Raw genomic sequence first — 72,089 nt, 5'->3', positions numbered from 1 at the left:
AAGTTATAGAAATTATTTAATTATTATTTTGGTGTTATAGCATGATTATATCAATGCATGAAATATTTGGTGTAGTAATTTTAGCGTTTGTGAGCTTAATTGCGAAAAAGGACTAAATCGCATAAAAGGAAAAGTTCTTATTTGCTAGCAAATAGTGTTAAATGGCCATGGATTATAAATTAGGGGTATTTAAAGTACAAATAGACCCTAGGATGGTGCTTGGTCGGCCATGAGACAAGGAAATTAAAATAGTCAAATGTTAGGTGAAGTTTGGTGACTAATTTGGCCAAAAAGAAAACAAAATAAAAGAAAGATGATATCATCCCTTTTTCATATTCTTGCCCACCAAAAAACTCCAACTCAAAAATTAGGGGTATTTAAAGTACAAACAGAGGTTTGAAAGCTCGAAAATTTTGGCAACTTGTGCCCCTCACAAGTAAGTGATTTTGATGGCATTTCTTGATGATTTTTGTACTTTTAGAACCCTTGTAGCATGAGCTTTCATATAAGGGGACTATTTTGAAAAATGGTTAACGTCTAGGGTTCTACCATGAGAGTTTTCATATTGTTTTCTGAAATTTTATGGAACAAAATGAATCATGGCTGTGAAATAAACAACTTTTGTGAAGTAGTTTTCATGGAAACCCTAACTAAGGACCATTTTGCATAAGTTGTGAAATAGGCAATAAATGTGTGAAATAGTGAGAATTGTGGCTGCTCCTAGTATAAAAAGTGTTCGGCTAGGCTTGGTTAATAAGGAAATTTGATAAAAATTGATTTTCGGGCATAGAGGTAAAATGGTCTTTTTGTGAAAGTCTAGAGGCAAAATGGTCAATTTTCCCAAAATACAAATTTGCAAGTGTCTAGATTGATATGCTAATTAAATGAATGAATTTTTCCATTTTAAATCAAGAATTACAAAATTCGAGCCCAAACCGGGGAAACGCCAAGCTAACGGACTAAGTCGAAATAGTTGCTCACGATTTGTATACCGAGGTAAGTTGTACTATATTGTTATGATGTATGATTGAATTAATATTTTCATAAATTTTTATGATTGTGAATATGAGAATGCATGATGAGAAATTAATGTAGTAAAGATTCCCGGTTGAGCATTTGGAATAGACTTGGATATTTATACCATGACATTAGGTGGTATGTGAGTCAGTGTAAGACATGTTTGGGACATGCATCGGCCACATCATGAATGCTAGTGCAAGACATGTCTGGGACATGCATCGACATTGAGACGAGGGTAGTGTAAGACATGTCTGGGACATGCATTAGCCTCAGGATATACAAGCTAGTGTAAGACCTGTCTGGGACATGGCATCAGCCTAGATATATGAAAGTCAGTGTAAGACCTATCTAGGACACGACATCGACTTCAATGTGCTAGCTAGTGTAAAACCATGTCTGGGATATAACATTTGCATTTTATCCCATGTTTGGGGTTATTGAGTATCCAATAATATTCTAAATGATGCAACGAAAGATTTATGATTTGTATCGAAATGAGAAAAGTTATGACCATGTGGTGAGTGGTACAAGTACCTACTTGAAATGTATGAGATGTGGGCTCAATATATGTCATATGAATTGTATTGGGTGGTGATGAGTAAGTTGTACTTATGTCTATTCGTTGTATTCATGGATAACCTATGAGATGTTATGAGCATATTGTTGTATGATAATTAGTTGATGTTTATTTTCATGCAACTTACTAAGCTTTATGCTTACCCCTTTTCCTTTCCATTTTCTTATAACGGCACCAAAGTAGCTCGATGATTATCGCCTACGTAGGAGAAACCAGTCACACTATCATCTGAAGCACTTGGTATAGTTAGTTCTTTTATTTTGATTATGGAATGTATAAGAACTTTTGTCTTGTTTTAGTGTCACACTATTTTGGGGCCAAATGTGTTGGCTTGTTTTAGCATTTGACACATTTTATATAAGGCCATCGAAAATGGCTAATATTTAAAGTTGTTATATGAATACAAGAAGGTCTTTCATGAATGAGAAAATTGTTGATATGGTTGAGCATGTGAATTTCAGTGTATGGATAGCATAGTACATAAATTAGTCCCTTAAACATATGTGAAATGTATATAAGTCTTAGTTATGGTTGCATGATTGGGAAATCATTTTATGATAGACTTTGGTGTGATGGATGGTATTGGATTGTGTTTTAGGATGGCAAAGGGCTTGACAGATAGCCTTATATTGTCCACACGGGTAGATACACAGGCATGTGTCTGGGTCGTGTGTGACGCACGGTTAGCCCCATGGGCATGTTGTTCGGCGTGTGTCCCCTGCACGTTAAATTTACAAGTCAGTATGTATGGAAGTAAACATACGGGTAGAGACACAACCATTTATGTTAGACGTGTGGAGGATATAGCCTCTGGCCACAGGCGTGTTCCTTGGCTGTGTGCCTCTATTTGGTTGCTGACGTCAAAAATATAATACCAAGGTTTATAGACATGGGCTAAGACACGAGCGTGCCATGGTCGTGTGATGTGAGGGACACGAGCATGTGTCAGGCCATGTGAAAACCCCTATAAGTTCAAATTTGGAATTTAATTCGCGCGGGTTCAGACACAAGCGTGTCCTCTTGTGCTTAGGTCGTGTGAACCACACGGGCCATCAGCACGACCATGTCATAGTGGCCACACGGGCGTGCTGCCCTTCCGCATGGGCGTGTGCCCTATTTCAAAAGTCTTTCTTATATGGTTGGTTAAAGGATTCGAGTTGGTCCCGGGTGGTTTCCAATGTATGTTTTGGGCCTTGTAAGTCCATGTTAAGGAATTTTAAACGTAGTTTGAAAAGGTTTAAATTTGAGCGAGTCTTAGTGACTCGAAAATGTGATATGTATGTGTTCAAGTTTAGTAATGCCTTGTATTTCATCTCGGTGTAGGGCACAAGTGTGGGGTGTTACATTTAATAGTATCAGAGCTATGGCTTAGTCAGTTCTAGGACTAACCTAGCGTGAGTACAAGTCTAACTATACATTCCATAATTGTATATTGATAGTGTGACAACTCCTAACGAGATAAATTGTGTTTTTAAATATAGTAAATAAATCTGGATGTAGCTACGGTAGATGACGTAGAGAGTAATGCGTCGGCTCCCGCAGAAAGGACCGCGCTAGTGGATAGTGAGCCCGTGATAATGAGTCGGGGCAGAAGGGTTATAAAAGCTTACCTCCATATGTTGGATGCTTAGTACTCGGAGTTTATTCGTATAAATCCGAATACTCCACCTCCCCCACCTACCCCAGTTCCTTCCTCAATATAGCTCCTCAAGGAGTAGAAATGGCTAGAAGAGAGAAACCTTCAGTGGATAGAATTTGAAAGCAAAGGGCTGAGGAATTTCAGGCTAGTATTGATGATGACCCAGAAAGAGCAAAGTTTTGGTTGGAAAATACCATTAGGGTATTTGATGAGTTATCGTGAACGCTTGAGGAGTGCATGAAATGTGTGGTATCACTCCTATGAGACTCTGCCTATTAATGGTGGAATACTCTCGTGTCAGTGATACCGAGAGAGAGAGAGAGTAATTCGGGAATTTTTCCTGGAAGAGTTCCGTAGAAAGTATATTAGCTAAAGGTTTATTGATTGAAGGAGGAAAGAATTCCTTGAGCTAAAACAAGGCCGTATGGCAGTGACTGAGTACGAGCGTGAGTTTGTGAGACTCAACAAATATGCACGGGAGTGCATATCTACAGAAACCTTTATGTGCAAGAGGTTTGAAGATTGTTTGAACGAAGACATCCATTTACTAGTTGGCATCTTAGAGCTAAGGGAATTTGTGGTGCTTGTTGAGAGAGCATATAAGGCCAAAGAATTGGCCAAAGAAAATAGAAAAGCTGACATTAAGTCTCGTGACTTAAAGAAAAGACAAATAGGGAAATCACACCAAACCTTATCTAAGAGATCGAGAGATTTTTCTGCTCGATCAATTGTGTCAGCAGGATTTTCGAGCAGAAACAAGAGCAAGCAGTATGCAACGTCTAAAGCTCAAACCACTTCTATCGCAAGTGTTGCCAGTGCCCAACCAAATAGACCAGAATGTTCGCAATGCAGTAGACATCATGTCGGTGAGTGCCAAGGTAATGAAAGAGGCTGCTTTAAATATGGGTCGTTGGACCATTTTATTCATAACTATCCCGAGATGGTCGAGAAAGATAATGATCAAAGTGTGAGATCAGGTAACACTCCTTCAAGGGGTAGACCACCTAAGAACTCGGGAAGTGGGGTTAGCAATAGTGGTACACCTAGAGATGCTGCTGTGAGGTCCGAAGGCACAGCGCCTATAAGGACTTACGTTGCACGTGCCCGTGAAGAAGTAGAGTCTCCCGATGTGATTACGGGTACTTTCTCTATCCATGATATATCTATTATTCCATTGATTGCCCCGAGATCTACCCATTCTTATATTTGTATGGAATTAATACCCCATATAAACATGCTAGTCAAGTCCATTGAATTTGTGGTAAAAGTGTCAAACCCTCTAAGGAAACATGTGTTAGTTGACCAAGTGTGTAGAAATTGTCCTTTAACGATTAGAGGTCATTGTTTCCTGGCTAACTTGATGTTATTTCCATTTAATAAATTTGATGTAATCCTTGGGATGGATTGATAAACTTCTTATAGTTTTGTAGTGGACTGTGGAAGGAAATCTGTTGAGTTGAAATGTGAAAACGGGGATGTTCTTCGGGTTGAAATGGGTGAATTAGACATTTCACCTGTAATGATATCATCCATATTGGCAGTGAGATATTTAAGAAAAGGGTATGAAGCTTACCTCGCTTTTGTCTTGAATACTCAAGTATTTGAATTGAAGATTGAGTCGGTACCAGTGGTATGTGAGTTCACAGATGTGTTTCTGGAGGAATTACGCGGATTGCCTCCAGTGAGGGAAGTCGAATTTGAAATTGAGTTAGTCCCTAGTACGGCACCTATCTCGATTGCTCCGTACAGGATGGCTCCTATGGAGTTAAAGGAGTTGAAATTTCAACTACAAGAGTTAAGTGACAAAGGTTTTGCGAGACCGAGTTTTTCCCCATGGGGTGCCCTAGTGTTGTTTGTGAAGAAAAAGGATGGATCAGTGAGATTATGTATAGATTACAGACAGCTCAACAAGGTGATTGTGAACAACAAGTATCCCTTGCCAAGGATTGATGATTTGTTCGATCAATTGAAGGGAGCCACTGTGTTTTCTAAGATTGACTTAAGGTCTGGCTACTACCAGCTAAGGGTTAAGGAGTAAGAAGTATCGAAACCTCGTTTAGGACGAGGTATGGGCACATGAGTTTCTTGTTATGCCTTTCGACTTAACAAATGCCCCTGTGGTGTTTATGGACTTGATGAACCACATTTATCGACCGTATTTGGATAAGTTCGTGGTGGTCTTTATCGACAACATACTGATTTACTCACGTGATGAGAGTGAACACGCAGAGCAACTGAGAACGGTTTTACAAACCTTGAGAGATAAGCAGTTATATGCCAAGTTCAGCAAAAGTGAGTTTTGGCTCCGAGAGGTCGGATTCTTAGGGCACATTGTGTCAGGTGATGGAATTAGAGTTGACCTAAGTAAGATATCAGCCATTGTTGAGTGGAAACTAACATAGAATGTGTCGGAGATTAGAAGCTTTCTGGGCTTAGCTGGGTACTACAAATGGTTTGTTAAAGGATTCTCGATGATAGCTACTCCGATGACTAGACTACTACAAAAAAAGGCCAAGTTCAAATGAAATGATAAGTGCCAACAGAGTTTTCAGAAACTAAAGGCTTTGTTGATCGAAGCCCGAGTCTTAGTGCAACCAAAATCGTGAAAAGAGTTTGTGGTGTACAGTGATGCGTCTTTGAATGGATTGGGGTGCGTGCTCATGCAAGAAGGCAAGGTAATAGCCTATGCCTTGAGACGGTTAAAGCCACACAAGATAAACTACCCGATGCACAATTTAGAGTTGGCTGCCATCGTGTTCGCATTGAAAATTTGGAGACACCATTTGTATGGAAAGAGATGCCGAGTGTTCACTGACCATAAAAGTCTCAAGTATTTGATGACTCAAAAGGATTTGAATTTATGACAACGAAGATGGTTAGAGTTGACAAAGGCTATGAGTTGATAATTGACTATCACCCAGGGAAGGCGAATGTAGTCGCCTACGCCTTGAGTAGGAAATCATTGTTCACCTTGAGAGCTATGAATACTCAATTGATCGTGACTGATGATGGTTCGATTTCAGCTGAGATGAGAGCTAAACTGATGTTCCTTCAACAGATTTGTGAGGCTCAGAAAGGTGATAAGAATTTGCAAGCTATGATGGCTCAATGCGAGATGGAAAACGAATCAAAATTTTGTATTGGTACTAACAGTTGTATGATGTACCAAGACAGAATTTGGGTACCCAAAGACGGTGAGCTTATTCATAAGATTCTACGAGAAGCACATAGTCGTTGCTTTTCTATCCATCCGGGTAGTGTGAAAATGTATAACGACTTGAAGAAAATGTACTGGTGGTCGGGAATGAAGAGAGACATTTTGGAGTTTGTTTCTAAATGTCTAGTTTGTCAATAGGTGAAAGCCGAATACCAAGTACCTTCAGGTTTGTTTTAACCCGTAATGTTTCTAGAATGGAAATGGGACCGTGTAACTATAGATTTTGTATCAGGATTACCGTTGACACCAAGGAAAAAGATTCCGTTTGGGTTGTTGTTGACAGGCTTACCAAGATGGCACATTTTATACTGGTGTGCACCGACTACTCCCTTGAGAAATTAGTTGATTTGTATGTTTCTGAGATTGTGAGACTTCACGGGGTACCCTTGTCGATTATCTCAGATAGGGATCTGAGATTTACCTCAAGGTTTTGGAAGAAGTTACAAGAAGCTTTAGGGACAAAATTGAATTTTAGCACAGCTTTCCACCCACAAACCGACGATTAGTCGGAGAGAGTAATTCAGGTTCTTGAAGACATGTTGCGTTGTTGTGCCCTTGAGTTCCAAGACAGTTGGGAAAGATATCTACCGCTAGTCGAATTCACTTACAACAATAGCTATCAGTCAAGTTTGAAAATGGCGCCTTATGACACCTTGTATGAGCGTAAGTGTTGAACACCCTTGTATTGGATCGAGCTAAGAGAGAATCAGATTCACGGAGTCGATTCGGTCAAAGAGAGCGATGAGAAGGTTAAGGTGATTCGTGACTGCTTGAGAGCCGCTTCGGATAGACAGAAATCTTACGCAGATTTGAAACGAAAAGAGATCGAGTTTCAAGTCAGTGATAAGGTGTTTTTGAAAGTGTCCCCATGGAGGAAAGTCTTCAGATTCAGTAGAAAGGGCAAGTTGAGTCCTCGTTTCATACGACCTTATGAGATTACCGAGAGAGTAGGGCCTGTTGCCTACTGTTTGGCTTTGCCCTCAGAGTTGGAAAGAATTGATGACATGTTTCATGTGTCGATGTTACGTCGATATAGATCGGATCCTACGCATGTGATCGTGCCAACAGAGGTTGAAATTAGCTCAGATATAACTTATGGTGAAGAGTCGATTAAGATTTTGGCTTGAGAGGTTAAACAGTTGAGGAATAAGAGTATAGAACTTGTAAAAGTATTATGGCATAGACATAGTCGAGGAAGCCACGTGGGAACCCGAGAAGATCATGAGAGATCAATACCCAAACTTATTCACTGGTAAGATTTTCGGGGACGAAAATCCCTAAGGGGGAGAATTGTAACAACTTGATTTTGGGCTTAGTCGGAACAGTGGTTTCGAGACCACAAATCCAAAGTCAGAGAAATTATTTAATTATTATTTTGGTGTTATAGCATGATTATATCAATGCATGAAAAATTTGGTAAAGTAATTTTAGCGTTCGTGAGCTTAATTGTGAAAAAGGACTAAATCGCATAAAGGGAAAAAGTTGTGAATTGCTAGCAAATAGTGTTAAATGGCCATGGATTATAAAGTAGGGGTATTTAAAGTGCAAATAGACCCTAGGTCGGTGCTTTTCCGGCCATGATACTAGGGGTAAGTATTCGATCAAGTCGAGTCGGATCGAGTCAAAAAATTTCGAATTAGTCGAGTTGACGAATCCTATTTTAGCAACCGAACTCAATTTGAAATTTTTTTCGAATCGAATCCAATCAAGTCAAAAAATTTTGAGTCAAGTCGAGTCGAGTTAACAAATCCTATTATTTGTACTCAATGTTGCACTTACATGAACCGATTATTTAACTAGTAAACGAAGTATAAAATTATTTAACAACATAAACAATATAATGGTTTTGCCTTTTAACTTAATTAGTAAACTTTATCAAAACAACTTAGTTTTACCTTTTAACTTAATGGTTTTGACTTTTAACTTTAGAAAAGGTAAATATTTATCAAAATGACGTAGTTTTGCCTTTTCTTATTCCAATTTTCGGATAAATCGAATTGTGTAATTCACATTCGAGTTGAACCAAAAAACTTTTTTCTATTTGAGTTTATCCAAATAACTTGATTAACTCATATAACTCAAACTATTTAATTCAAAATTTAAAAATTTTATCGAGTTTTTCTAATCGAATCAGATTTTGCTCACCCCTACATGAGATAAGGAAATTAAAATAGCCAAATGTTAGGTGAAATTTGGTGACTTATTTGACCAAAAAGAAAATAAAATAAAATAAAATAAAGATGATATCATCCTGTAACATCTCGAATTAGGATTAGTCAGAATAGTGGTTTTGGGACCACAAACCCGACGTTAAAATAATTATTTTATGATCATTATATGGTCTAGGATATGAAAATAAACATGTGTTAAAGTTTCATGAAGAAATTCTATGAGTAAGGTGTCCAATTGAAAATTAGGGACCAAATTGAATAAATTGCAAAACTTGGATTCTAGAAACAATTTGTAAGAAATTGCTTTGAAATATTAATTAGAGGTCGTTAAAGAGTAAGTTGCCCAATTTCTAAGTTTTTGGACAAAAATGGGCATGCATGGAAAATTTTGAAAGTTTAGTAAGGAAGGGCATTTTGGTCATTTGGTAATAAACAAAATAAAAAGGGAAAAATCAAGCTAAAATCAGCTCATTTTCTTCCATGCTGTCGAAATTCTAAGGGTCTCCATAGCTAGGGTTTTCAACATTTTCAAGCTCAATAGTAAGTGCTCCCTAGCCCCGTTTTTAACGTTCTTCGTATTTTTGAGATCCTTGTAACATGCTCACTCTATTCTACCCATATTTTAAGCTAGGTTTCATGTTCAAAAATTTACCTATGCATGAGATGTTTGTGTTTTGATGATTTATGGAGGAATATAAGGGTTTAAAGGATGGTAAACAACCTTTACTAAGTAGTTTTTCATGGAAATGGCTTAAGGGACCATTTTGTAAAAGTTGTGAAAATGGGTAGAAAAATGTGAAATGAAAGAAAATTTAGGCTACTATAGGCAAGAAAAATATTCGGCTAGGCTTGGGTAACTTAGAAATTTTATGCATTTCATTATACAAGCTTTAGGACTATATTGTAAAAGTGTGAAAGATTAGGGGCAAATGGGTCATTTTGCCCGAGGGTGAGTTTTTAATCCTAAAATGAAAAATGTTATGTATTAATAGTCAAATTTTATTGATATAGATCCCGAGAAACCAATTTCGGAGGTGGACCATGGAAAATGGAAGGTTTCAGAATAACTGAAATACGAAACCGAAGTAATTACCAGGTAAGTTCGTATAACCTGAAGTAAACTCTTAATATACTTAAATATGCATGTTCTTGAATGTATGAATAGATATTCGTTGCATGATAATCCATGAAATGTGGTAGTGTAATTGAAAAGATGATAAATGTCCCAGTTGAAATAAAAAGAGAAATCCGATGGATAAATTATGGCTTACATGACATGAGATCCTGCATGTGTTTTAGAAAAATATTTAGCCCAGATGGGTAATCCAATGATCTCAAAATGGAAAGGATCTAGCCCGAACGGGTGTTCCTTGAGTGATTGAGCCTCTCGAAAAATATGGGTGCATTAAGGATTTAGCCCGGACGGGTAATCCAATTTGAGGACTGAATTTAGCCTGGACTGGCAATTCAAATCTGAGCTTATGAGAGCAATTGTTGTTAAAAGGATTTAGCTCGGTGGTAATCGACATTGCTCTATGAGTTCTGACTACGGGATTTAGCTTTGGTGGTAATCCCGCCGTAAGATATAAGGTTCACGGGAGTGCGTACTTGAGATGATCATTTGCATTACTTGACGGTAAATGGGTATCCATCGAGATTTCTAAGAAAGTTTAACGGGATTAACATGAGAAGTAAAGAATGGAAATATTGAATTGATGAGCTCATCTAAGACTAATGACATGATATATTGTTATGAAACTAACTTGATGATTGAGTGCATGTGATAGGGAAACTATTTCATGCTTGATGGAATTATTGCCTAAATATGGTTGTATGTTAATTAATCGGTAAGTTTACTTTCCAGTTATCTGGACTTACTAAGCATATAAATGTTTATCCCCTTCTCTTTTCCCTATCTTACAGAGCTCATGGACTTGTGAAGATTGGAAGATAGTTGGAGAATCAACACACTATCGACTTGTCCTGCTTTGGTATATAGATACATTCATTTTGTTTAATGGCATGTATAGGATTTTTGGTTATTTTGTTATATGTGTCTTTTGGCTAGCCAATGTAAAGGCCTAAATGGTATACTTATTCTTTTGTATATGGCCATGAGATATGGCTTATATTGATGTAGGTAGTAAACCTACCAATGATGCATGTCTATGTTTAATTATTTCATGAGATGTGATAATGAAGGTTATCATGAATGAATGATTGTAACGGAACCTAATAATTTGAGAGTGGACATAGTTTATAATGGTATATGGTTACAACATGGCCTAAGTGTAAAATGTGCTATGTTAATCCCTAATACAAAATGGATAATTTAGCATGTACTAAACTGATGAGATGAGGCTGACATGCAATTGGGTTATTCTAAGGTTGTTTAAGAGTATGATTAGGCCATGTTAAATATCATTGAACTCTTTAAGTGTGTATGGATGATAGAGGGTGTCCAAAGGCTTGGTAAATAGCCCTAAAAAAGTTCACACGGGTAGACACACGGGCATGTGTCTTGGCCGTGTGTGACACATGGGCAGCCCCATGGGCGTGTTGGCTGGCTATGTGTCCCCTGCACCTAAAATTTTGGGTTAGATTACATGGTAGTAAACACACGGGTAGAGACACAGCCATGTGTCTCAGCCGTGTAGAGGACACGGCCTAGCACACGGGCCTCAAAATGAGTGATGATGTCATAAATAGAATGTTCAGGTTTTTGGACACGGGCGATGAAACGGGTGTGTCTAAGCCGTGTGAGGGACACGGGCATGTGCTTGGTCGTGTGAAAACCCCTGTAGGTTCGAAATGGAAAATAAATCCAAATAATTCAACACGGGTGAAACACACGGGCGTGTCCCTAAGCACACGGGCGTGTGCTTTGCCTCCACACGGGTGTGTGCTTTGCCTCCACACGGGCGTGTGAGGCATTACCCTAGTAATTTTACTAAAATTTTTTGTAGTTCTTGGGTTAGTCCCGGATCACTTTTAATGTATGTTTTGGGCCTCGTAGGTCCATAATCAGGACACTATGATGTTATTTGATCGGTTTAAAATTAGAATGAAATTTTATAACCCGTATCTTCTGAAAATATCCGAGTATGTGTCTGGTAATGCCTCGTACTTTTTCCCGGTCTTGGGTACGGGTAAGGGGTGTTACACATCCCTTTTTCATCTTTTTCCCCACCGAAAAACACCAGCAAAATAGAGGTTTGAAAGCTTGAAAAGTTCAGGAATTTTTACCCCTCACAAGTAAGTGATTTTGATGGTTTTTCTTGATGATTTTTGTACTTTTAGAACCCTTGTAGAATGTGCTTTCAAATATTTTGCAAAATGGTTAAAAGTCTAGGGTTTTACCATGAGAGTGTTCATGTTGTTTTCTGAAATTTTATGGAAGAAAATGAATCATGGTTGTGAAATAAACAACTTTTGTGAAGTAGTTTTAATGGAAACCCTAACTAAGGACCATTTTGCATAAGTTGTGAAATAGTTAATAAATGTGTGAAATAGTGAGAATTGTGGGGTGCTCTTAGTATAAAAAATGTTCGGCTAGGCTTGGTTAATAAGGAAATTTGATAAAAATTGATTTTTGGGCCTAGAGTAAAATGGTCATTTTGTGAAAGTCTAGGGGCAAAATGGTTATTTTACCCACAATACAAAATTGTAAGTGTCTAGATTGATATGCTGATTAAATGAACAAATTTTTCCATTTTAGATTAAGAATTACAAAATTCGGGCTTAGACTGGGGAAAAGCCAAGCTAACGGACTAAGTCAAAATATTCGCTCACGTTTTGTATACCGAGGTAAGTTGTATGACAATAATGCAACTATATTGTTATGATGTCTGAATGAATTAATATTGCATAAATTGTTATGATTGTGAATATGAGAATGCATGCTAAGAAATTAATGTAGTAAAGATTTCCGGTTGAGCATTTGGAATAGACTTGGATATCCATACCATGACATTGGGTGGCCAGTGAAAGACATGTCTGGGACATGCATCGGCCACATCATGAATGCCAGTGTAAGACATGTTTGGGACATGTATTGGCATTGAGACGAGGGCTAGTGTAAGACTTGTATGGGACATGTATCGGCCTCGGGATATACAAGCTAGTGTAAGACCTGTCTGGGACATGGCATTGGTCTCGATATATGAAAGTCAGTGTAAGACTTATCTGGGACACGACATCAACTTCAATGTGCTAGCCAGTGTAAGACCATGTCTAGGACATGACGTCGGCATGTTATCCCATGTTCAGGGTTATTGAGTATCCGGTAATATTCCAAATGATTCAATGAAAGATTTATGATTTGTATCGAAATGAGAAAATTTATGACCATTTGGTGAGTGGTACAGGTACCTACTTGAAATGTAAAAGATGTGGGCTCAATATATGTCATATGAATTGTATTGGGTGGTGATGAGTAAGTTGTACTTATGTCTATTGTAACGCCCCCATGCCCGAAACCGTCACCGGAGTCGAGCTTGAGGGGTTACCGAACATAATTTATCAAATTAAGAACTTCAAATCATTTGTTTCTACATTCACAACTTTCTAGCTACCCGCGTCACAGTTACAAGAAAAATCATATCTTGAGTTACAAAACTCAAAATCAAGATCTGTAAATTTTTCCTAAATCTAGACTCATATATCTATTTTGTAATTTTTTTCTAGAATTTTTAGTTGGGCCAATTAGTATAGTTTATTAGTTAAAGTCTCCCCTATTTCAGGGTTCAACTGCTCTGACATCTGTGTATTACGAATAAGATATCTCTCTATACAGAATTTCAATGACTACAAGGTTTGTTTCTATTAAAACTAGACTCAATAAATAATCTTTAAATATAAATAATAACTTCTAATTATTTTTTTACAATTTATTATGAATTTTTAAAGTCAGAATAGAGGATCCAGAAATCACTCTGGCCCTGTTTCACAAGGTTTCAAATATCTCATAAAGTATAATTTATATGCCTGTTTTTTTTTATCCATATGAAAATAGACTCATTAAGATTCAATTTCATAACTTTCTCATCATTTAATTCCATTTATACTATTTTTAGTGATTTTTCAAATTCATGTCATTGCTGCAGCAATATTCTGTTTTAAGGCAAATTTCATCTTTTCATGAGTTGTTATGAACTAGATAACCTATTAAACTTCCATGATATCAAACATGATCTAAATTTAACTATCACCATGACTTATCAATATCAAACATTTTCTCAACCAATCATGGCCATATCATAAAATTATTTACACAAAATAAGTATATTGCTATACATGCCATACTTAAGTTTTACAAGCCATTTACCCAGATGAAAGTCCTTTGGATAGTGTGATCGAACCTTCGACCCGTCCCGATTCCCGAGCTGGCTTGTTCAAAACTAAAAGAGGAGGGAGTAAGCATAAATGCTTAGTAAGTTCATATGTAAATAACAAGTAACATAACAATACAAATATACCAAACAACTTTAGCATGGTATCACCAAAACATATATCACATTTCTAAACATCATTCATCATCTTACCACCTTATCATTGTTGTATCTATTTTCAACCCGAGGGTTAAGAACATACCTGTCCAAAGTGTCTATTTCACAACACTTACCAAAACGTCGCTTGCACCATAAGTGTTCTTCCATTTCACTAGAAATTTCACCCGTTGAACACATCGGAATACAACTCGGATACGGATAATTTGCACATAAGTGCCTCATATGTAATCAAGAAATCATGTAACCCGCCCTAAGTGAACTCGGACTCAACTCAACGAGCTCGGGCGTTCGCATCCATAAGTGAACTCGGACTCAACTCAACGAGTTCGGATGCCTAGTTACATTTCACGAACTCGGACTCAACTCAACGAGTTCAGACATTCGCATCCATAAGTGAACTCGGACTCAACTCAACGAGTTCGGATGCTCAACCATCCTAGTGACATGTCACTTGTATCCTAATCTATTCCTAAGGTTCAAATGGGATTTTCCTCGAACACATATCCTTGCTATCTTTAAGTAAAATACCAAAACCAATACTCGGTAGTACTTTATATTTAACAATTAATACACATAATTTGCATTTTATTGAAAATAACCACAAAGCATATATTTCATAATAAAATCAGCATATCATATAATTAACATCAATAACTTAAAAATAACAATTATGCTACATTATTTACACATGAACTTACCTTGGTACCAAAATATAAAGATTTTGCAATTTAGTCCACAATCTTTTCTTTTCCTCGATCGCGACTTGAATCTCCTTTCTCTTAATTATGGAGCTTGGAAGCTTGAAACAAACCCTAACTATGGAGAACCCTTGAAATTTCGGCCTAATGAAGAAGATGGACAAAAATTGGCTTTTAATTTTGTTTTTAATTCATTTTAATAACTAAATGACCAAAATGCCCTTACTGCTAAACTTTCTAAAAATTCCATCCATGTCCAATTTTTGTCCATAGACTTAGAAATTGGTCAAATTGTTATTTAAGACCTCCTAATTAATATTTCAATGCAATTTCATACTAAAAACTTCTAGAATGCAAATTTTGCAACTTATTTGATTTAGTCCCTACTTTCAATTTAAGCACTTTAGGCATAGAATTTCATCACGAAATTTTCACACAATCATGCAATCATATCATATTCATCAAAATAATTATAAAATAATTATTTCTATCTCAGATTTGTGGTCACGAAGCCACAATTCTGATTAAGCCCTAATTCAGGATATTACATCTATTCGTTGTATTCATAGACAAGCTATGAGATGTTATGAGCATATTGTTATATGATAATTAGTTGATGTTTATTTTCATGCAACTTACTAAGGTTTATGCTTACCCCTTTTCCTTTTCATTTTCTTATAGTGCTATCAAAGTAGCTCGAGGATCATCGCCTACATAGGAGAAACCAGTCACACTATCATCTGAAGTACTTGATATAGTTAGTTCTTTTATTTTGATTATGGCATGTATAGGAATTTTTTTCTTGTTTTAGTGTCACACTATTTTGGGGCCAAATGTATTTACTTGTTTTAGCATATGACTCATTTTGTATAAGGCCATGGGAAATGGCTAATATTGAAAGTTGTTATATGAATACAAGAAGGTCTTTCATGAATGAGAAAATTGTTGGTATGGTTGGGCTTGTGAATTTCAGTGTATGGATAGCATAGTACATAAATTAGTCGCTTAAACATATGTGAAATGTATATAGGTCTTAGTTATGGTTGCGTGATTGGGAAATCATGTTGTGATAAACTTTGGTGTGATGGATGGTATTGGATTGTGTTTCAAGGTGGTAAAAGGCTTGGTAGATAGCCTTATATTGTCCACACGGGTAGACATATGGGCATGTGTCTGGGCTGTGTGTGACGCACGATCAGTCCCATGGGTGTGTTGTTTGGTCATATGTCCCCTACACGTAAAATTTTCAAGTCATTATGCACGATAGTAAACAACAGGCATAGACACGATCGTGTGTCTCATCTGTGTGGAGAACACGGCCTCTGGCCACGAGCGTGTTCCTTGGCTGTGTGCCTCTATTTGGTTGCTGACATCAAAAACAGAATAGCAAGGTTTTTAGACACGGGCTAAGACACGGGCGTGTCATGGCTATGTGAGGGACACGGGTATGTGTCAGGCCGTGTGAAAACCCCTGTAGTTTCGAATTTGGAATTTAATTCATACAGGTTTGGACACGGGCATGTCCCCATGTGCTTAGGTCATGTGAACCACACGGGCCATTAGCATGACCATGTCATAGTGGCCACACGAGTGTGTTGCCCTTCCACACGAGCATGTGCCCTGTTTCAAAAGTCATTCTTATATGGTTGGTTAAAGGACCCGAGTTGGTCCCGAGCGATTTCCAATGGATGTTTGGGGGCTCGTAAGTCCATGTTAAGGAATTTTAAACATAGTTTGAAAATGTTTAAATTTGAGCCTGTCTTGGTGACTCGAAAATGTGATATGTACGTGTTCAAGTTTAGTAATGCCTTGTACTCGTCCCAGCGTAGGCACGGGTGTGGGGTGTTACAAGTTTCAGTTTATTTTATAAATTTGAACTTGCTGAAAATGGTGTTTTATCTGATGGTGATTATTCTCTTAATTTGTAAAATAATGCCACTCATAATGTTATGCACATTCAAATTGGTACTAAACATTGTGTTATAAATAAATATTTCTCTATTTTATGGCATCGGGTACACAGTACTTTAGAATTTACTTATTTCAATACTTGTATAGTAAGGGCAAGCAGACTAACAAGTCAAAGAAAAGTTCCAAGAAGAGTTCAACCATATTGGAAACCATTCATTCTGATATATGTTGCCCAAATATAGATGTGTAAGGTCAGAAATACTTTATCACTCTCATAGACGATTAATCACGATGCATGTATCTCAACATGTTTTATCACAATAGCGAAGCATTAAAATCCTTTAAAGTTTTCAGGGTTGAAGTAGAGAAACAATGTGATAAAAAAATCAATATTGTGAGAACTAATAGATATGGTGAGTATCATGGTAGATACATTAATGATGGATAAGCACCTGGTTTATTTACGAAGTTTTTTCAAGATAATGATATAGTTGGCCAATACACCATGCTAGGCTCACCTGATCAGAATGGTGTTGCGGAAAGAAGAAACCGAACTTTAATGGACATGGTGCAAAGTATGCTTAGTATCTTTAAGTTGCCTAAGTCCTTATAGGTTGAAGCTCTCAAAATGGCTGTGTATATATTAAACTAAGTTCCAACCAAGGCAATCCCAAAGACACTTTTTTAGTTATTTAAAAGTTGGAAACCAAGTTTGTGGCATATACGCTTATGGGGATACCCATCTAAAGTAAAAGTTTATAACCCAGAAGAAAAGAAATTGGACCTAAGGACCATTAGTGAGTATTTCATTGGATATGCCGAAAGGTCTAAAGGATGCAAATTCTATTTTCATCTGATAGCACTAGAATTGTGGATTCGAGAAATGTAAAATTTCTTGAGAATTACTCAATTAGTGAGAGCGATCTATCTTGGGACACGATTCCCGTAGGTCAACCTTCTACTACAGGTAAGAGATTGATTATCATACATAACAACCCTCAAGTTCAACTGGGTGTTGAACAACCAATCAATTTGCTGAAAACACTCTAGTAGATCAAGTTGTTTAATAAAATCTAGAAATTATTGAACAACCAATTGAACAAAATGATCCACAAGGAATTATTGGTTCAACATTGAGGAGATCTACTAGAGAAAAGAAATCAACAATTTCTAATGACTATATTGTGACTATTGTGTATCTGCAAGAGTCTGACTATAATATTGGAACTGAGAATGATCCTGAGTCATTTTCACAATCCATAAGTTACAAAAAGTCAGAATTGTGGTACAATGCTATGAAAGAAGAGATTAATTCCATGAAAAGTAACGAAGTTTATGATCATGTGTTGTTGCTTGAAGGCGTAAAAGCCATTAAATGTAAATGGGTCTTAAAAAAAAAAGACTCAATGGGTAACATAGAAAGATATAAAGCTAGACTCAGTGCGAAAGAATTCATTCAACAAGAAGGAATCGATTATACTGAGACTTTCATTCTTATATCTAAGAAAGATTTCTTACGCATTGTGTTAGCATTGGCAACTCATTTTGATTTTGAGTTACAACAAATGGATGAAAAAACCACCTTTCTCAATGGTAACCTAAATGAAGAGGTATACATCAAACAACATAAAAGATTCTCCTCTAGTGATGGTGAACACTTGGTATGTAAGCTAAAGAAGTCCATAAATGGATTAAAACAAGCTTCCCGACAGTGGTATTTAAAATTTCATGAAGTTATCTATTCGTTTTGTTTTGTTCAGAATATTATGGATAAATGCATATACCAGAAGATCAGTGGGAGTAAAATTTGTTTCCTTACTCTACATGTGGACGACATGTAACACCTCTAACCCCTATCCGTTTCCGGAATAGGGTCACGAAGCATTACTGAAGTTACAAATCAATTATAGAAAATTTCATATCATTTACTATTCATATTCGAAATCAATCATATCATACCTTAATTGGGTCCTCAAGGCTCAAAATACACATTAGAATCAAATTAGGACTAAACCAAAAACTCAAAAAAAAAATTGCAAAATTTCAAAATTTTTCTTAGGTGTAGGGGACACACACCCGTGTTGTCAAACCATATAGCTCATACGGCCAGGTGACATGCCCGTGTCTTAGGCTGTGTGGGCATTCAATGTGAGGCATATGGACGTGTTCCAACATGTGTTCAAATTAGGGTAGCTACTGACTTGGGTCACACGGCCAGCCGCACGCCCGTGTGCTAGGCCGTGTGGACAATTTAATTTTCAAAAATTAGATGCAGGATTTACACAGCCAAGACACACGCCCGTGTGTTAGGCCATGTGTTTCACACAGCTGAGACACATGCCCTTCTCTCTACCCGTGTGACCAATTATGAGCATTCTATTTCTCAATTTTTAAAATGCGGGGGACACAGCCATACCACACGCCTGTGCGCATGGCTGTGTATCATACACAGTTGAGACACACGCCCATGTGTCTAACCATGTGGACAAAATAAGGTCATTTCCAAGCCCTCACCCAAATTTTTCCTTGTACCTACATTAATACTTGCATACATATACCAACCAATTCAAGACGTTAAAACCAAGTCAACATTAACATTATACATGATATATCATCATATATATTCAAACTTACCTTTTGTGAAACATATATTTTTACCATAATTCAATCTAACCATATCAAGCACACATATATTAACCATATTATAACCTCATATATATAGAGAGAGAGATATTCACTAAACATACCATCACTAGCCATTCCAATGGCTATATTACAATTAATCATTTAAATGCCAACACTGGCCAAGTTAGCCTATACATGCCATTATAACAAAATAAGTTTTCTATTTATACCAAAACGAGCTGAAGGATAGTGTGATGGTACTTCGACCGTTTCTAATCTTTACGAGCTTCTGAGCACTATAAAATAGAGGAAAATAAGACAAAGTAAGCATTTACTGCTTAGTAAGTTCGCATAACAGGAATTTAACTTACCGTTTATATTCAATTTAAATAATCATGTAAATAACATGCATCCCAACAAATTGACTAATTGCCTAATCACATACACTTAATCAAGCAAGTTAATCATAAATTTCTAAATACTTTTCAAGTAATAAAAATGAGTTTATCATGTAATAACTTCCATATAACATATACATTTTTATGATAAATCATCTCAAGTTCAGATTAACCATAACAAAACTTTGCCTATTGAATTTATTTGAAATATCGATGGATACACATGTAGTATACTTGAAATGTACAACACTATAACCTATCAACTCATATTAAAGGGTACACAATTAGGGCACATAATCAGGAAGCACTCTCTTAAGCAATATAGCAGGATGCTCATGTGAGCCGTGTAATATGAAGCTTATCCGAGCTATAACAGGTAACTCCGAAGAGTTATTATCAAGGAGCTCTAGATAGCCATATAACAGGAAGTTCAAGCGAGCCATATCAGGAAGCTTATAAAGAGCCTATATCAGAATGCTCATAGAGAGCTGCATTTGTGTCCGCAATATATGCAGGATCACAACCGATCATATAATAGAACACTCACAAAAAGCTGTGGTAGTCCGCAACACATGCAGGATCACTACTGATCACGATGCTCATAGGAACCATATAACAGGAAGCATTGAGAGGGCTTATAACAAGATGCTCGTAAGAGTTATGGTGTGTCCACAACATATGTAGAACCACAACCAATACGAAAATCCTGTATGCATCGAATTTCATTTATTCAAACGGGACTCATTATATATCGAGCATAATCGGACATGTGCTCATCTTCATACATAAGGCATTTATACAATTCACATATATACAACATTTAATTCAAGCATAAAAATATATACAATTTAATTACAGGAACTTACCTCGATAAACGTTCGTAAACAAGGATCTACTAATCCGATACTTTTTGTTTTCCTCGATCCAATTCTGTAGTAGATCTATCCGGATCTATATAAATGAATTTAGCATAAATTTAACATCATTTTAATCCATTTCATTATTAATTTAATTCAATTCACACCCTAGCCAAAATTACCATTTTGCCCCTATACTTTCCATAAATGGCGATTTTGTCCCTAGGCTCGAAAAATGAAATTCGTGCAATTTAATCTTTATTCCAAGCCTAATTGATTTTTACATATATCATTTACAACACATATATTTCATAAAAATCAGAAATTTTCCATGAACTTTACATCTTTACAATTTAGTCACTAAATCACAATTTCATGAAAATTCACTTTATAAAAGTTGTTTATCTATCAACAACCTTTCATTTTCTACCATAAATTTCAAAATTTCAGCATATTCATCCATGAAAAAATTTTAATACTTTGATAACTTTACAAATTGGTCCCCAAAATAGCTAGATTAGGTTATTCCGATCTCAAAAATATAAAATTACTAAAAACGGAACAAGATTACTTACCCAATTAGGCTTGCTTGATTTTCTTTCTATTTCCTAGGGTTTCCATAGAATTTGGAGAAAAACATGATATAAAATGATGATATTAGATATTTCTTTTATTTTTCATTTTTCATTTTTTATTTATTTCAATTTCCAATTTAGTCATTTTCTTTTTCTAATTTTCCATGGATGAATCATAAAAAATATCTACTAACTTCTCTTAATGGTCTAATTACCATATAAGGACCTCAAGTTTTGAATTCCATAGCTATTTGATACTTATAGCTACTAGAATTCAACCTTTTTCATTTTGTGCAATATGATCCTTTCTATAATTAAACATGAAACCGATAAAAAAATTTTATCGAAATTTTTATATGTCTTTCCTATCATGATGCAGACCATGCAATAATTTTAAAATAAATTTGTTTTTTGACTCGGATTTGTGGTCCCAAAACCACTGTTCTGATTTCACTAAAAATGGGATGTTACACGACATTTTACTTACAACAAATGACAGGGTTTTGCTACATGAGGTGAAACAAGTTCTTTCTAAAAATTTTGATCTCAAAGATATGGGTAATGTGTCTTATGCCATTGGCATTAGGATTCATCATGATAAACATTGCGGAATTTTAGGTCTATCTCAAGAAACCTATATCAACAAAATTTTAGAAAGATTTCGAGTGAAGGATTGTTCATCGAGTGTTGCTCCTATTGTGAAGGGTGATAAGTTCAATTTGAATCAATGCCTAAAGAAAAAATTTGAAAGGAAGCAAATGAAAAACATTCCCTATGCTTTTGTTGTTGGAAGCCTGATATATGCTCAAGTTTGCATAAGACTTGACATTCCATTTGAAGTTAGAATGTTGGGAAGATATCAGAGTAATCCAGGTATTGACCATTAGAGAGCTGCAAAGAAAGTTTTTAAATATCTTAAAGGTACAAAGGACTACATGCTTACGTACAAACGATCAGACAATTTGGAGGTAATTGGCTCATCCAATTTAAACTTTGCTAGTTATGTTGATTCACGTAAATCAACATCAGATTACATATTTATGTTTGCTAGCGGAGCATTAAGTAGTCCTTACTACTACTTCTACTATAGAGGTCGAGTTCATTTCATGTTTTGAGTCTCTTATGGATTCGATTTCTAAGTCATTGATTATATATTGTGACAATTCAACTGGTATCTTTATGGCTAAGAACAACAAAAGTGAAAGTCGAAGTAAACATATCAACATTAAGTATTTAGCCATAAGGGAACATGTTAAAGAAAAGAAAATGGTCATTAAGCACATTAACGCCGAATAGATGTTAGTTGATCCTTTGACTAAAGGCATGCCACCACACAAATTTAAAGATAATGTTTTCACTATGTGACTTGTTCCAATATTGTAAAATTTCGTTAGAAGAACGATTATAAAGAAACTCTGTCAAGTTTGATATTTCTCATATTTTGTGTGCACATTAATTTGATTATTTCAAAAAATATCACTAAAGTTTAGACCTGCAATAAACATTGGGTTTATTCATTAAAAAATTTGGGCTAAAGTGTTAAGACATGATATATTATGATACATGAAATATACTACTCAAATTCTAAGAGAAAATATTGTCATGATTCATGCATTATGTTTTAACTCCAAGTATTCATGGGCAATACGAACCACCACTATATATACCCCCAAGCATAAGGTCTTTAAACACCAAAAATAAAAATAAAAAGCAATTCCATCTAGTGAGGTTTTCGAGTGCTTAGAAGACTTTGGTGATTTTCGTGTTTTCGTATAGCTAAATTCGACGTCCTCATCAGTTGTTTGATGTACTCAATAGTTGTGTTACAACGTCTAGATTTTGACATTTGATTCAGGCAATGGGCAGAAATATTTATGTTTGATATTTTTCGCTACACTTTAACATTTAAATAGTAATTTATGCTTACATAAACAACATACATTTTTCCTATCACTAAATCTTACTTACCTAACCAATTTAAACATGAGAAATTTCTAATTTAATTCATGTTAGTAATACAAGTCTTACTTCCTCTTCTTTATTTATGCAATTTAATGAATGTTTCTATTTAATTATTTTTTCTTTTAAGAAAACTAGTCTATACTAATATAATTTCCTTAAAATAATAATTTTATATTATTAATATAAGATAAATACAAAAGGTCATAGTTGAACAAAGAAAACCAACCAACTCTTTTTCAACTACTACTCAAGTTACCTTTTCTTTCTCTTTTACCCCTAAAAAATGTTATCCAAAAATCATTTATATTGGTCTTCCTCACTACTCACCTTACTATTTTATTTACAAAAATTAGTTATTCGTCTTTCATAATTTATAAAAAAACCCTCAAACTATAATTTTATATTTATATCTATATGTTATTATTATTTAAGAATTTAATTCAGTTAGTGTTATATCAACTAATTTTTAACTTAAATTATTAAAAATCATTATTTTATAGAGTAATAAACATTAGTTTTAGAGTATTTTATATCGACTTAATATAACATTTGGTACATGAACTTGACGCTTTTTTCTAGTTTGGTACCTAAACTTTTTTTGGTCCAAATTGATACCCAAACTTGACACTTTTTCTTAAGTTGGTATTTAATCTTTTTGGAGGTTCAATTTGGTACCTAAACTTGACTCTTTTTCCTAATTTGGTACCTAATCTTTTTATTGTTCGATTTGGTACTTGTCAAATGTTTTACAAATTACTCCAATATACTAAAAAGTTTTTTATGAGGTAGCAAAAATAATTAATGTATGACCAACATGCGGCAAATAGAGTTGTCCATAGGTTGGGCCCTAACAAAATTTTAGGCCCGATCCGAAAAATGGGTTATACTTTTGCCCAAGCTCGACCCGGATAAAAATGCTAAAACTCATGTGAGCATAAAATGGGTGAGCCTAAAATGGGTTTAGGTTAATCTTTTGCAAATAATGTTAACATGACTATATAAAAATTTCAATAAATAAAAAATATAAAATTATTAAATGTTAAAACAAAATATTATAAATATTTTTAAAAAATTAAAAAATAATATGGGCGAGTCTAAAATGGGTTTGGGTTAATCTTTTGCAAAAATAGGCAGGCTTAGGCAAAATTTTAGGTCTATATTTTGGGTTGGACTGAGCTTGAACAAACATAAAATATATTAATCTTGTGAGAAAATATAATATCGTATGTAGTATTAATATGTTAGTAACAATGATAATGCAATACAATGCATTAGCAGTAACACAACAAAATACCTATAATCGGACAGAGTTGAAAATTAGAAGAAGAATTTTGTTGAGGTCTGTATGAACAGTTTCCTTAAGACAGATTTGACCTCTCCTAGGTGCTTTAAGTAACGTGGATGTCTGTCTCTCATGATACAACAACAATCAAACACAATCTTGCCTTTCTCTATCACCGGAGAAATGAATTTAGAAGGAATTTTTGATATAGATGGTTTTTTATGATGTGTTTTTTAAATCTCCTAACTTGGCTTTATATAGAGGGGAGGAAATGAATCAAGAGATTTAGATCGATTCATGAAGGGTGTTTTTGAAAAATTAATAGATATAAGTGGATAGAGACAATGGATGAAAAAAATGCAATATTAAACCAAGAGATACAATTGTTTAATTTGAGCATCAATTTATTATTCATCACTCAACAATTATTTTCCAACAATCCTCCACTTGAATGAAATTGATGGATCAATGAGACTCAAAGAGGTGATAGATTCTACGTTCGATATTTGCATAGGATAAGTAGGCATTAACCCTTGAACATTTCCTTGTGAAAGTATATTTACTTTACTAGCTGACTAGTAGACGAGATGTCCTTGAACTGTTTTGTTGTTTGTGTAAACGATGATATTCCTCATTCAAATATCTCCCTATCAAGATTTTTTGTTCTCATGGGTATGTTCATATGGCTGTGAACATCCTCCTTATTCTACAAGAGCTTAGAGAACTATGCCCCAATAGTCTCCTTAATGTGGCCACACTTCACTCTCACATAGGTAAATTATGTTGTTTGTTTCACCAAAACAGACAATGGTCATTAAAAGTATTGCTTAAGTTTTTCCACATTCTAATCACTGTTTTCATCATAGGAATGGATTTGGATAAGAAACCCTACAGTGACCTCACAAGGTCTATGCAAGTAGGTTGTCCCATTGAACCTAGATCTTGGGATCTCCAGTCAACTAGGTTGGGTTTTCCGTCACTGCCTTAAATATTCATGGACTTTAGTCACATTCCTTTCAATGTTTTATCAACTTGATCTCGGTTTAACCCTTTGGTTAGCGAATCTACAGCGTTTTCTTTTGATATTAAAAAAATAATAGAGATTGTAACACCCCTATCCCGTATTCGTCACCAAATTAAGGTTATGAGGCATTACCAATAAAAAACACAATTCCAATCAATAATAAATTTCCACCAAGTCAAAACCCATTTATATATAAAAAAAATGTATAGTTAACTTACATTTCAGAACATATATTATTTTGCACAATGCAAACAAATATCATATCAAATTCCAACTTAAAACTAACTACAAATAATGCATATATATTCAACATTAATTATTAACAACATGGTCAAACATATTATTAAGTCACTTATGAAGTTATGCATAACCACCAAATTTCACAAGCATTTTCATATAATTTAATAAGCCATAATACACCTAAATAAAATTTCTTGCATAAGCAACTTAGGTCAAGATCAATTTTGGACTTGCATGCTTTGTACTTATGTACAAATTGATACAATCATTCGGCACCAATCATACATTACCACATACTTATTTTAAAATATTAATCACAAAAGATTATACGTATTTATTCTAAGTCATTAAATCATGAGCATTTGGCTTTTATAAATTTAATCATTTTATAAATACACATCACTCAAAAAGTACTCTTATTACCTAGAATAACTAATATGTCTAAGATCATATACTCAATAACCAAATAACAGTTAACACTCGGACAACTGAAGCTTGGCTTTACTTATTGACATTCGAGACCCAACTTTAATAACATATTCATGATAACCAAATTTAAGCATGCAACCACAATTTACTAAGTTAGACCGAAAATACATATCAACTAAAGGAGATTATACCTATCATTACAAGGCGCAAATCACATATAAACATACTCAAAACTTAAACCTTGCATATGACTTGCTCTTCACCTAATGATTTCATAACTTACCTTATCTCAAATAACATCCATAGTGAACCATTCGGCCGAATACGTAACATCATCACAAATATCATGTAATTTGGTTACACTCTCGATATAGACTCAATACAAGACCAAACATATATATATAATCTAATCAATATATTTGCATGCCACATCCGAATTCAACAACTAACCACAAAATGCAAACACATTGCACAAGTTATAATTAACCAGGACACATTACATAATAATAAAAAGAACTTAAATCATAATCTAACAAAATCAAAACTAAATATAGAAATTAAGCCATTTTCGCATGGTCTTATACGTAACCAAAGTCCATTTTTTCAAAACGAAATCCAGCCTATACATGCCATAGTTCCAAAATGCAACTTATAAAATACAGAAAGCGGTAGATAGTGTGATAGACTTTGCTGACGATCCTCGAGCTTGTAATTTGAATCCAAAATCTATAAAACAGAAAAAAAATATACACACAATAAACTATTATAACTTAGTAAGTCATAAGCAAATAAACAACCAAATAACATATTCAACTTATTATAATTAACCGAATATGCTAACATTAGTATACTTGATCTCAAAACCTCAGATGAAATACTTAAATATTTCCATAGATCATTTCTTCCACCTAGGCCGAATACTAACATGATCATTTAGACGTAATAACAATCAACTTTCAAAATAAACAACTAGTTATGATAAAATCATGCCTACGTATACTTATATACATAAGCTCGAAAATCATGCATAACATCACATATATATATATATATCACTTATAAGGCCGATTGTAATAGCCCATTTTTAGGGTTAATCGAAGCAGTGGTTTCGGGATCACAACCCGATATCAAAAAAAAATTATTTCATTATTATTTTAATATTTACGAGTTAATTGTGATTTAAAAAAAGTTTTTGATATTGTGATTTTTTTTGGCTTTATAAGCGATTTATTAAGTTCAAGTGGTTTTAGAAAATGAGGTATCGGGACCTTGTTTCTATAAATCGAGACGTAAATATTTTTATAAATATTTACGGAGTGACAATAAGATGATATTAAAGTTTCGTTGAAAAATTTTATCGTTTCAATAGTTAATTGAGCAAAAAGGACTAAATCGCGTAAAGTGTAAAAGGTGTGTTCTATAAGTCAAATGTGTCTAATAGCTATGGAATATTAAAGTGGGAGTCCTTATTGGATAATTAGGCCACTATTTTGGTTAGTGGAAGATTTGGTTTGGCATTGTTGAAATTTATTTTATTTTTAAAGGTTAAAGTTGGTATTTAGTAAATAAGTTAATATTAAATAAAACAAAAGAAAATTTTGATTCATTATCACTTTCCCCACCGAAAACTCACATTTAGAACAGCCATGGAAGCTTGAGCATTCTGCTATACTCATTTCCCATGCATGTGAGTATTTTCATATCCGTTTTTAATAATTTTGCCGTTTTTGAGATCGTTGCTTTGTGTTCTAGCTAGTTCATACTTGAATTTTTGAATTGGTTGTGTATTTTGTGATTTTCCATTGATTAGAGCTTGTTTTTTTTTTGTTGTTTGATGATGAAAAATAAATATTTAATGCTAGATTATCATGTTTTATTAAGTGATTTTTGATAAAAATGCTTATTAAGGACTAAATTGAGAAATTTGCAAATTGAGGGGTTAAAATATGAAATAAATGAAATTAATTGGCTGCTAGGGACCTAAGGTAAATTCGGCCTAACATGGGCATAGTGAAATTTTGAGTATTTTGTGTTGTTTTGAAATATGGACTAAATTACGAAAAATGTGAAATGTCAGGGGTAAAATTGTAATTAGCCTATTTATGTGTTTTTGGATGAATTTGATTGAATAAATGATTAAATAAGTTGAATTTTTATTGAATTAGATTAAGAAATGTAGAAATCAAATTTGGACCGGGGAAAAACCAAAGTTGTCGACTAGTTATCCCGTCCTGATTATCGTTGTCCGAGGTAAGTTTATAAGCAAATAGACGTATTTAATTTTAATTAAATGCAAAGTATATATGCTGAAATGAAATATATGAATTACTATATGCTAATGCCGAATGTGTTTAAGCCTGGTAACTATGTTCATGCATTCGTTTCGACTGAGTTATAATATTTGAAAGTTCGTATGAACTATATGGAGTATCTGGAATTTTCAATATATAAATTGTTTATGAGACAACTTTATAATAGTGATATTTGCTTTGAGCCTAGCAAGCCTTGTGTTGCTGAATTAAATCGGGCTTAATACCTAGCAGGCTTATTACCGGTGCATAAAAATCAGACTTTGAGTTTAGCAGGCCTTGTGCCGGTGTGAAATTCAGGATTAGGCCTAGCAAGCTTTATGCCGGTGAATTATTATAAGTTTATGCCTAAAAGACTTTATGCTGATGTGGTAATCGAATATGTTAAACGAGCTAAATGATCAGGTATGAGTTAGCTTATCATTTCCTTGAAAATAAGGTAAGCTGATTATTTTATATGTGATACAAACATATGTATGATGTTAGTTTGAATTTGTGAGTAATTGTGAAGTATATTCGGCCATAAGTTAAGTGTAATTATGTGGTATTAAGGTTTAATACATGAGTATATGTAAACAAATGTTTAAAGATTCTACTTTATGCATTGATAATATGATTTTAATAGTGTATGATACTTTGGTATAGACATATGTATATTCTGCTACATGATAAGTATAAGTATGAGATATTAAAGTTTGATTCAAGAATATATGTTTATGGGTGTGAATATATTCGATCTTATAATGGTACTATGGTTTTGAAATTGAATGTCACCTTGATAATAGATACAGTACATTCTTCCAAAGGTTAAGTATACTGATATCATATTGTGACCTGTGTGCAAACTTATATAAATGATTATGTACGACCTTAATGATATAAAGTAAGAATAGTTATGAAATGATCTATGAATATATGTATATGAGTTTATGTATATTCAGTTAATTATTGATATTGTGGCTTTGGGAATTTGAATGATATATTAATCTTAAATGTATGGATATTTGGTAAAATGAAAGTATATGTATTATAAGAAATTATAAGTTTGAAATTAAACGTGATTATGATAGTATAAATTGGTTTGGAATTGAATTGTTATTGTCATTGAGTTATTTATTTGCTTATAACTTACTAAGCTCTCAAATCTTATTCTGTGTGCTTCTCGTATGTTTATAGATTTTCAGAGATCTGCTCAGGTTGGAAGTCGATGGAGATGACATCACACTATATGGTTACCATTTCAATAAATAATGTTTTGAGACTCGATTATGTGGCATGTATAGATTAGTCTTGGAGTTAATTATTTTGAATGAGTATGTATTTAAAGCCATGCGAAAATGGCTTGCTTATTATGCTTAAGTTTGGTTTTACATGTTCTTAATTAAAATGTTTAATGAGTTTGGTTTTGGTAGTCATTTTAATAGTTAGCTCATTTTAGAAATATGAAATGTGGTATATTAACTTAACAGGTTCGGTTGCTAAGTGGTAAGTAATGAATATGTTTTATGATTGTTTTCGTTGGTTGTTTTGGAATGGGTCCAAATGGTAAATAATGGTAATGATTAAGTATGCTTTGGGTTAATTTTAATGGATAGTTAAAAATGTCAAGTTGTTGCTAATATCAATATAGGTATATGTTCATGTGTGGTTGTAAATCCGAATATGATATTTAATTCAATTTGGTATGCTTATGATATTGATAATGGTGAGATCAAAATAAAGATTAGTTAATAGGACAAAATATGAAGTTTAGGTATATTAATATAGATATGAATTAGATACACACTGGAGTGTTATTTGTGTTCAAGTGTTAAGTATGGCTTTTATTTTTAGGATGAATTGTGCACTTGTATATATACATCATTAGTATATTCGGCCATGTTATAATGTATTTAAGTTTCATATGTGATTGCATAATAATTTATGAAATATGATTCAATTGGTTTTATTATGAGCTTGTACGAAGTTATCAAATTATATGTTTGATATACGATTAATGAGATAGAAATTGGCATACATTCGAAGTATGAAATGTAATGATTTATAATGGAATATGATTTAATTATGAAAATGGCATTAGTATGATGGATATAGGGAATTGAATATTGGAAGTATTAAATATGTGAATATGTTTTTGATACATACAAGTTTGGCTCGAATTTAGTAATTATGGAACATGATCAGTTGGGTTTTGATATATGTTTGAAATGTGCTTATTTGTGATACATGTTCAGTAAGGTATGATTATTTCTGAATTGGAATTATGACTCATGTATTCGAATTTATAATAAGTGAATTGTGGATATTTGAATTTGATAAGTTTTAAATGTTTATTAATTCTTTGGTGTATGAAAGGTGAGGAATGATTGTGCTGAACTGTGTTTTATACAGTAATGCCTCATAACCCTAATCCGGCAATGGATATAGGTTAGGGGTGTTACACCGATTATACATGGTCACACACACTTGTACTTAATTATGAATCATTTCATTGATACTCAACTTATTTATCCACAAGCCGAATACGCATGGCAATCACACTTATATTCATCATTATCAATTACACATGAATAGAACAAATATCAAGTACATACTTACTTTTACTAATAGACAACAAGCTAATTCATATCTGGCCATTTAGCTCGTATTACACATCTGTACACGATTTACCCTTGCCCGATGAACTATTCAGAATTGGATAGGACACTCAGATAATCACACAAATCGTACAATGCCAACGTCCCAAACGTGGTCTTACATGTAGTTACACATCGATGCCACTGTGCCAGACAGGGTCTTACTCGTAAACACATATCAAAATCACATATCAGTGCATGGTCTTACTCGCACACATATATCGGAATCTTATTTCATGACATATGCATCCTAATTGTTCCTAAGGTTCATACGTGGCTTTCGGATGTCATAACTCGGTCGAAACGAATGCTTGAACATGGTTACCAAGCTTATACACGTTCGGAAATAACATGAATAAATTCATACATTACATACCAGCATATATATATATCGTTTAACGACAAATAGACATGTCTATTCGCTTATAAACTTACCTCGGACGATGTAAAACGGAAAGGAGCGACTAGTCGACAACTTTCGTTTTTCTCCAATCCAAATTCAATTTCTTTGGTTCTTGATCTAAACATATTCAAATTAAGCTCATTCAAACATATTTTCGTTCAATTTAGTCCAAAAAAAAACATAAATGGGCAGATTACCATTTTACCCCTGACATTTACAATTTTTACAATTTAGTCCCTATTGCACAAAACACAAAATACACCAAATTTTCTCCATACCCAAGCTAGGCCAAATATTTCCCATGTATACACAAGCCATATAATTCATTTATTTCATATTTTAGTCCCTCAAATTATTATTTTTGCAATTTAGTCCTAATTACTCAAAATCATCAAAAACTCCAATACAAAATATATTAATCTAAAACATATCTTTCATATTTCATCATCAAACAAAAAAAATCACAAGCTCTCAATAATGTCACAACTCAAAATATTCACCAAAATAAAAAATTTAAGCATGGGTTTTGTAGTACTCAAAGCAACGATCTCAAAAACGTAAAAATTATCAAAAACCGAGCTAGAGCTTACCTTGAATCAAGTTGAGAAAGATGGCCGAACCTAGCTTCTCTTATTTTTTTTCTTTTGTTTCTTATTTCGGTTGATGAACAAATATAATAAACTAAATTTTAACTTATGTTTTATTATGATATATAATAACATTTTATTTAATTACTATTATATCCTTTATAATTAAATAACCATAACACATAATATAAGGATACAACCGGCCATTACACATTATTTTGGTTTATTTATAACATAGATACTTCAAGTTAGAAAACCACTAATAATTCAGCCCTTTTTGAAATAACCACTAAATTTTCATTTTACGCGATTAAGTCATTTTATTAAATTGACACTCAAACAATAAAATTAAATCACGAAAATTTCAAAGATATAAATTCACACAAAATAAACATAGAAAATAATTTTAAAATATTTTTCTAACTCAGATTCGTGGTCCCAAAACCACCGTTTCGATTAGGGTCTAAATCGGGCTGTTACAGAGATAACTTTAGTTGAGATCAATAGTCTAATGGTATTGTGTCGACAACGCATGTGTCTCGAATTACCATTATATATTACGTTCTGTGCTCTACTGATTGTTACTTGGTTATAACAATATATGCATATTGTGGGCATAGGCTTTGGCCATTCAAGAATATCCTCTAAAAAGTTTCATAGCCATTTTACCTCTTCTGTAAACTTGTTTAGAGCTTAAAACTCAAAATCCATTGTGGATCTGGTTATAATTGTTTTCCTTGAGGATTTCCATGACATAGTTCATCCTCCTAATGTTAAAATATTATTTTGAATATCATATATCCAACTGGTATCGAAGAATCCTTCTAACACAGTAGGATCTTTGGAATAATGTAATCTATAGTTCTGAGTATATCTGAGATATCTCTGTACCCTCACAATAGCTTTTTAGTGGTTCTTCCCTGGATTGCTTGTGAATCTGCTTAAACTGCTTACAGTGAAAGCAATATCGAATCTAGTGCAACTCATAAGGTACATTAGATTGCCTATGACTCTTGTATATTCCACTTGGTCAACACTTTCACCTTTGTTTTTGGACAGATGTTGACTTATATCTATCAAAGTTCTGGCTACACCAAAATCATCCTTGCCAAATTTCTCAAGAATCTTGTATACGTAGTGTGATGACCTTTTGATTTGGACGCTCAAAATCACATTAGCAAGTCTCATATCTTTCATGTCAAATCTTGAATTTAACAAGTTTTTAGTACGTTTTGCCATTTTATTATTACTTCCAACAATGAGTATGTCATCAACATATAAACATAAAATTACATATTCCATCAACAGTGGTTTTGACATACACACATTTGTCACACTTATTAATTTAAAATCCATTTGATATCATGACACTGTCAAACTTTTCATGCCACTACTTTGGTGCTTGCTTAAATCTATACAAAGACTTTACCAATCTACAAACTTTTCTTTCTTGCCCTGGAGCTCATGACCCTCAGGTTGCTCCATGTAAATCTCCTCATCAAGATCTCCATTTAAAAAAGCTGTATTAAAATCCATTTGATGAACTTCTTGATTCCGCAAAGCAGCAATAGCAAGTATCATCCTTATAAAAGTTATTCTTGATACAAGAGAAAATGTATCAAATTAATCAATGTCTTCCTTTTGTCTATAACATTTTATAACCAATCTGGCCTTGTACTTATCAATTGTTCTATTTGCTTTCATTTTTTGTTTTGAAATCAATTTAGAATTCAGTGGTTTAATTCCCAGAGGTAGTTCCACTAATTTCCATGTATGATTTTTCATTATGGAATCAATTTCACTGTTGATAACATCTTTCCAAAAAATGCTTTCAAATGAGTATATAGCTTCACTATAAGTTTGAGGTTCAATTTTTAGGATATATGTTAGAAATCCCGATCCAAAGGACTTTTCCACTCTTACCATTTTACTTCTTCCTAGCTCTGGCTCGACTTCAACTTATTATTGAAAGTCTTGACTATCAATAGTATCTAAAGTTCATTTTGTTAAGCCTAATCCATCTTCCCTAGTTTTACAAGGGAATATATTTTCAAAGAATGAGGTATTTTTAGATTCCAATATCGTATTCTTGTGAATTTCAGGATTCTTTGATTCATGTACAAGAAATTGATATGTACTGCTGTGGTGTGCATAACCAATGAAAATACAATCTACCATTTTAGGACTTATTTTCATTTGCTTCGACAAATGAACCATTACGTTTACAAGACACCCCCACACTTTCAAATAGTTGTAGGAAGGTTTCCTACCCTTCTATAACTCATATGGTGTTTTGTTATTTTTCTTGCGGGACACCTTATTTAAATAAAACAGCTTGCCCTCACATGTTTTGTAACAACCCAGAACTTCCTAGCATTGTGTTCATCATTTCCTTTAGGGTTCGATTTTTACGCTTTGCTACCCCATTGGATTGAAGAGAATATGGTAGTCTCACTTTATGAATAATACCATATTGTACACAAATTTACCAAATGGTTCAACATATTCACCACCACGATCACTTCTTACCCTCTTAATTCTTTTATTAAGTTGGGTTTCAACTTCCTGCTTATAAAGAACAAATTTCTCTATAGCTTTATCTTTGCTTTTAAACAAATATACATATTAATATTTTGTGCTATCATTAATGAAGGTAAAAAAATATTTATTCCCTCTTCTAGTTTGAATAAACTTTAAGTCACAAATATCACTATGTATTAGATCAAGTGATTTAGTATTTCTTAAAACAGATTGAAATAAAGACCTTGTTAGTTTTACCTCAACATATGTTTCACATTTATGATTATAATTAGTATGAAATGAAATAATGTTCTATAAGTTAATTAATCTATGAAAAATATTAGAATTAACATGTCCGAGTCAACCATGCCATAAATCAAATGACTTAAGCATATAAATAGAAGAAGAAGCATCATTCTTATTCATAATATTAGTTTTTACAGAGATAGCATTGAGTTTCCATATATCATTTAATACATATCCCCTTCCCACAAATGTTTCACCTTTTTGACAAAACTAACTTCAGGGTTTCAAATACCATCCTAAAGCAATCCATACTTAGAAGGGTTTTAGAGACAAGATTCCTGTGTATGTCAAACACACACAACACATTTTGAAGTTTCAACTTTTTGCTAGAAGTTAACTTCAAATCACAGTACCTTTCTCATTGATATTAGAAGTTGCAGCGTTACCTATATAAAGTTTCTCGCCTTTCTCACAAGGAACCAACTCAACAAAGGAGTCATTATCACAAAAAATATGACGTGTGGCACCAGTATCAAGCCACCATTCTCTTAGATTTGAATCAATAAAGTTGACTTTAGAAACCACAACGTAAAAGTCAAGATCAAATACTTCCTTAGAAATATTTTCTACAACATTGGCCTCGTTTGTTCCGACCCTCTTTGGAAGCCTACAATCGGATGACTTGTGTCCCATATTATTGCAATTAAAGCATTTTCCTTGGAATTTTGGCTTCTTGAAGACACCACCTTTTGGTCCTAGTTTAGACCTAGTCTGAGAATGTTTTCTTTTCCTAGAGTCCTTTTTGACCTCCACTACATTTGCCTTGGCAAAGTTAGAATTGGTTGCTTTGTTTAGCCTTTTAGCTGCACCACGATTGTCTTCTTCAATTCGAAGTCTGACAATCAGATCTTCCACTGTCATTTCTTTTCTCTTATGCTTAAGATAGTTCTTGAATTCATTCCAAGCAAGGGGAAGTTTTTTAATAATGGCTACCACCTGAAAGGATTCACTTATATCCATCCCTTCTGTGAGAATACCATGAATGATCAGTTGGAATTTCTGATCCTGGTTTACAATAGCTTTAGAATCAACCGTTACAAAGTTTAAGAACTTGGCAACTAAGAAATTCTTAGCACCAGCATCTTCTATTTTGTATTTATGGTCCAGCGATTCCCATAATTCCTTAGTCATTTTCTTGATATTGTATACTTCATAAAGTTCATTAGATAAACTGTTCAAAATGTAGTTACAGCATAAGAAATTAGAGTTGTTCCATGCTTTGACAATGTTGAAGGCAGTAATAGCATCTTCCTCATCCTCCCTTAAAATAGGAGGATTATCCTTCAAAAGTTTTGTCATATTCAACATGGTCAAATATAACAACATTTTCTGTTGCCATGTTTTAAAATTCTTTCCTGTGAATTTCGATTAAAATTCTTTCCTGTGAATTTCGAAGGCTTTTCATTGTGACTCATAGTCACAGGTAACGTTTGGCTCGCAAATCGCCTTAGCCTTTGAATTGGATGAGTTGTTTGACATATGAGACATTTTTCTGTAATCAGAATGAAGAACCAGAATTTGTAAATAAATTAAAATCCGAAACAGAAGTATAAACTATCTTAAATTAGTTACGATGGTAATCTGTACGCCTTAGATTAAAACTACAACAAATAATATGTCTTAAGATTGTAAAAAATATAATATTGTATGTAGTATTAACATGTCAATAACAATGATAATGCAATACAATGCAGTAGTAATAACACAAGATTAATGTTTTCCATCAATTTTATTTGAATTTGATTGGTATAATAACACATTTAGCTATCATAATTTATATATTTTATCAATTTAGTAATGATTTAACAAATTTAGTGATGATATTTTTGTAAATGTGTAAATGTTGAAGCTAAATTTATTAAAATTTTTAAAATCAAGACTAAATTTATTATTATACAACATTGACAAGACATTAATCCTATGTTTAGTTAAATAAATTACTCCCGAGATTATTTGTGAGAAAGTGGAGAGTTTTTACCCCTTATGAATTATATATTTCATAATTGACAACATGCACTTATCACACATTTATATTTCCTTTTTATGGGTTTTGAGAAGGAATGGCGGTGATTGTTGTCATCTTTTTCTTTTATACAATCCACTCAACAACCATCTTCCCAAAATTGTTTGCTTTCCCACCTCATTATCCCCAACAAAATGAAAATTAATTTTTAAACATATTAAAATGCATATATTAAAATTTCAAAGAGATATTCTTTAATAGTAACAATATATTATATTCATTTGTAGTAGTATATATATTTTTTCTCCTTTTCACACTATAAGGATAAAAAACCGCAAGTATGTTGTACTCAGAACCCAATTACCTTTCATCAGTCACACATGGGTGCCCCACCCACCCCCTCATCTTTTTTAGATAGAAAAAGGCTTAGAGAACCAAACGTCTTTCAAGTTTCACCCTCCTCAAAATAGTTGTCTTTAACCCTTACAAGGGAAAATGATTTTAAGCCCTTTGTTCAAAACAAAGTTATACTTTCATTTAACCTCTGTTGGGCAACCACTTAGTTTGATTTGTGATCCCTGACCTTGTTAATTCCTTGCTTTACCGCATACCCTTCTGTTCATACACAAAGTAAAAGCAAACTATACTGTGTTCCTTGCAGATCAGAGCTTAAAGAGAACATGGGCACTTTCTGATTGCTCTTCTTCCAGAAGATCTTCCTCTTTTTCTTCCTTTTTCCATTTCTCTCTCTCCCTTTTGTATTACCTCATGCTTTGTTTTGTAGCTTCCATTCTTAAATGAGTCTTTGAGTAATAGTAACGTAAGAAAACAATCTCCGTCTCCTTTTAAGTCCTTTTCTTTTTTCTTTCTTTTTTGCTGTATGGATTCTGGTAATAGTGGTAGTATGCAATCTTCGAGTGGTGATAGTGAAGAGTATGATTCACACAGTGAGTCAATCTCAGCTCTTTTGGACAATAACGCATCGAGTCATATTGGTCATGGTGACTTGGTTAACCAACCACCGCAGCTGCCGTCTCCACCTCCGCAATACCAGCAATACCAGAACCACTCTTCATCGGCTATGTTTGATCCTTTATCAAACTACTTTGATCAAAGATCACAGCATCTTACAACAAACCCAAATCCTCTTGGAAATCTTGATGCTGTTTGGTCCAAAGATCTAAGATCTGAGTCCGGTAGCCCTGGTGTTGGTGGGTTCGTAGCTTCATCATCACCCACACAACAACAGTTGACCAACACCAACCAACAAGCGCAAAGCAGAGCCACTTTTCCTTCTGTGCAAATCCCTCAAGGACCCGACAGTGATACAAGAAGTTCAGTCTCAGGCGTAAGGGTGCGGAACCCTAAGAAGAGATCAAGAGCTTCAAGGCGTGCACCAACAACTGTTTTGACCACAGACACCACTAATTTCCGAGCCATGGTTCAGGAATTCACTGGGATCCCTGCACCACCCTTTACGTCCTCAGCTTTCCCGAGAACTAGGCTTGATATATTTGGTGGTACACCCTCCTCCACTCTAAGATCTATTCATTTAGACCCTTCAACTTCGCATTATCTGTTAAGACCATTTGCCCCCCAAATCCAGTCTCCCTCGTTTGTTTCCTCTTCTGTAGCTTCTACTCCTATTACCGATATCACTTCTGCTTCCGCTACTAACGACAGCACTACTACTAGTTCAACCCCTTATAACTACCAACTACCATCAGAGTTAGGCCTTTTAAAACAGCCTCAAAATCTCCTCAACATCAACATGCAAAACCCAATTCTTAATTTCCAACCTCTCCTTGGAAACCCTCAAAAATACCCACTTCCCAATTCAACCATTCAAGGGTGCTTAGATATTCCATCAAATGGCACTCCTCTCAAAATGGGTGTTTTAGAAAATCAGTTTGGGTTAAGTCAGGGTCACGTTAATACCGACCTCAGTGGGGTCCAAAACATGGTATCATCAGAAGGGGCATTGCCAAGAAATGAAAGAAGAGGATTCCAAGAACATGGTCAAAGTCTTCCACCGTCCATCAATGGAAGCTACAACAGTAACTCCCACAGAGTCTCGAATGGGAAAGTGGAGAGCTTGTCTTCTTCGGATTTTAATGGCGATAAAGGGGCAGAAGAAAATATGGCTACAAGAAGTGAAGGTATGGTGGAATCATGGATATGTTCCTCAGATTAGAAATATCTATATATTACTAAAAAATATTGAAGGAGATGATGCATGAGAGAGATGGAATCTTTCTTGTTCTCTCCCATATTAACCATGACTTGAACATAATTGATAACAGTAGTCCCACCGTTTAAACCCAGTCCTTTTTATTTATAAGTATTTATCAAAAAAAAAATTATTACATATATGTAAATGGTTCTGCTTTTGTTTTAATTTCGAATTTTAAATTTCTTATCTGGTTTTGACTATTGTAAGAATCATAATGTGAAATGAAAATTGGAACATTGAAAAAGAAACCATCAAAATCTGTGCTCTTTTATCGTACTGTACATTTCTTTCTGCTGTGTGAATTTTTAGTTTTATGTTATGTGCAACAAAGAAGAAAAACGAAACGACAGGAATAATTTATTGTAAGAAATAGCAAACTGCCCGTAGTTTAGTCCCCTTTTTTTTCTTTCTTTTTTTTTTAATGTTATGTCCAGTTTCTTTTTGTATCATTAGATTATCTTACCCTGAATTTTTATATAAAAGAAAATGTAGAAGAAGATGAAAAGAAATATATATGTTATAAAAATGATGCGGAGGAGTGATGGGTGGCGAGATTTGTGGAATCGTAAGCCGCCGCAATCCCACTTTTAAATACATTTCAAATATTCTTTTCGCTAGTGTGAGTTTGTGCTTCAATATATAAATATTTCTTTTTTGAAACAATTTCATCATTCATTACTTTTTGGTTTTTAATTTATAATAACGTGGATGGATTCCCTTATATTTTTAAATATATTATTCTATTTTCATACAACATTTATCAATACCATATTGTTTATAAGTTTTCTCTAAATTTATACATAAAAGTAAAGCAAAGTCTATATCTGAGGCATTGCCTTATTTCGCACGTAAAATCATGGTTGTAAGTTCACAAAACAAACTTTTTATTGGTATTGGTGAGACACAACCATGATTTTTTTCTCCTCTTTTGTCTTTTGCTATTGACATGATCCAATGTAACCTCAACCTTCACAGCCAATCGGATATTTATAAATTTCATATTTTAATTCAACTTTAAACACATAATTCTAAAGGATTACAAGATATAATATTTGAAATTTAAAATTATGCTTTCTCAAGTTAATCCTCAACTTATACAAACTAATAAACAACATATAAATATCAATAAAACAATTTTTAAAGTTACCAATTAAGTCATAACTCGATTAATATAGGCATTATTACCAATATAAGAGGACCTGTGTTCGAGTGCGTTAAAAGCATATTATCCTCCTATTTATGGGTTGAGAGAGGGTTATAGGTAGTTCGGGCATTGTATAAAAAGAGCAAATATAATTAAAACCTATAATGAAGTTATTAAAAAATTAAAATTAAATATAATAATTATCAGAAAAATATATCTTTTAAATATCATAAAAATTATTTTAAAAATTATCAAAAATATATATCTCATTTAACATCTTATGCTCTTAAATATCATGTAGCTTCTCTTAAATCTTTTCTTTTCTATTTCATAAACCTAACTGAATAATAAAATGAAATTATAGAATTTTAAATTTGTAATTATCCCATTTATTATTTCATCAATTCAATTAGTTAATTTTTAAAAAATTAATATTTGTATAATTAAAATAAATATTATTATATGAATTTATTTTGTAATTCCACATAATTATATTTAGCACATATTATATAAAATAGTATACATACATGTTTAAGGACATAATATATTAATTTTATATAATTAAATTATGAATGTAAAATAATTATTATAACATTACGATATCCAATCTAAATCTTAAAATGTAACTAATTGTATATAGGCTAGGTTCCTCTGTTACATCAACTAGACTCACTCCTAAAACAAAAATTTAGTGTCAATCTTAATTTTAAATAAATCACTCTTCCTCATTTGTTTCTCTTTTCTTACCTTCTTTATTAGTGAAGGGGCTATTGGAGAAAACCCTTTTGCCAATTCGGTAGAATTACATATGGCAATGTTATTTTCAATCAACATGCCAAATGAAATTTGATATATAATCTTATATACAATTACATTATTATAATGTACATAACTAATATACCTTAATTATATAATTTTAATTTTATATATTATAATATACCATAAAATTAGTTACATGTTTAAGGTTTAGGTTCCACATAATTAATAGAAGAATGCACATTGTAATATCATAATATTATAATAATTATTACACATTCACAATTTAATTATATAACAATTGATATATTATATGTCCTTAAAATTTATATGTTTTTATAATATAATATCTACTAAAGATAATTATATCATATTACAGAATAAATTTATATTGTAATATTTATTTTAATTATATAAATATTAGTTATTTTTTGTTTAAAATAATTTAACTAATTTAGTTCATCAAATAATAAAGGAATAATTATAAATTTAAAAATTATGATGATTTTATCTCATTGTTTAAATAAGTTACAAATATGTATATCAAATATTTTTTAAGTTTTTTTGGGACCCACTTTTCATATATAAGATTTGTTATAATCCTAGTATCTAAGCTAGCCATTCACCTAAATGGATTTCAAAATCAATTCAAAATTTGAGAAAGAAAAAGAAACTATAGTACATAAATATATCGACTATTAGTTAATTAATGCCAAATGGCGAGAGGAGTTAGTTTAGCTTTGGCCAATGACCACGTATAAGAAAGTGGATGAATCAATTCTTGTCTACAAAACTATTAAGTGGCTAAGCTAGGATAATGATAATTAATTTGTTGGTACACAACCAGGAACACGTTGGATACTCCCCGTTAATCATGCACAACTTACTGCTTCTTCTTTTTTCCAAATATGGACACAATATTTCATTTCAAAGGCTCGAGGCCACAAACCTACATATTGAAGGTAAAAGAACACGTTGGATACTCCCCGTTAATCATGCACAACTTACTGCTTCTTTTTTCCAAATATGGACACAATACTTCATTTCAAAGGTTCGAGGCCACAAACCTACATATTGAAGGTAAAAGAAAAGCACCAATGAACCTCAATAGGTAGTCGGTAGACATGTAAAAATAAGAAATTCATGGGTAGACCAAACACCAACTAAACTTGAGGTTTTATCTTGATTTGGATCAATTATTTTCTAAATTCGAGATGTTTATTTATGATGAGATTAAAAATAATGGTGACAATAAAATTAATTATTATAGTAATAAAATTAAAATCAGCAGTAAGGTATGTGTTTGACTTCATATGTAGTCGTAGTAATGAGTTAAAAGTATAAAATGATCATTAAAATATTATATTTAAATATATAAATATATATGCAAAAAAAATTATATTTTATATTAAGTTTGTATTTATCTTAAAGAACAATTTGATTAATAATTAATTAATTTATCATTAATTATATTTATTTTATTTTATTATTTATATATATATTTTATATAATTGAGGGAAGAGACGGGATTGCTAAGAATTGAAATCAAGCTCTCATGTCGCAATATAAATGATCTTGCCCTTAGTTGAAGAGGTTGTTGACATTTATATATATATATATATATATACTTATTCAAATTAATTCATATAACAATAAAATTTACATATTTATTAAATTATTATAAAACTCAAAATTATATACTTTATATAATAAATTAATATAACTATTTTATATATTAATTTTAAATATTAAAATAATTTTATTAAATAATAATGAAAAATATATATGATAATGAATTTATATAATTATTAGATTCTTATATAAAAATAAAATTTGTTTAATTATTATATAATAAAATTTATAATATGTTTTTTTTAGGAAAAGTAGGAAAAATATTTCTCACTGTAGCAACTACTACTTAACTGGTGCCTAATGCTCCAGTAAAAAATTCATGTCCAGAAAATAGAAGTTTTCTTAACTGGCCAAAAGCAAGTTTTCCAAACAGATGCCTCATTGGAGGGTGAGCAAATCACATAAACAACTAACTCTTTCCAAAACAAGAAAGATAATAGAACGGACTTCACAGCATAGGTTACCTTGTAAAATTAAATAAAACATCATCAAATCTTTATCAAAAATTACCTTTATTGCATTCACCATCAATGCCTAAAAGGCTACAGTTTTACTTTTTCTATAAATTAGGTTTACATAATTAATGCTATAGTAGGAATTTGTTTATCTAATTTCACTCCAAACAAATATAAAAAGAAAACCCCAAATCACGAATTACATAAATCACACAATTTGAACTTTCAGCTTCGCACCGTATAAGAAAATTACAAAATAATTTAGAAAAAAATTATAATATTGTAACATTATATTACCTCGTCATTAATTAAAATAATTTTTTCATCTCTTTTGGAAGCTATTTTATTTGAATAAGATTTGATATTTTCTTTTTAAAGAATCACTTTTTGTTCGAATAAGATACAATATGTTCTCTTTGAAAATTATTACTTTAATATTTCATTCTTTTTGAGAAGCTTCAACTTTTAATGTTGATAGTCTCTTAATTTTACCGATGATTTTTCTTTCCGTTTCAATGCAGAATGGGTTATTGAAGAAGGTTTCGAGGAATAGGTGAATAGAATATGGCGATCAAGTAATGAAGATTTCCTAGGGAAACTTATGAGTTTGGGTAATGGTTTAAAAGAATGGGTTAAGATCAATAAAGGTATTTGGAACAAAACAAGGAAAGAGTTAAGCCAAAAACTAGAGGAGGTTAACATTGAAGATCCCGGAGAGGAACGATTAGCGGAAATCACGAAGGTTAAACTAGCCCTAAATATGGAGGCAGACAAAGAAGAAATCTTTTGGGAGCAATGAGCAAGGGCCAACTGGCTTAGAATGGGTGATAGTAGCACAACTTCTTCCACAGCTGTACGTCCTACTGAAAGAAAAGAAATATGGTAAAATGGTTTGAAGATGGGAGTAGCAGATGGATCAGGGGAGATGAAGAATTGCTAGCATTAGCATCAAATTATTTTAACGATCTTTTTCCCTCAAAACCTATGCAGGATTGTGAAAATTTATGGACAAAGATTCAACCTTGCATTCCTAAACACATTAACGAGGATCTTTTAGTAAGTTTTAAAGAAGAAGAATTATGGGAAGCTTTAAAATCTATGGCTCCACTAAAAGCTTGAGGTGCTGATTGTAACGCCCTAATTTTCGGGAATTCTGTGAATGTTGGCAAAATTTCTTGCTTTAATTTTGTCATTTGTGAGTGAAATTATGAAATAGGACCTATGTGAAAATGTTTGAAAATGCTATAGGCTAAATTGAAGTGGCCAAATAAATAGGAGTGCAAAATAGGAGGATTTGCATGACAAACCTCCCATTTTACATGAAGTGGCCAGCCATCATGTTGTTGTAAACAAAATGTGCACTTGATATCCATAATTTATGGTACAAATTGATACAAATTGATAATGGGTTAGGTAAATGTCCCATGATAATGGGTTAGGTAAATGTTTCATGATAATGGGTTAGGTAAATGTTCCATGATTGGAATTTCATGTCTTTTGTATTAAAGAATTAAATGGATGAAATATGAAATTTTATTAAAAGAAAAAGGGGTGAAAAGAACAAAGTTTTGTCCATCTTTGTTCATCATAGCCTAAAGTTAGAGAAGAGAAAGGAGAGGAGAAAGCTCTTGAATGTTCGGTCACTTGGGGAAGAAAATTGAAGGTAAGTTCATGGTAGTTTGCTTCTATCTTGATGTTCATGAGTTCTTCTTGATTCTACCTTAACTCTTGAAGCATATTTTGGTTTTTGGCTGTGTTGTGAGCATTTGGTCATGAATTAAAATGAAGGAAATGGTTGTTGTTTCATGTTCTTTTGATGAAAATGGAAGATATGTGAAGTTGAGCCAAACAAATGAGCATGCATGTGCTTAGATGCTAAGGGGAAAAATCGGCTAATATGTTGTGCTTTAAAATGATGAAATGGAGATTATACTTAAGTAAAATCATAGATATGTGATGATTGATTAGTGATATACATGTTTAAAAAAAAACATGCATGCAAGTTATGTGTGAAAGAGTGATTTGGTAATAAATCTGCTTGGGACAGCAGCAGTAACGTGACTTTAGAAAATCACCATAAATTGTGGGAGATGAGTTAGAAGCTGCATAAATTATGTAATTAAATCTTAATGAGTCTAGTTTCAAATGGAATAAACGAGAACATATTTTGAATTCTGTACAATGAGAAATTTGATTCGTAATGAAGAGTGGTCAGATTAGTCAAACAGTGAAACATGCGAAACTTTGAGAAAAATCTGGTATTGATTGGCCAAACCAAAAATTCTGAAAATTTTATGGATATAAGATATATGAGTCTATTTTCAGGGAAAATTAACGGCACTTGATTTGGAGTTTCGTAGCTCCAATTATAAATGATTTAGTGACTGTTGCTTAGGAAGACAGCTTGCAGTGAAATTATGATTATCTGGTAAACATTGACAAAAATTTGTTAATGAGTTGCTTATTGATTTCTTATAAGCTTACTATGATCTGTAGGTGTGATTGGCCGAATATTGTAAGGGGTTAATACGTAGTTTGTATTTGAATAGTTAGATTAACGTGTTAGTAATCCAATTGTAGGCGGTTCGTGTGTGGATCTCGTCAAGATATCGTCGCAAAGCAGTGTGTAACTAACACCCTCTTTCTTAGTCCGGATCGGCAAAAGTCGAAAAGCGAAATGCCGAAAATCGGTATTTTGTAGATTTGCGAAAAGCGAATGCTCGTGAGGTAAATCGATTAATGTTTTTGGTAAACTGCAAAATTTGGACTCCAAAGTACATGATTTACGTGCCTCGATATTTTTTGGCTTAATGGGCCAAAATTGGAATGATGGGCCAACGGCCCAATTCGGTAAGAACACTCGATGCGTGATTACGTTAGTACGTGAAAGGTAGGAATATGCATGAAAAACCCTAAAATAGATAAATTACTGAAATACCTTTAAAAGTGGAAAATTTATAGTTTTACCCTAGTAGATAAATTACCAAATACCCCTAGGGTTAAATTGACCTAAATGCATGTTTGATTGTTGTTATTTATTGCATGCCATGTTGTTATTATCGATGCATGGGATTGGGATATTGACGGAGGAAGTCTGAAAGTGGCTTGTCCACGATCTTGGAGGCTTTGCCTCAATTTATTGATAATCTGAAGCAAAGTCAGAATGTGGAGTGTTAATTTGGGTGGGTTGAGCTATTCCCCATATGGAGTGTAGGGTGGTACGGGTGGAGTGTAGTGGTTGGTGGGTTGAGTAGTCTCCCAAATGGGCTTGCATATGTTATTGATGTTGCATGTATTTTGAAATGGGCCTATGGGCCATCTTGTTATCTGAATAAGGGTTAAGGCCCGGTTTATTGTAATCAAAAGGGCTCGGTCCATTACCATTGTTACTGAATAGGCTTAGGCCCAATAGGCTTGAGCTGACTTGGGCTTTGAATGGGTTTTCCTTATACACTGAGTTTCCCCAAACTCACCCCTCTTATTTTCATCCATGCAGGTAATCCTCAACTATAGTGGGCTTGGAGCTGTGAGGGAATTCGAAGTGGCCACCCGTTCTGAAAGTTTGATTTTCTTCTGGTGAACTGTACATCTTTTTTTTTACGTTTGAAGTTTTGGGTTTTTAAATGTAATAAGGCCGCTTAATTATTTTTGATGGTGTTAATATGTGTTACTAAGATAAGTATTACTTATTTTAACTGTTGAAGTTGGAAAGCTTTAAAGCGCGTTTTCAAAAACAACAATTGATTTCAAAATACCACAATGACAAACAAAGCTTCCGCAATAAAAGTATTTTTCAAAATTAATCACTTTTCCTAAAAAGGACTTAATCAAATCGGTTTCCTAGAAATATACATGACGTTAAGGTGTGGAATGGCGGTGTGAATGTCTAGGATTGGATCTGAAGGGAGCTTGGCACTTAAGCAGTCCGATGGACTCACCTCCTCTTTTCCTGTTTCCTACCTGGTGCACAGCTTCCATCTACTTTAACCTATAATCATCTTTTAAAACACTAAGTTTGTTTTTCTGGATCAACAATATAAAATGTTTTGAATGCTTCAATATGGCATGTCAAATCCGACCATAACGTCTGGGCCGGGTTTGGGGTGCTACACTGTTGGATTTCCTGCAATATTTTTTCAAAAATTTTGGCATATTATAGGAAAAGATGTGTCTAGATACTGTTTAGAAATTTTGAACAACCAAAAAGAATTAGACACAATTAACGATACCAACATTATTTTAATTCTGAAACTTCAAAACCCAAAAAATATGGAGCAATTTAGGCCAATTAGCCTTTGCAATGTAGTTTATAAAATAATCTCAAAGCTTATAGTTAACAGATTTAGGAAGGCTCTTGGCTATTGCATTGATGATGCACAAGGTGCTTTTGTTCCAAGTAGACAAACTACGAATAACATATTAGTGGCATATGAATTATTGCATTCCTTTAAGAAGAAAATATATGGAATAGGTGATTTCGCCCTAAAACTTGACATGTGCAAAGCATACTACAAGGTTGAATGGATTTTTGTTAAAAATATGATGAGAAAGCTAGGGTTTTGTAAAAGTGGGTGTAACAACCCGTTTTCAGTGAAATTTGAATAGTGGTTTCGGGACAACAAATCTGAAGTCAGAAACTTTATTTTATTATTATTTTATTGCCTACGACATGATAGAAATATTGTATAAAAATTTCATTAAGAAATTTTACCGTTTACATGCTTAATTTGATAAAAAAATGACTAAATCACGTAAAGTGCAAAAGTTGAGTTCTAATAGTTAAATGTATTAAATAGCTATAGAACTATAAAATGGATATCCTTATATGGTAATTAGACCATTAGAGTTAATAGCGGATTTTAATGGTTTGGCATTATTGAAATTTGAATGAATTATTAAGGTTAATTTTGAAAATTAGTAATTAAAGTTATAATTAATTAAATAAAACAAACTATTATCATCCATTATCATTATCTTCCATAAAATTTGAAGAGAAAACCTAGCCATGGAAGCTTGAAGTTTTGGCAAACTTATTTTTCTCAATTAGGTATACATTTTTGTCCCCTTTTTGATGATTTTTATGTTTTTGAGATCATTATAGCTTAATCTAACTAGCCCGGGGACTAATTTGCAAAATTTTTAAACTATTAAGGTTTTACCATTGTTGAATATACTTGAGTTTTGAAGTTTGATGATAGAAAATGAATGGTTGTTGCTAGATAAACAACTTTTGTAAAGAGATTTTTAATGAAATTATCAATTAGGGACTAAATTGAAAAATAGAAAATATTACATGGTAAAATTGTGAAATAATTAAAGTATAGAGGTAAAATGGTAATTTTTCAAAAAATATATTTTTGATTAAATTGAATGAATTATATGTTAAATTAAGTTAAATTTATCCGTATGGATCTAGTTAGACCTCGTACGGAGTTAAATCGGGGCAAAGAGAAAGTCTCGGATTGATCCGTATCTACGAATACTTATCGTGGTAAGTTCGTGTAATTAAATTGTGTTTATATGTTTTTAATTGAAATATATAAATGTTATGATCTGTCATATATAATTACCGAATGCATATCCAACGACGTACGATGATTACCGAGCCCCGTTTAAACCATAGGAATCCGTAGGATACAACTGACATGTCATTAGGTTTACCTATTTGGCTGAGATCCTGCATGTGCTGTAGATACTCGACCGCTCATGAGAGCATATCAGTTTATAACTTGTGAGAGCATACCGATCTACAACTCAAATAAGCATACCGATTCATAGCTTGTATGAGCATACTTGTACATAAATTCATAGATTACAATTATATGAGCTAACACGCTATGTGTGAGCTATCTTGAGTATCCAACGGTATTCTAAATGTTTCAACAGGCAAATGTCTTGATACAGAATGATATAAGTTTGATACGAACTATTACAGGTATACACATGAAATGCATGGAGATGATGTTACATGATTTATAAATATATGAAATGGATGATACATGTATATGGAACTTGATTAATTGTTGAGTTCATCCACAATTATTGGTTTATATATGTATTTACATGGCTAATATGGTTGGTATATTTGTGCTTAAGCATTTAGCCAAAATGTGTTGGAATATGCTTTGTTACTTACTTATTACTTGATTAAATGATAAGTTAAATTCCAAGTTAAATGAACGTACTAAGCGTAAATGTTTACTCTGTGTTATTTTCGTGTTTTATAGTGAATCAAAAGCTCGTTCAGGTTAGAAGATTTTCGGAGCTATATCACACTATCTATCGGCTCGCTGATACATTTTAGATGTTTAATTTTGGTTATAATGGCATGCATAGGTATTTTGGCTAATCTTAGATTGTGTTTAATTGTTGAAATGGTTATTTGTTTTGGCTTGAGTTGTGGTATTTTGGTGTTCTGATGAATTTAGTTTTGGCATGTAAATATTAGCCTTGAAATGGTTGATGATTTGCTTAATGTGTTTGAAAGGTGAAATGGTAGTTGAATGTGCATATTGTATATGTTTTATAACTTGATGTGAATTTGTACTTTGCTATGGAGAACATATATGTATAATGAGGCTAGTAATTGAGTAGTGTATTTGGTATCATTTGGTAAGTTAATTCAATGGTTTGTATTGGTGCAAATCTAGTTGAAAATTAGTTGATCATTTGACCAAATTAAGTTTATGATTATACATGTTTTATATATTGTCATTTGAGGTGCCTAAGGGCATACTGGTTGTATATGATTATACCATATGAATGAAGATGGATTGTGCATGATTTTGTTACTTTGTAATGGTTTATGTATATGTGCACTGGTTTTTGTAAGTACATGTCAATTTGGGTAAGAAAAATGGCTTGAAAAATAGCTTATTTTCGTCCACACGGGTACAAATACGACCGTGTGTCCCCTATAACTTTCAAAGTGTTACAAGTCAGGTTGTTACATGGCTTAGCACACGGCTTGGCACACAGGTATGTGAGGTTACTTTGAAGGGTACACGGCCTGGCACACGAGTGTGTGGCTTGGTCGTGTGGCCCAAGTCTGTGAGTTACAAGGATACAGACACAGGTTGGGACACAGTCGTGTGTCCCTATTTCGAATGCCCACATGGCTTGATACATGGGCGTGTCTCTTAACCGTGTGACTCACATGATCTGGCCACACGACTGTGTGACCCCTGCAGTGTTGAAATTTTTTACTATTTTCCAAAAAATTCTTTAAGTTTTTAACTTAGTCCCAACTTATTTCTAACACGTATTTAAGGCCTCGAAGGCTCGTTTAAGGGGAAATATGTATTGTTTGACTTGGTTTTAATACACTTAATGATATGTTATGAAATGTTTAATATTTTCTGTCCGTTTGAATTGTAAACTTCGGTAATGCTTCGTAACCCTATTCTAATGACGGATACGAGTTAGGGGGTGTTACAATAGGTATCATTGATAATGCATTGCATAAAAAGTGGTTCATGCTCAATTGTGCTTAATGGAAGAAGAGAGTTGGATTCAGTCCCAGTAGAGGAATAGGACAAGGAGATATCTTAAGCCCATATTTATTCATCATCTACGTTGAGGGTTTTTCAAGACTTTTGAAATTGCAAAAAGGGAAAGGAAAATTGATGGGGAAAAATTAGGTAGAGGGGGTTTGATAATAACCCACCTTTTTTTTTGTTGGCGACAATATTTATTTGAAAAAACAATAGTAGAAAGAGCTTTAGCCATTCAATCAGTCATTAATGACTATGAAAAAATACCGGAGCAAATGGTGAATTTCAAAAAGTCATTAATTTACTTTAGCAACAATGCCAACGAGACAGTTAAATTGCAAATAGGCAGGTCGTTGGGGGTTCTTATGGCCAACAATCCTGAGAAATATCTTGGATTATCGACAATGGTGGGGAGGCGAAGGAGAAATGCTTTTGTGGAAATTAAGGAAAAGTTTTTGACAAAAGTGAAAAATTAGAGCATTCGTAATTTGTCCATAGGGGGGAAAGAGGTTTTTATCAAATTTACAAGCCATTCCAATTTACGCTATGCAATGCTTTAAATTACCAAGTTCTTTATGTCGAGAATTAGATAATATTATGTGTAAATTCAAGTGGCGAAATTTGAAAATAGATAAGGGTTTTCATTGGTGGTGGTGGGCGTTATTATGTATCCCTAAGGCGCAAGTAGGGATTGTTGGAAAAGCAAGATTGGAAGCTAATTACCAATGCCACAAGCTTACTCGCACAGGTAATGAAATCTAAATACCACCCACGAAGTGACTTTCTTAATGCTGATCTAGCGGCTTACCCTTCGTTTACCTGGAGAAGCATATGGAACGCTCAGAGTGTTCTGGAATCAAGAATGGGTTGGAGAATAGGAGATGGTAAATCAATTAACATATGAAATGACGCAAGGGTTCCTAGGGAACGAAAATTACAGTTTCAAAATATTGATTATAGGTATACTTTACTTACAGACCTTATAAATCATGAATTTGTTACCTGGAAGGAGGAAACTTTAAGAGGGCTTTTCCCATAAAAACAAGTGAGGGAGATTGAATCCATTCCTCTAAGGAGCACTCTGCAATCAGATATAAGGAGCCAGCGAGGTGACTAGTCAGGAGAATACACGATAAAAAGCTATTACAAAATGTGTGTCTTAGAAGAATTGAAAATGCTGGGAAACAAAATTACAGTAGACCAGGATCTAACTAGAAGGTATTTTACAAAAATTTGGAGGCTAAAAATTCCCAACAATGTTCATATTACTCTATAGAAAATTAGAAATAATTTTTTATCTACTTTAAGTAATTTAAAAGGCCGTAGACTGAGATATGATGCTTTATGCCCACTTTGTGGAGAAGAAGATGAGTCTGTAAGCCACATCTTTTGAGAATGCACCCTCGTAAAACAAGTCCTCTAGCAAATGACAGTAACATTGGCACCCATTCATGCAAATTAAGAATGGAAACAATGGTTAGCGGAAATCTCAATAATGCATATAAATGTTCACGCTTAGCAGTATCGTTTTGAACAATATGGCATAACATGAATATATATTTCCATGAAGGCATCCAACAGAGAATATGCGAGATTGTGGCATTTATTAAAGCATACTTAGCGAACCTTGAAAAGTTAGAGGAAGTATTGAAATGTCAACATAACACAATTATTACCCTGTGGGAACCCCCATTAGAAAGACAAGTTAAAATTAATTTTGACTCTACGTTTTCTCAATAAAGCAACAGAGCAGTCGCGTAAATTACCATAAGAAACCATACAGGGCTTATAATGGGTTCGTGTTCTTACCCGATCCACAACGTTAGAGATCCGACAATGACTGAAGAGTATGCATGCCTCCAATGAGTCATTTTTGCTGAAGAAATGAGATTTAGCGATGTTATCATTAAAGGTGACTCAAGGATCATCATTAAAAAAATTACAAAACCATGGACATGCAAATGACATATCAGTCGTTAGGGGCATTATAAATGAAATAATAGCAAAATCAAGAATTTTTTAGAATATTGAGTTCCGATTCATACTGCGAGAAGCCAATGGAGCGGCGCATGCGATAGCTGCGTAGAGCTGAGGAAGCTATTTTCTGACTTTTTGGGTGGAAGAAACTCCGTTGAAGGTTCAACCTATTGTTGTTAGAGACCAAAGGAGACTTTAGTGTAAGTGTGTTGAGGTTTGTTGGACTGAGTCCAGAGAAGAAGACGGGTAACAAAGCTCCGAGGAACTCAGAAGATAACAGACTAGGGAAACGAAGCCAAGACGAAGAACAGAGGATGTGATTTAACAGGTCCATTGATAAAAAGAATTTCAGCGGAGTAACAAAAGAAATGGAAAGAGAGAGTTAAGTCTTTAGGGTTTCTTGATCTATTTTTATTTTATATTTTTTAGGAATGTTAACGATTTTCTTTTCTTAAGAAAGAGTTGGGTATGGGCTTAGCTTAGGAAATGAAAAATCGGGGGCTTTGCCCACAGTTTAATAATGTTTTGCTTTTCAAATTAATAGGTTAGGTTTTTTTTTTTTTTTTAGGATTATGTGTTTTAAAATTTTAGTACTGTTAAAAACTATGATTTCGGGACCACAATTTCGATGAGTGAGTAAATATTTTAATGTTTATTTAATGTTTATAATGTTAATTTAAGGTAGTATTAACTTGTCATTAAGAAAATTTGAAGTTTAAATGGTTAATTAGGTAAAAAGGTTTAAATTGAAAAAGGTGAAAAAGTTGAGTTCTATTTAAGTGGATTAAATAGCTTTAATATGGTGAATTAATGGCCTTATTGGGTAATTATACCATTGGTGGTGTTAATGGATGGTTTTGACTAAAAGAATTAAGGGTTTTAAAGGTTTTAACCAAGGGTATTTTAGTAAATTAATAATTAAGCATAAAATTAATCAGCCAAATATCATTATCTTCCTCATTTCACCAAATTTTGACTGAAAACACCGTGGGAGAGTAGAGAACAATCAACCAACCTTAGTTTCAAGTGCATGGTATGTAAATTTGATCTGTTTTTAGTAATTTTTATATTTTTGAACTCGTTTTGGCTTAAACTACTTAGCCAGGGGTTAATTTGCAAAACTGTTAAAGGTTGAGGGATGTGCCATGAATGAATTTGATGTTTTAGTGAAGTTAATTGATAGATAATTAATGGTAGTTGTTATATGGACATGTTTTGTTAGGTGAATTTTAGTAAATTTAACGTTTAATAACTAATTTGCTTAAGTGACAAATTCCACGTATAATGTATGAAATAATGGAAAAATGTAGATTATTTAAGCTTAGGGAAAAATCAATTATCATGGGTTTAAGTTTAAATGGTTAAATATCAAGTTATGAGCTTAAGGACTACGTTGTGAAAAAATTAAAACAGTAGGGATAATTTTGTAATTTCATGATAATATGAATTATATATTGAATTGAATACTTGAGGCTATTTGAAGTACTTAATTGAATGAAATTATGTATTTAGATCAAGATAAACAACAACCAGACCTAAATCGAGGAAATGCAAAAGCTTTGGATTAGTGTCTAACTCTACCTTTGTGACTATAATGATTGAGGTAAGTTCGTATAGAGATTAACATTGTCAAGTGATGTTTTAAATGAGTTATTATAAGAAATTATGTGATTTTAATCTTGATTCGTAGTTTATTTGATAATTGATATAGTGGATTAAATTATATTATTGGTATATTTCAATTGGTATTTGGGAAATGTATATTTCATGAAATATGTATGGAATGATACAATAAAATGATGATAAAGGATTCAAAAATATGCAAAGGTTCCGTTTGAAACTTAAGAATTCTTAGGATACAAATGACATGTCATTAGGGATTTCATGTTTCGGGTGCTAGTCTTGAATGTCCTACAGATGGCTAAGGTCTTGCATTTGTTATGGATTCTCCACAGCTCGTGTGAGCAACATCGTGTAACACCTCTACCCGTGTCCGTCGTTGGAACAGGATTACGGATCATTACTGGAGTTTTCAGAACATTTACAAATAACTCACATTAATTTCTATTCATTTTCTGAGATTATTTATAACATCCCTTAAATGGACCCTCGAGGCCCAATATGAGTATTAGAATCAAGTCGGGACTAAATCAGGAACTCAGAAAATTTTTCGTAAAATCTCAAAATTTTTTAAATGCAGGGCACACATGCCCGTGTGGTCAAGGAACACGCCCGTGTGACCCTAAGACACACCCGTGCTACAGGCCGTGTAACACCCCATACCCGAGACCGTTGCCGGAGACGGACACGAGGGGTTAACGGGCTTAATCCACTTATTTTCACAGTCCATTTGAAAATTTTCCAGACACAATTTGATTCTTTGCGTCACTTTGCGTCTTAAAAATCATATCTTGAGTTTCAAAACTCGAAAACCAGTTTCAGAATTTTTCCTGAAACTAGATTCATGTTTTCATCTACAATTTGTTTTCTAGAATTTTTGGTCAAGCCAATTAGTACAGTTTATTAGTTAAAGTCTCCCTGTTTTAGGGTTCGACTACACCGACCTTTGCGCATTACGACTTGGATATCTCCTGCATGTGGTTTCAATCTCGATGCCGTTTGTTTCTATAAAACTACTCGAAAAGGAATCTATACATATATGTCATGACTTCTAATTATCTCTGGTTAATTTATAATGAATTTCCAAAGTCGAACAGGAATCCGAAACCGTTCTGGCCCTGTCTCACAAAACTTAAATATCTCATAATATACTGTTCATATGATCGTTTCGTTACTTTCCTATGAAAATAGATTCATCAAGGTTCGATTACATAATTTATTCACTATTTAATTCCATTCCTACTATTTTAGTGATTTTTCACATTCACGTCACTGCTGCTATCAGCATCTATTTTAAGGTAGACTTTACCTATTACATAGTTTCCATGATTCAACTAGCCCTTTTGCATAAATAGCACAAAATATGATCATGATTAACCATTCCAATGGCTAATCGTTCCCAAACATTTCCATACCTCTTAATGAACATCATACAAGACGATTATAATACTAAGCTCAAAGTGTATATAAGCCATTTTCGCATGGCTATCCAAATTTATACAAAACCAAAGGGTCCATGACCAACAACAAAACGGGTAGTCCTATACATGCCATTTCAAAGTTCAACCAAAAGTGTACCAAAAGGGGCTTTGATAGTGTGGGCGACTTCAACTTCGACACTCCCGAGTCCGATAGCTGACGAATCAAAATCTATAAAACAGAGATCCAAAGAAACGGAGTAAGCATTTAATGCTTAGTAAGTTTTGAGCAATGAAATTAGGCTCCACTGAAGTATAGCATTCATATAACTAAACGGATAATTTCATATACACATATATTCTCAAAAATCAGTCCTACTTCACATTTCCAACCCTTATATTCATACATAAGGGATCAACTTAACCAAAAACCGGAAGCTCCTTAATCGACGGAGCGAATGCTATTTAAGAGGAATCAATTAATCTAATGCATGTACAACACGTACCTCGTTGTTGAGATTTTACGAGCGTATTAATTGAAATTATTACAGCAGATCGCTCATTCCCAAACTCAAGTAATCTTCGGATTTAGCGGATATAACTACTTGCACAAGGCCTTGGTCTTAGCCGGATATGGTCACTAGCACAGATGCCTTGGGACTTAGCCCGGATATAGTCGCTAGCACAAATGCCTTCGTGTCTTAGCCGGATATAGCAACTCGCACGAATGCCTTCGGATCTTAGTCAGTTATAGTCACCTAGCACAAAAGCCTTGGGACTTAGCCGGATATCATTGAATAACCATGCACATGTATCAATAAATCATGACACATCCATATTTCATTTTCATTACCAAAGCTCAAACACAAAACACTTATCACACTTACAAATTTCAGCTCAATAGCCACATACAAAGAGCATGATTTTGATTTACTTAAGACATAATCTAATCGAATCATAATCTAAGCTCCATTACTCAAAACTTACCTCGGATGTTGTCGAGCGATTTGTGGCTATTCGATCACTTTTTCCTTTCCCTTATCCAACTTTGGTCCTCTAAGCTCTTGAGCTAATTCAAACAAATTTAACTTATTAAAGTCTCATTATGCTAGCTTATGGCGAACATGACAATGAATTTGATGGGTCATATGGCCACCTTTAGCTCAAATACAAAATGGTCATACGCATTTTTATTCACATTAAGCAATTTAATACAATTCATTTGAACATCAAAGAGAAGCTCAAGGTACTTAGCCCATATAGACATTAGACATTAGAGTCACATATGTACGAAATCACGAATCGAGTTCAACATATTAGCTAATATTCCCTTAGCGAATTTTCTAAGTCAAGATAAAGGCATCAATATGCTTGCCTCTAACCAAATACATGCAACACTAATCTTCTCATGTGGCCGAGTATGCATGTATATGTTGAGGCCAATTATATACTTAATACCACACATAAATGGCATACCAATACATCATGTGCAAACATATATATATATATATATGTGCAAGAGCGAATCATAAGGTTGATTATAACCATTTCATATATTTTCATCATGTACCCGAATGCACAAATACATTACAATAACTTCCAACTCAAATTATGTTACAAATTTATACTTCACAAGGATAAATCATTAACCAAATATAAACATATATCCGAATTCACATGTATATTTTATTTTTACATGAAGCATAGCCGAATCATTTTAACCATGAGTAACATAACAAGCATAAATCATACTTATGGATATACCATGGCCGATTGTTTCATGAAGTTGCTAAGACCTACCTTTTTTTTCAAATTCTCACACACACTCTATCATCTTCATACCTCACCAACACAACATCTAGCATCCACCAAGAAGACAACACCCATGGCCGTGTATCATCTCCCTCACATAGCAAAGATTTAGACCATGGGCTAGGTAGGACTCAAGCTAACAACTAAAATATACATGAATCTCATGGAGCAACATCAAACATACCTTAGCCTAGTTACATGCATGGCGAACCTCTTCAACCTTTCTTCTTCCTTTCTCCTTAAAGTTTTCGGCCAAAGATGTTCAAGGATGAACACTTTTTTTTTTGTTTTCTTTCTTTCAACTCACGGCAATGGGGGAAACAATCACACACATTCTTTCTTTTTTTTTCTCATCCTACTAACACTAATACTTTATTGCCCATGCTCTTTATTTTATTATTCCTTACATGAAGCATTAACCCAACATGTTTATGACATGTTTTAGCCATAACATTTTGTCCACCCTCATGCTCATGGCGGCCACTACTAATTAGGGGGAAAATTGACATGCAAGTCCTCTCTTTGATTACATGCACTATTAGATCCTTATAGATTAGCCTATCACATTTCAAAAGTGTCACACAAGTCCTATGTACTACATTCACATGCAATTAACTAAATCGAAGCTTAAAATTTTCGCGCATTCATATTCAAATATTTCAGACCATAAATATCACATTCAAATAATTTGGTGACTCGGTTTAGCGGTCCCGAAACCGTTTTCCGACTAGGGTCACTATAGGGCTGTCACAGGCCGTGTTCGATGCTGTGTAACTTTCTAACTTGTGCCACACGGTCAGCCATACGCCCGTGTGAGTATTCTGTGTGATCAATTTAATTTTCAAAAATTAGGTGTAGGGTTCACACGGCCAAGACACACGCCCATATTCTAGGCCGTGTAGCACACACGACTGAGACACACGCCCGTGTCTCTGTCCGTGTGCTCAATTCTGAGTTTTTTATTTCTAAATTTTAAGATGCAGGAGACACACGGCCAAACCACACGCCAATGTACTAGGTCGTATGTCACACACGATCATGACACACGCTCGTGTGTCTATCCGTGTGGATAAAATAAAGCCATTTACTAGCTTTATTTCTCGCCCAAATTTGCCAATAACCTACACCATAACTTACAAATATATATAACAACCAATTCAAGCGTTAAATCCAAACAAATTTTAACATCTAATATGATATTTTATTATATGCATTCATGATTATAATCTTACCTTTGTTTAATATATATGTTAAACATAACTTGAAGAATCATAATTAATATACTTAATACATAGGTTCTTGTCATATTATATCCTTATAAAATTACCAAAACAAATCATTACTAGCCATTCCAATGGCTAGTTTACAATCCACATTTATATGCCAATAATGGCCAAGTTACCTATACATGCCATTATACCAAAATAAGTTTACTATTTATACCAAAACAAGTTAGTGGATAGTGTAATGATGCTCCAACTGTTCCCAACCTTTGTGAGCTTCCGAGCATTATAAAATAGAGAAAATAAAATTTAGTAAGCATTATATGCTTAGTAAGTTCGTATAATAGAAATAAAAACTTACCATTCTCATTTAATAATATTAAGCATACAACTAACATGCTTTCATCATTTTGACAAGTTTACCTAAACACATATACTCAATCAAACAAGTTAGCCATATAATACATTTATACATCAAATAAACATAAATGAGCTCATCATATAATCCTCCATCAAATAATTCAGAAACATTCAGGGCATGTTTCTACTTATCTCATCATTTTCTCATTTCAAGAGTTTTATCCATTGAATTATTAAAATTTCGATGGATACTTAAATAGTACACTCAAGGTGTACATAACTATAAACCGTCAATTCTTTTTCAGGGATCATACTCTCGAGTCACATGTCAGAATGCTCAAACTAGCCATATAATCATGTAACCATACACTTATCTGAGCTAATCAGGAAGCTCATAAGAGTTTTTACTCAGGAAGCTCATATAGCCTTTCAAATATCTCTGAAGAGATAATATCAGGGAGCTTCGGATAAGGTAATAGAGAGTTCAAGTGAGCTTAACAAGATGCTCATGAAGAGATACGTTTTTGTCCATATTATATGCAGGATCACAACCGATCGTATATCAGGACGCTCACAAAGAACTGCAGTAGTGTGCAACAAATGCAAGACCACTACTGATCAGGATGCTCACAGAAACATATGCAGAATCACATTCATATATGGGAAATCACGTGTACCCATCGATTTTCATTATTCAAATGGAACTTAACATTTTAAATACATTTCCAATCATGAAATCATTTCATTTATTTATAACATTCCATAAATCACATAAACATATATCATATTCAACAATCAATTTAACATGTTAATATGCATAAATAAGTTACACGAACTTACCTCGTTAATAATTTGTACAATAAAATCTATTAATTTGAAACTTTCTCTTTTCCTCGATCTAGCTTTGAATTTGTGTTATTCGGATTCAATTAAGCTTGATTAGTTTCCTCTCTCTCTCCTAGGATTTCCATGTATTTGGGGAAGAAGATGACATAAAATAAGATGATATTTTCTTTTTAATTATTCATCATCTTTTAGTTATTTTAGTTTCTAATTTAGTCCCTAACTTTTTTTTAATTTTTCCATGGATGAATCACCAAAAAATATCTACTAACTTTTCTTTAATGGTTTAGTTTCCATATAAGGACCTCAAGTTTTGAATTCCATAGTTATTTGATCTTTCTAGCTACTAGAATCCAACTTTTACATTTTATGCAATTTGATCCTATCCGTAATTAAGCACAAAATTGATAAAATTTTCTCATCAGAATTTTCTTATGACATTCCTACCAAAATAATAACCATGCAAAAATATAAAAAAAAATTTCTTTTCGGCTCAGATTTGTTGTCTCAAAACCACTGTTTCGATTTCACTGAAAATAGGCTGTTACACATCGTGTAGCTAACATTCCGACCTACAATTTGTGTGAGCAAGCCCATTTAACGGCTCATGTGAACACTATTGAAAGGAAATGTTATGGTTATATGGAAAGGTATACTATGTGTGAGCATTCCTGAGTATCCAATGTAATTCTAGACGGTTCAATAGGTAAGCTAATGTTAATGAATTGAAATGAAACTAATTAAGTGATGAATGACATGTACATGGAAATTCACTATGATATAGTTGAACTTATATGTATTATGTGTGAACTTACTAACTTGTGAGTTTGGTGATATATATAGGATTTCACTAAGCTTATGAGCATGGTAATGATGCTAAGCATAATTTGTAATTTGAGTTTATGAAGGGTAAGTTTATGTTTGAGTTAATACAAACTTACTAAGAACTAGTTGCTTACACAGTTATTTTCCTTTGTTTCGTAAATTATCGAAAGCTCGATCGGTTGGAAGCTCGTTGGAGATCTATCACACTATCCAGCAATCACTTTGGTAGTTTTTGTGTTATTTTGGCCAAGGTTATAAATGACATGTATAGGACTTTATATAATGGTAGTTCTTGAATGTGTTAATGATCAATTTGATATGAATATGCTTTGGGGTATATATTTTGTTTGATGGACTTATAGTGCTTTTGCAAGTTTATGTCCTTTGGTCAATTTTAAGTACTTTGTAATATATGGTCCTTTTGGTATGTTTATTATGAAAAGTGAATGGTTATAATTGATGTCATTAGGTAGCTAATTTGACCATGTGTTGTGGTTGTGATGTGACATTATAGCCTTGTTTTGATTGAAGTTTTTTTGGTATAAATGTGGTGTCTTTGAATGACATATTGGTTAGGTGAAATAGGTTGATTGACTTAGTATGTTTAGATGTGTTTGAAAGGTGTTTAGGTCTATTGAATGTATGCATAAATAGAGTGGATGTTTGGGTAAGTTTTGGTCTTAAAATGGCTTGAAATTATGGAGCACACAGCTTAAGACACGGGCTGTCACACAGTCATGTGACACACACGGCTTGACTACACGGCCATGTGTCACTTATTATTTCAAATGTGAGTATCACACAGCCTAAGACACGACCGTGTATGTCAAGTCAGTAAGTTACACAGTCTTGACATACACGGTTTAGCACACGGCCTGCAACACGACCGTATGACACAAGTCAGAGAGTTACATGGTTTGGCACACGGTTTGCGACACAGCCGTGTGTCTCATTTTTCAACCACCACACAGTCTGGGCTATGTCACACGGCCGTGTGATCCCTGTTTTCTAAATTTCCAAATTTTCCTTAGATTTTTTTATTTGTTTCAAATTAGTCCCGGATTGATTCTGAATTATTTTTAGGGCCTCGAAGGCCCGATTTAAGGCAAAATGTATATGTTTGATAGGTTTTTAATAAGTTTTAAGTAATTAATATTAAATGACTTTGTTGTTCTGATTTTTATGGTAATGCTCCGTAGCCTTAATCCAACAATAGAGATGGGTTAGGGGTGTTACAATTTTCCCTCTTAGCAAAAAAGTGGCCGAATTGAAATGTCAAAAAAAAATTTTACCGATGATTTTTCTCATATATTATTTGATTGAAAACATCAAACTATCAATTTTTTTGTAGAGCTAGATTTAAATTTAAATTGATATACAATCAAAATGCCAAATAAAACAATTATTATTAAACCCTTAAAATATCACTATCACTAGAGTAACTAATAATTATTAATTATAATTGGGATAATCTTAAAATTATACATGAATTTTGATTTAACGTGCAATTGTATAAATGAGTTTTATTTTGGTGTAATTGTACACGTGAAGCACTAATTGTGGTTCAAATGTATACTTGAAACTTTAATTTTGATTTAATCATACACATTGAAAGAAATAAATATATCAATTTATTTTTATATTAGATAAATATAATTATTTATGTATGCAATATATAAACATAAAATGATGTTATATCAATAATCATGTTAATAATTTACAAGAATTAAATCAAATTAAAATTTCATATATAAAATTGCACAAAATTAAAATTTATAAATACAATTGCACATTAAATCATAATTTATCTATAATTTTAAAATTTGTCCTATTATAATTCTATTTTATACTTAAACTCCTTAAATATATATTACCGGATAAAAAATTATTGACCTGAATTCAAAATATAAAATCAATCTCTATTTAAAGATAACCAATCTCTATTTATGTTTTCTTAGACTTTTCATGATAGAAATCTATATTATAATTATAATTATAATTATTTTAAAATTTAAATATAATAATATGATAGAAAATAAATAGTATTTTTATCGATTTGAAAGTTTCTCCAAACTCATACTTTTATAATACTTGTGGTTTCAATTATATTAATAATGATAATTAAAAAATAATTATTGAAATTTGACCTTCTTTTCAAAAGAAATTCACAAAATGTTTTCCAAATGTACCAAACAAATAAGTGATAGATAAAAAAAGAAAAAAAGAAAAAACAATGTTAAGAGTGCTTGCTTCATATGGTATAAACAACATAAGCATAATTATAAAAAAATCATAATATTATATTACTTCATTAGTAATTAAAATAATCTTCCATTTTTCTTGATTGCCATTATAGTTTGAATATGATTCAATAATACGAAGAACCATTGTTTTTCTTTATATATATATATATATATATTTCTAATTTATTAATGCTAACAATCTCTAACTTTTTATTGATAATTTTTCTTAGATTCTACTTGATCAAATATGTCTAAGTTTATAAAGCTAAGCTTAAATTTTAATTGGTATGTAACTCTAATATTAATTAAGTAATAATTAAGATGCTTATGATTTTATTCAAGTAGTAACTCTGTTTTACATAAATAAAATTAGCACAAATTTAAAAAAAGTTAGCACAACTTTTTATGTCAAATGTTTTTTTTACTAATAATTGTATTTATCATAACTTTTTCTCATAGGTTCTATTCAAGTAATAAATCTATTTTAAAATTTTGCTCAACTTTTTTAACTAATAATGATAAATTAACTTATAATTATTTTTAAATGTGTACTTATCAAAACTTGTATTAAATTATAACTATTTTTAAATGTATAATTATCACAACTTTCATTTTATATCAACTTTTTAACTAATAATTCTAAATTAAATATTATAATTATTTTTAAATTTGAGCTTAGAAATATAATTGAAAATAAATATATTCTTGTTGGTTCAAAAGTTTTTCCAAACTCGTATTTTTATATATACTAGTTTTTGTTAGAACTTTTGTTATACCCATTCCATGTTTTGTTCGAATGAAATCATTTTCTTCTTGTGCTGGTCGAACAAGTATAGTCACAACATTCTTGGGTTGAAAAGATCAGGCGACATATTTGAAAAAACATGACTGTGGGCCTCTTATTCAATTACTTTGGCATGAGAAACTCTAACTCTTTCGTCATTTTCTTAACCAAATGGATAATTGATAATGAGTAGCTTATTGGATAAAGACTGGTGGTTTATCATTATCAACTACCCTTTAAATATGAAGTTGTGGTTTGAGAAACTTATCAACTATTTAGCAAAGCTTATCAAGATCATTTTAGAATAAACTAGGATACTAGTGACATGTCATTAGGGGATATATTGATTTGGCTTCGAGCCATGATATTGGTACCTCGGGTGCGAGCTTCACTAATTTGGCTACGGGCCATGATGTGAGCACTTAGTGTGCGAGAGTCCTGAGTATCCGACTTCTATTCCGAATGGTTCAATGGGTATATTGAAGATGTGAATTGGAGAGAAATAGATACATATCAGTGCAGGTATGTACGGAAAACTATTTGAGTAATGAATCAAAGGAAGTTATAAGCTTATGATCAATTATGTGGTTAAATTCCATGTTAACTTGGTGTTTAATGTTTTGATGCAATTTGAGTTACTTATTTGAAAATGTAATTGAATGGTGAAATTTGCTTAATTATTTCATACGAGCTTACTAAGCTACAAAGCTTACATTATTTATTTTTCGTGTTTTATAGTGATTTCTAAGCTAGTTTAGATTTGGGGATCATCGGAGACTTCATCACACTATCAAACTATCAATTTGGTACTTTTAAGTTTATGTTTTGAGTATATGGAATGTATAGGTATTTTGAGTCATTTTGATTATGGGTTGTTAATAATTTTGGCCACGTGAAATGGTTTGTAAATATATATGTTTTGACTTGTAAATATAACCATGAGAGTTGGCTTAATTTGGTTGATTTGGTTATGTATAAATATCTGCATATATGTATATGTTGTGAGTTTATGGATGAATATATAATGCGTGGGAATTTAAAAGACTAGGATGTTAAGTGTTTGATTTTAGAGTAGTTACATGCTTGTGGTTTTGATGCAAAATGATGCAAGTTTAGAAGTGTATAATTAGTTGATTTATAATTGTGAATTTGTATAAATGATATAGCATGTATCTGTGATTTGCTTGCATGGAGAATGAGAATAGAATATGAATGAGGTATGGTTGAATTGGTTGATTAAAGTGCCTTTTAATGTTATGTTTTGGTGCCATTTGGGTTAATATCGGTGTGCACAAGTTTGGGTGGCAAAATGGCTTCGAAGATAGCCTATTTTTGTCCACACGGGCAGAGTCACGAGCGTGTGTCTCAATCATGTGTGATACATGGGCGTGTGTCTCAACCGTGTGTGATACACGGTCATGTACACGGTCGTGTGTCCCCTGGTGTTGAAATTAAAATCAAGTCAGTATGCTCCACACGCCTCACACATGGGCGTGTGACTTGGCCGTGTGGCATAAGTCAGTATACCCTACAGGTTTGGCACGGCCTGACGTACAGGCGTGTATGGCCATTTTTAGGGCACACGGGTGTGTGTGTTGGTCGTGTGACCCAAGTCAGAGAGTTACACAGGGTTGGACACGAGCTGGGACACGACCATGTGCTCTCATTTCGAATGTCTACACAGCCTGTGACACCAGCGTGTCTGTTGGCCGCGTGAGACACACGACCGGGTCATACGGGCGTGTATCCCCTATTTTTGAGAAAAAAATTCTTAAGTTTTCAAAAAGTTTCTAAAGTTATCGATTTAGTCCTAAACCACTCCAAATGCATGTTAGGGCTTCATAGGCTCATATTATGGACGAAATGTTTAATTGTGATTGAATTGTTTATGAATTGATTAATTGTATGAAAGATGTATGTTTAAATGTGTGATAAGTTTAGTAATGCTCCGTAACCCTATTCCAGCATTGAATACGGGTGAGGGGTGTTACACCTTTGTTTTGGATTCTTTCACCTTTTCTGATTGTGCCTGTTGTTTAAACTGATGAGAAAAAAATATGAGAGTAATAGGAAAGCTAAGTTTATTATGCCTCATTCAACAAACCCTACTTTGATCATATCATAAGTGGAAGTAGAAAAAATGGAACATTTAGTCTAATAAAAGTGCATACCGCAGCTTGTGGTGTTCCCTATCACTTAACCATCCACTTCCATTGATCATCATGCACACAAGGAGGATTGTTTTCATATATTTCTATTGCATGTAAATAATTCAAATGTGCAAGTGTACACGTCGATTCAAGTAATATAAGGATGAATGAGTATCATCTCCATAGAGATCGAAAGTTTATTTGAATTGGTAAGTATTACTGAAGATTTAACGAATGAGATTGTGCAAAAGAAACAAAGTATAAATTGGTGAAAGGAATTTGTAACACCCCTTACCCGTACTTAATGCCAGAATAGGGTTATGGAGCATTATCAAACTTATAACACATATAACCGTACTTTTCTCATGCAGTCAATCAATTCATACAATCATCATTCAATCTAAATCAATTTGTCCTTAACGAGGCTTAAAACATGCTTTATGAGCAGTTTGGGACAAAACCGATAACTTATAAAACTATCACGAAACTTTGAAAATTTTCTTAAAACAGAGGACACATGCCCGTGTGAGCAGGCCGTGTGTCTCACACGACCACTAGACACGCCCGTGTCACAAGCCATGTGAAAACAGGGGGTACATACTGACTTGGGTAACACGACCAACCACACGTCCACGTGTCTAGCCCGTGTGCCCTTCAAAGTGGCTACACACGCCCATGTGCTAGGCCTGCCAATCTTGTAAGGTATACTAACTTATGCAACACGACCAAGTCACACATCCGTGTGCTAGGCCGTGTGCCAATTAGGGGGGGTATATTGACTTGTACCACAATCATCACCTTAAGTAACTATAACTATCATCTTTATAACTAGCTTATACATGCCATATTTACAAATATCCATAAGTTCAAAAGTACAAATTGGTAACTGGATAGTGTGATGCATAACTTCAACTTTATCCGAATCGAGTGAGCTATCGAATCTCTATAAAACACAAAAATGAAACAGAGTAAGCTTTATAGCTTAGTAAGCCCGTATAATTTAGAATTTAACTTACCATTTAAACATAATCAAACAATTAAACAAAGTATATCAATTTCACTTGCCAAATGCCTATACACAAGTATTCATGAAAATGTTAGTCTCATAAGTACATATAATCAACCTTTATCTCAATTTCATACATCAATGTATTATATCATACCAATTTCATGTAACTTGTATAACATATGTAACAATTCATTCCCATTCATATAATCAACAATTCACTTATATAACCAGGATTTCATTCGTATAATCGTTAACAGAATTATGCCCGTTGAACCTAATAGAATATCAATAGATACATGGGTGATACACATTAAGTGTATTAATCGGTAACCCGTCAATTTATCATCATATACACTCTTTTGAGCTATGATTGGTAAGCTCCTCCGAGTGGATGGACAGTAAGCTCTATTGAGCTAAAACAGTAAGCTCTGACAAGTTGAGAACAGTAAGCTCTTACAAGCTGAGGTGAGTCCGTAACGCATGCAGGATCTCAACCTAAATAGTAACCCTGGTGACATGTCACTCGTATCCTACGAATCCCTACGGTTCAAATGGTGCTCGGTAACCATCAGACTATATCAATATGGCATTCAAATTTCAAATATATCATTTACTCAATTACATGCATTCATTTCAAATAATTACAAGTATTAAAAATTTTGATTCTAATTATACGAACTTATCTCGTATCGCTCGGATAACAAATATTGGCTAATTTTCAACCTTTCCTTTTCCCCGATCTAGATTCAATCTTTGCTTATCTTGATCAATTTAACCTTGCAAGTGTCGGACCCTAAAACCACTTCTATGGCTTCTTCTTCTTTGTATTTTTGACTAAGGAGTAGTTTGGCAATGCTTTTAAAAAGTGCTTTTGAAAAGGGCTATGGAAAAGTGCTTTTAAGAAGTGCTTTTGAAAAGTTTAATTTAAAATTTGAGTGTTTGATATTGCTGTCAAAAAATACTTTTGAGAAATAAAATGTCCATTTTAGACATGATATTATAAAGTAACAAATATGCATTTAAATAATGTTCAAATTAGTTAATATTATGATATTTTAGTAATAATATAAAAAATAATTTAGTATAACTTATTGTTAATATTTTAACATATAATATTAATTTTAAATAATTCTAAGTAATTAATATTAATTATTTATTAAATTTAATTAGAATATATAAACTATATTTAAATATTTAAATATAATCATTAATTATTTGTAATTTGATATTGACACAATTGTATTATTTTAAAAATGATTTTTATTTATTTTAATTAATAATTTTAACACATTTGTATTATTTTATTTTAAGGGTAAACTACAAAAATAGTCACTTTTGTTTGCCTCATGTTACATTTTAGTCACTTATGTTTGAAATGTTACGTTTTAGTCACTTATGTTATTATTTTGTTACGAAGTGATCACTCTTTCGTTAAGTTCTGTTATCTCCCTAACGGTAATCCTACGTGGCAATCCAACTAGATATTACTGAATCTGCTAATACGTACTTCATCCGGATGAAGTATGTATTAGCAGATTCACTAATATGATTATATATATATATATATTTACGCATGTATCACATTACAAAAACAAAATTTTAAATACTTATACCTAATAAAACATGTATCTCATTACAATAATTATTATTTTCCAAATAACATATTGTTTTATAATTTTATTTCTTATTTAATATTTTAATAATGCATACTTTATCCGGATGAAGTACGCATTAGCGATTCACTAATATGATTATATATATATTTACGCATGTATCACATTACAAAAACAAAATTTTAAATACTTATACCTAATAAAACATGTATCTCATTACAATAATTGTTATTTTCACAAACCTGCGATTTTTTCTTTGTCAAGTCCAAGAACCAAAGGTCAAGCAAAAGAAAAAAGCTGAAAATAATGTGAAAGAACTTTTTTATTTCATAATTATTTCATAAAATTAAACAATTAGAAAATAACTAAAGAGAAGAAGAAGTATTTCACAAAAAAAAAGAGAAGAGAAAAAGAGACTCACTTGCCCGAAGAGAAACAACCAGAGGAAAAATAAAAAAAAGAGAAATGGGGAAGAAAAAGGGGTCTGTCGTCTGTTGGAAAGAAGAAAAAAGAAGGCTAAAAAAGTAATATAATGCCAAAAGTACTTTTGGCTTAGAAAAAGTGGTAGATTTGCTACTTTTTCATCTGTGAAAAAGTGATTTTTTAAAGTTAAAAAATAGGCAAAAATGGGGGTTGTTCTTTAGTGCTTTTAACAAAAAAAGTGTTTTTAGGGCAAAAGCCTATCACACAAGTAGAGCCGAACGGGGCCTAAAAAGAGAAAGATGGACTGTAACACCCCTTACCCGTATCCGAGGCCGGGCTAAGGTACGAGGCATTACCAGACAAACATACAAACATTAAACTAAAATACGAGCCATAAAATTTTATTCATATTTCAAAGCGTTCATTCTCTTACACATAGTCCCTTATTTGAGTCTACGGAGCCCAAAACATACTTTAGAAAGGGTTTGGGACTAAACCGAGAACTGAAAAAACTCTTGGAAATTTCATGCTTTAAGGCTCCACACGCCCGTGTCCCAAAGTTGTGTTCCATACAGGTGAGACACATGGTCGTGTCTCTCTACATGTGGAATATACCTAGGCTATTTTCCAAGCTTTGGTCAACCTTGATCTCTTACACACTTATACAAAATCAAAAGCAATAACATGGTATTCATTTAATGATTAAACATCCTCAATTAAACCACAAACATAGCATTTGTATGTCATCATACATGTGTCTCTCATACTCATTTTACCTTGTTTATTATAGTACCACTTATACATTTATACCAAGATTATCATCTTACCAAATATCTTCAACTTAATCATCAAGCATTCATATTTAAAGCTAGATCATATCTTTATAAAATACCACGATTCAGATCATGAGAATAACATGTTTGCTGAAACATTTCAATTCAATTCCATACCCAACAGGCATTACATTGAGACTAGTCATATATATATATATACATGTCATGATACATAACATTCTCTTTTGTTTTCTTATAAACACATATCATTTATTTCATTATATCAATATTTCATATACCATAGTTTCCATGTATTCCACATATATTTATTTTCCTCCTCCTCCTCTCCATTCCACATCCTTAATGTATATAGCATTCTTGTAAGTACGATTTCACAATTTACTAATAAATGTTCACATCAAACTGTCCACACGAGTCATAGTCACTTAATTATTTATAATTCGAGCTATAGAGCTCCAAATTAAGATCCGTAAATTTCCCCTGAAACTAGACTCACATATCTTTCCACCATAAAATTTTCATAATTTTTGGTTTACCCAATTAGTACAGTTTATTCATTAAAATTTCCCCTATTTCACTTTCTGACAGTTCTGACCTCTCTTCACTAAAAAATAATTATCTCACAGTACAGAACTCGGAAAATGTTCTTGTTGATTTATCTTGAGAATATACTCATTATGGATTTTAAAAATATAATTTTGAGCCTCTAATTATTTTTCTCCAAATTTTTGTGATTTTCCAAAGTCAGAACAGGGGATCACGTAATCATTCTGAATCAGTCTCACAAAAACATAAATATCTCAAAATATAGAACTCCTTTGCTTCCTATGTTTCTTTTATATGAAAATAGACTCATTAATATTTAATTTGATATCTCATTCAGTCTCTGATTCAATTTATACTATTTTTGGTGATTTTTCAAAATCACGTCACTGCTACTGTCCAAAACAGTTTTATTGCTAATTCACTATTTCACACTTTCTTTGTATTAACCTCATTTTAACATACATATCACAAATCATTTTCACCACATTTCATACATCACAAGTATAGGCCTATGATCACAAGGTCACCATAAAATCATCCTCATGTATAACTTACTTGTTTATAACCTTACCACATCCTGGTCACTTAATGAACACATCATTCACATAACCAAGTTCCTGCACTTATTCATCACAAAACTCACAAAGCAATACATAGAGAGTCTCCCGTTGAACACTTCGGATCAATCCTCGATACTTGGTGGTTTCAGCACATAGTTCGGCTCTCTTGTACACATGGTGAACACTTAGTACCACCCATGTGACCTAGCCAGTTTATCTCGTAGCTCTCTTGTCTACATGGTGTCCTTCACTTGGAACCACGCATGCGACCTAGCTACATATATCCCGTAGCTCTCTTGTCTACATGGTGTACACATAGTATCACCCATGCGACCTAGCTACATCATAATGTCTTGTAGCTCTCTTGTACACATGATGTGCACTCAGCACTATACATGTGACCTAGCTACATACCATCTGATCGTCCCATCTTTCCGAAGGTTCAACCGGGATTTCTCTCTCTTTTCCAACAATTTCACCAATCAAGTAATTATCCACAAACATATTTCCAATATTTTTATAAAATATCATAATACAAGTAATAGTGATGTATTACTTACATATAAACTTACATCTCATTTAATATCAACGCAATAACATTAAATTACACATTGTCTTATTAAAATCATATGAACTTACAATTTCCCATAATATCCATAATCATAGAAATCACATTTATGTATGATAATTCAATGCACTTCATGTACCATAGACATATTTTTAAATCAATTCATAAACTTGGCACCATAATCATTTAATTTAACATAATTCAATTAATTCACTAAATTTAACTTTCAAATATAAATTACTGACATTATTGTTGTATTATTATCATACCAACTTACATACTTTCAACACCTCGGAGATCATAGTAAATATATCAATTTTACATTGAAACATGCATAAATTAATGCTTATTATACATATGAACTTACCTTGATATTAAAACGGCCATTTTACCAACTTTCCCAATTTTCGATTTTTCTCTCATTCTAGGTTCAAATCTCGTTTTCCGAGATCTAAAACATCATATTTTACTTATTTAATTAATGTACTATTCAAAACAGTCCTTAACTCAAACTTTGGAAAAATTACAATTTTGCCCTAAACTTTTGCATATTTACACTTTTGCCCGTAGGCTCGGGAATTAAACTTCATCCCTTATTCTTATGTTTTATGACATGATGATCACTTTTCCCTTCTATGGCAACATCAAATTCTCACTCTAACATATACTTATGACTATTAGGTATTTTTACCGATTAAGCCCTTTTGCTCGTTTTCACTTAAAACCGAGTAGCACAAGTTGTCTAACAT

The 72,089-nt window shown here is 33.0% G+C and overlaps 2 protein-coding genes across 3 annotated transcripts; one reads left to right on the top strand and one right to left on the bottom strand.

The window, feature by feature from the left end:
• The first annotated feature begins 37,190 nt into the window (after positions 1 to 37,190).
• LOC108480860 (uncharacterized) lies at positions 37,191 to 39,340 on the top strand. Its single transcript, XM_017783985.2, has one exon. The coding sequence runs from the start codon at positions 37,740 to 37,742 to the stop codon at positions 39,051 to 39,053; it is 1,314 nt and encodes a 437-aa protein (XP_017639474.1). The 5' UTR covers positions 37,191 to 37,739; the 3' UTR covers positions 39,054 to 39,340.
• An 11,684-nt stretch (positions 39,341 to 51,024) lies between these two features.
• LOC108482191 (uncharacterized) lies at positions 51,025 to 53,013 on the bottom strand. 2 transcript variants are annotated; one of them, XM_017785308.2, is made up of 5 exons: positions 52,618 to 53,013; positions 52,382 to 52,448; positions 51,925 to 51,991; positions 51,575 to 51,653; positions 51,025 to 51,492 (listed from the first exon to the last, which is right to left on the bottom strand). In XM_017785308.2, exons 1-5 carry the CDS (start codon positions 52,881 to 52,883, stop codon positions 51,462 to 51,464), a joined length of 510 nt encoding a protein of 169 aa, XP_017640797.1. In that variant the 5' UTR covers positions 52,884 to 53,013; the 3' UTR covers positions 51,025 to 51,461. The 2 variants fall into 2 exon arrangements, with proteins under 2 accessions (XP_017640797.1, XP_017640798.1); XM_017785309.2 differs by having other exon boundaries at positions 51,025 to 51,391; positions 52,618 to 53,006.
• Positions 53,014 to 72,089: the final 19,076 nt, after the last annotated feature.

This window comes from Gossypium arboreum, chromosome 11 (genome assembly GCF_025698485.1).
Source record: "Gossypium arboreum isolate Shixiya-1 chromosome 11, ASM2569848v2, whole genome shotgun sequence".
In the NCBI taxonomy this organism is placed as follows: domain Eukaryota; kingdom Viridiplantae; phylum Streptophyta; class Magnoliopsida; order Malvales; family Malvaceae; genus Gossypium; species Gossypium arboreum.
This window is presented reverse-complemented; position numbering and strand designations above follow the sequence as displayed.

Coding starts and splice junctions, on each gene's coding strand:
- LOC108482191 (XM_017785308.2), bottom strand. CDS start 52,883: ATGGACCTGTTAAATCACATCCTCTGTTCTTCGTCTTGGCTTCGTTTC. Junction 51,992..52,381: donor TCTCTAACGTTGTGGATCGG/GTAAGAACACGA, acceptor GTCATTTGCTAG/AGGACTTGTTTTACGAGGGT. Junction 51,493..51,574: donor TTAAAGTTTCCTCCTTCCAG/GTAACAAATTCA, acceptor TTCGTTCCCTAG/GAACCCTTGCGTCATTTCAT.
- LOC108480860 (XM_017783985.2), top strand. CDS start 37,740: ATGGATTCTGGTAATAGTGGTAGTATGCAATCTTCGAGTGGTGATAGT.